At 41.2% G+C, this 72,089-nt stretch overlaps 1 long non-coding RNA gene across 2 annotated transcripts; it reads right to left on the bottom strand.

Moving 5' to 3' along the window:
* Positions 1–22,547: 22,547 nt before the first annotated feature.
* LOC108408464 (uncharacterized) lies at positions 22,548–57,361 on the bottom strand. Of its 2 annotated transcripts, none has more exons than XR_001856005.3 (4): positions 57,136–57,361; positions 49,755–49,937; positions 40,989–41,104; positions 22,548–24,380 (listed from the first exon to the last, which is right to left on the bottom strand). It is a non-coding gene; the product is annotated as an uncharacterized lncRNA (long non-coding RNA). The 2 variants fall into 2 exon arrangements; XR_001856004.3 differs by lacking the exon at positions 22,548–24,380 and adding an exon at positions 31,693–37,483.
* Between the last annotated feature and the right edge of the window lie 14,728 nt (positions 57,362–72,089).

Genomic DNA, 72,089 nt, shown 5'->3' with positions numbered 1-72,089 from the left:
TCATTCTAAAATGCTTATTGAGCATCTCTATAAATGGGATGTGGAGATGAATCCAGCACCAATTTTCCTTCTTAAAAATAATAACAATTAAACTCTGAGTGCTTACACGTGGCCAACACTGGGCAGGGGACTCTTCTTGCATGACCTCAGTATACTATTTTAATAATCATTGAATTTGATATTGTTGGCATCTCCAACTTAGAAATAAGGAAACCAACAATTAAAGAGCTTAAGGGACTTCTCTAAGGTCCCAAAAGTAGTAAGTAGCAGAATGTACACTTAAAACCTGGATGCTATAATCCTAAATCTGTTCTAACCACATTGCTTGCCTGGACTTTCTTCTTTAAAGACATCTGTGAGCTATTGGTAGAAATATTCCATGAGCTCAGATAACTATAAAACAGATAGTATTAAAGCCATAGGAGAAGGCAGACAAAATGCTGTCAGGATTCAGAGGAGGTAAGAGTAACTTCCAGCTGAGAGTCGGGGAAGGTTCTCTGGTGGATGTAGCATCAGCTGTATGAACAGGTAGCACAAAATCTTGAATAACTGAACTCTGCAGCAGCATTCCCCGACTCCACCTTCCCCTTCCTCCGGCAGGGCAGGCCCTCCTCCTCTCCCTACCCAATCTTACCTATCTTATTTGTCCATCTGAGATCTTGTCTCTTCTAGGAAACTCTTCTAAGAAAGCACAATAATTTCTACACAGAGGAAAGTCCATGCATTTGGAATGTTAATAGAAACCACAGCTATCCATCTGGAAGTATGTGGTCATAGTCTGTGCAAGTATCTTAGAGAACAATACTTGTGGAGGGCCAGTGGGCTGGTGCCTTGGAGGACTGACCATGGAGAAAGGCCTGGAGGATTCTCTCAGCAGCAAAATGGAGAAGAATCAGCAAAGAGCCTTGCACACCAATGTGGACGTGCCATCAGTAACAGCTAGTTCCTGCAAGAGCTGGGGAGGGGGACTGAGGGAAGGTGCCCCCAGCCCCATGCACGAAGCTATGGATGTCTTCGGGGCTTACCAGAGTGCAGTGCCTATCATCTTCCTTGAGAAATTATTTATCTTAAGTCTCTTTGAAAATTCTATACATATCTATCTGGGTGACTTGGTATATTACAATTTTGGGTGTATGAGCCAAGAGTATATATTTTGATAAAACTCTGCAGATTATTTTGAAGCATTCTATTAGACAATCAAGTCTGTTCTTGAGTAAGAGGGTCAGCGTCATGCTTCAGTCATACACAGGAGCATGGGCATGGGGTCCTGAGGCACTAGTTCCCTGAGTGGAGGGACCTCAGGTGACATAAGCAGGTGACAGGCCCTGGGGCAGGTGAGACCTCACAATCTGCTATTACACTTGTCTCCTCTGATGTCTTCATCAGGTCATCTGTTCACATGCTACTGGAATGGGACTGTTCGGCTTTGCCAAGAGGAGGAATCTGTCCTCAGAGATCAGAATTAAGAATAATTAACCATTGCTATTGGCAGTAGAGAGAAAAATGCAACTTCAGAGACTCAATGGCTTCTGCTCAAACCCAAGTATTTCTGAATGGAGCAGAGATAAAGAAGAGTCCAAGCAACGCCCCCACACCCCCTCCACCTGACCCTGCCTCCAGTAAGTGTCCGGAGCAGCTGGCTTATGTAGGAGACAAACTATCTTCTCAGAATGAAAATCAACCTGTCCATTCACAAAGAAGTCGGAGGCAAAGAATTCCAATGACTATTTGACTCCACTACCTAACTGAGTCAAAGCAATTCACTCATTTTTTTTCCCCTGGGCCCTGCCACTACAATAAAGCATTTTGGCCAACTTCATAAAGCAAATCACAGCAGTGAGTCCTATATGGGGACTTTCCAAAATGGCTAGCTACAATCATGATCATTATATAACAAATCCAAAGTGTTTTAAATGAACACAGTTGTGAGATTGTTCTGCCCGACACTATCAAGATACACATGGGTTATAGTTCACAATGCGTGATCAAATCCGAAAGCTTCTGTGATGACTGCCCTTGTACTATTCACCATGTAACTTATTCACTATGTAAGAATTTGTTCTCCATGTAAGAACTTGTTCGTTATGCTTCAGAAGATTGGAGACTGCTGAGAATTAGGCTTGGGGTGGATTAATGATTATACATTGAACATTGACCCCCCTATACAGAATTTTATTGTTGTTAACAACCATTTGATCAATAAATAGGAGAGATGCCCTCACAAAAAAAAAAAAAAAAAGTACACACTTCCAACTGTAAAATAAATAAGTAACCGGGATGTAATGTATAGCATAAGGAATATAGTCAAAATATTGTAACAACTTGGTATGGTGATAGCTGGTACCTAGAATTATCATGTATATAAATGTTGAATCACTGTGTTGTACACCTGAAACTAATGTAATACTGTGTGTCAACTACACTTCAATAAAAAATAATTATCTAAAAAAAAGATACACATGGGGAGACTAAGGTCCGGAGAAAGAAGAGGCCTTACCTGAGATCAGTAACCAGTCAGGATCCGTGTTGTCAAACTCACCTGTGCTTTCTGGTTCACTGGAGAGGCTGATTGTCTGCAGTCCCATGGGAGAATCACAGCAGCTGGCCTGGCCCAGCCAATCTGTAGGCAGACAGCAACCGAAGACCCCCCAGAGCTAAGCATGCATTTCAGAGAAGAAACCAAGTCTTGGAGAGACAAAGGAATGGAAACACAGCTTTCTGGACTTGATCACCATGAAAAGTCACATTCGATATTAGGAGTTATAATATACATTTTAGCTATTATCACTGTGTTTGATGATTTTGTGAAACCTACTGTTTGTGGAACTAAGTATATTGCATACCTTTTCTTTTTCATGGCAGCAAATTCTTGCTCCCACTTTGTGGTTGAGGAACTGGGTCCCTAAAAGTGAAATGACTTCATGGACCTTTCAGCTTGTCGTTTGCAGAGCCAGGCTTCAAATGCAGGGCTCTCTGCCTACTCGGTGCCCAAGCCCCCACTGCCTGACACATGGCTTCCCTCATCCAGGCTGATACAGGCATACTCAAAGGTCACGGGAATGGAAGTGTCATACCTAGGGGAAACTTTGGGGTCAACTTTGCTTTTTCAGAAAGTGACAACTTGCTGGATATAAATGAAGAGTAAAACTTCCAGACAGCTTGAAGATTTCTCATGTAACAATAGACTACCTTGTTGTTTTGCCATGACAAGTGTTCATTCCTTACTCAGATACTGCCTGAAAACAGTGCTAGACCTTAAAGAGGTCAGAGGGAAATTGTCCCCAGGCTCTGCTTTCCAGGTGCTCAAAACTAGGTAAGTAAAACATGGTTGATTATATAATTGTTCTTAAAGATTTCATCATACACACCTGCTCATTGCCATGTGGCTTACTTTTTCCTGTGGAAGCTGTTTAGTCCTTACCTGATTTTAGAGTTGGCCATTCGGATATGGGGGACAGGACATATATCATGTCCAAGCCAAAGCTTTGAAAGGCATTGCAAATTTCTTCCACTGCTTTTCTGTCTTCTGCTATGACCGTGGTAGGTCCTGGATAGATGCTGTGCCATCTGCCTGGGTTCCAGATTGAGAAGACATACGGAGTGCGGCTTCACCTCACAGAGAGGTATCCCGATCAGCGTCAACAAGCACCCTACATGGAACGTGGGTGAGAAATAAATGTTCCTCCACAAAGTTGAGACTTTGGGGTTGTTTGTTACAGGAGCTAAGATGACTGACAGAGAGGACATGAAGATTATACAAACCAGTTCTAATACAAAGTAGAAGTTGATGACTTACAAGAGAAACACAAACACATTTTTTTGAGTCTACAGAAAGGAACAGATTAATGCTGCTGGTACAACTCTGGAAGGTCTTATGGAGATGGTGGTATCTGAGGTCAACACTGAACATAGTAGAACTTGAACGTGGAAATTGGGCAGGACACGTTCTGATGCTCACATTATTCAGGGCTGTGGCAAGAGGTTAGGAGGGGGCAGTAGGGTTAGAATATATGAGAAAAACTTGTTTTTCTCTGTCATCCCTCAAATCCCTTAGGGCCGTACTTATTTTGGTGAACTACTATCTATATATAGAATCTCAGGAAATTTGATCTAAGGAACTTTTCCCCCCGAGATCTCCTGGTGAATGGAGTGCTCAATGTGACACATATCTGATGGAGACCTGCGGGAGATTCAGAAGTGAAGGAAAAGTATGAGACAAGACGTGGGAAGAGCTGGGCTCATTGCTCTTCTTGAGATTAAGGCCTTTGGGATTTTGGATTATGTTCCTTCCCTACCTGGCCTCAAGTCCCCCATCCATTTACTGAGGGGATGGAGTAAGAGTCCCTAAGGACTCTTTCAACTCTGAAAAGTCTGAGCTGCCAAGGATTCATTTTAATAAAAGACTCCGATGTTAAGTTTGATTTCAGCTGCCAATGAAGTGTCATGTCACACATACATATAAGGTTGCTGTGTTGACCCAGACAACAGAAAACATCAGCTGTGTCTGTGGTAAAACCCTCCCAGTTAATTGCCAGGCTCCTCACTCCCCTGGGTCTTATTCTTTCACATCTATGTTAACCTTAAATTTCCCTCTGTCATTTCTTAAAAATGGCATGTATTCTTTAGGGAGCTTTTCTTTCTCTCACTCTTTAAATCTTCACTGCTTATAAATAAATGTTGAATTCTGTATTCACTTTATTTTCTATTTCTCTCCATTATTTCTTCCTTAAATTCTGACAGAACCTGAACTTTCCCCTTATGACTGTTTCTGAGATGTTCAAGCTGAAAATCTGAGTTATTCCCTTCTTTTACCCCAAACACCAAAATTACTCTTTCAGAAAATTCTTTCGGCCCTATATTAAAAATATACCCAGAATCTGAGCTCTTCTCTCCAATGCCAACACTATCTCTGTACTGTTGCCGTGGTAGCTGCTGCACTGTAACTGGTATTCTTGCTGGCCCCTGGTCGCTACATTCTATCTCCACACAGCCACCAGGATGATATTTTACAGAGTAGATAAGATTTGGCAGTCATGAAAAAGTGCATCCCAGATCTTCGGCTGCAGGGAGCATTAATTGAGCAATGATCCTCGCCATTGTCCCTCCAGACCCACCACCATACTGGTGCCAAGAGCTGCTCCCAGTCAGTGTCCAAGCACAGTAGAAGCACTAATACAGGCCTATTCCTGCAAGATGTAAAACTCTACTAATTGGTAGCTTTGGCTCAAGGATAAGTATTGGTTTGACCAAACCTTTCATCAAAGACTCCAAGACTCTTCCTCTTTGATCCTCCTCATTTCTCTCTTTTTTACAGGAATCAGGTCTTCATTGAGACTTGAAGGCTTTCTCCACCTACTCCAGTCACCTCAGGCATTTCTATCAGTGCATTTCTAAATGAACTCCAATGGTATTCATTTAAAGAAATCTGTTCTCAGACATATCATAATCAAACTGTTAAAAACTCCAGACAAAGGAAAAATTCTGAAAGCGTCCAGAGAAAAATGGCATATTACTTCTAGAAGGACAGTGATATGAATAATACAAGATTTCTCATCTAAAGCCATGGAGGCCAGAGGGAGTGGGAAATATTTTTAAAGTGTTAAAAGAAGAGAGCTGTCAACCCAGAAATCTATAGTCAGTGAAAACATCCTTCAGGAATGAAGGTGAAATAAAGATATTCTCAGATGAAAGAAAACTAAGCGAACTTGTCAATAGCTGACTGTCTCTTTAAAAAAATGCTAAAGTCAGTTCTTCAAATGGAAGGAAAATGATTCTGGGGTGGGGGGAAACATGGAACGTCAGGAATAAAGCAAAAAAAAAAAAAACAAAGAAAAATAGCAAATATAATAGATTATTCTTTCCCTCTTAAGATCTTTAAAATATACATGGCAATCGAATACAAAAATTATAACACTGACTAATGGAGTTTCTCAAAGATTTAGACATAATATACGTGAAAGTGACAGCAGGAAGGGGAGAGGGTGAAAGGACTTGCATGCTGGTAAGTTTTGTACATTCCACTTGAGATGGCAAAATAATTCTAAGTAGAGAGTGAAATGTTAAGTATGCATATTATATTCCTTTGGGCAATGGCTATATAAAACTATAAAAGAGATGTAGTGTAAAACTCAATAGATGGGGTAAAGTAGGATAAAATGTATTAAATAATTCAAAATAAGTCAGGAAAAGGAAAGCAAGAGAATCAAAAAAAAACCTGATAAATAATAAAATGGTAGACTTGACTCTAAAACAACTGCACAAAAAAAAACCCCCATGAATTACATTAAGTGTAAATGACTTAAAGATGGTAATTAAAAGACAGAGACTATTAAAATGTATAATAAAAAAGAAATCCCCAACTTTCTATAAGCAATTCACATTAAGCATAAGGATATAAGTAGGTTGAAAGTAAAAGAATGAAAGAATAAAGATATACCATGAAAACTCCAACCAAAAAAACAGAATGAATGACTATGTTAATATCAGACAAAGTAGACTTAAAATCAAGGAAAATTACCAGGTTTGAAGAGGGACATATATAATCATAAAATGGTCAATTTACCAGAAGGCCAAACAAACCTAAATGCACATGGACCTAATAACAGAGCCTTAAAATACATGAAACAAAAAGTGACAAAGCTAATAGAAAGGGAAACAGAAAAAAAAGAAAATAGATTAACCTATAAGTTACTTCTTTAAAAATCATCAATGACATTGATTACCTCTTGCCAGGCAAACAACAGAAGAAAGAAGATACTAATTACTAATAACAGAAACAGAAAAAATAGTATTTTTATAGTTTTTTTATTAAGATAAAAGGTAACATATACCACTGTGTCAGTTTTAGGTATACAACATAATGACTTGGTAAATGTATACACTGTGAAATGAGATTCCCTAGAAATTCATAATCCAAAGACTATTATGAATAACTCTACATGTAGAAACTTTGACAAGTTAGATCAAATGGACCAATTCCATAAAAGCTACAAACCATAAAAAGTGACCCCAAATGAAATTTACAACTTGAATAGTTCTTCATCTATTAAAGAAAATGATTTCATAGTTAGAAACCCTCTGAAAAAAAAATTTCAGGCCAACATGATTTTGCTGGCAAATTTGGTCAGACAATTAAAGAAGAGTTAAAACAAAAATCTCTACAATCTCTCTCAGAAAATAGAAGAGGCAGAAATGCTTTCCAACTCGTTTTTATGAGTCTGTGTTACCCTGCAACCGAAAGTAGACAAGTGAGGCTATAGAGTAATACCCTTTATAAACACAGAAGCAAAAATCCTCAACAAAATCCCAGCAAATTAAACCCAGAAACATGTATGAAATTATAATACCTTGGTTGAAGCTATCATTTTAACATAGTAAATAAGAAAAATTACATGAACATACATTGTCATACAAAAACAGAATTGACAAAAGTCAACATCTATTCATGATAAAAACCTTCAGCAGACTTGGATAGAAGGGTGCTTCATAATCTGAAAGAGAATCTACAAAAACATCTTCAGGACTCTCTTGTCCCCTCCTGGCATGAGCCAGGAGCTCTGTCCTTTCTTGCTTTATCTTTAAATAAAAGCCTCTGCCCTCCTCTCCTAAAAAAAAAAAAATGCCTTCAGCTAACTGCATACTTAACGGTGAAAGACTGAGTTCATTCCCCGGAGATTGGAAACAAGATAAGGAAGCTCACTCACCACTGACTCAACAACATACTGTGAGTCCAGCCAGTGAAATAAAGCAAGAAAAAGCAATCCTTTAGGACATACCAGCTTGGAAAAGAAGAAATAACACTTTCTTTGCAGAAAACCCAGTGGAATCTACAGAAAGCTCTTAGATCATCAAAATTGCAATGCCAATTCAATAAAGAAATGATAGTCTATTCAATAAACAATTGTGGGAATATTGGACATCCCCATGCAAAATAGCTTTGACCTAAACCTAACTCTTATTATAAAAATTAAATCTGATATAAATCAAGTATAAAAATCAAATGAATATTCATATTTGAACTGATTGTTTATAGTTCATAATGCATGATCAAAACCGAAAGTTTCTGTGATGACTGCCCTTGCACTGTTCACCATGTAAGAACTTATTCACTTTGTAAGAATTCGTTCACCATGTAAGAACTTGTTCGTTATGCTTCAGAAGATTGGAGACTGACAAGAATTAGGCTTGAGATGGATTAATGATTGTGCATTGAGCATTGACCCCCCTATACTGAATTTTATTGTTGTTAACAACCATTTGATCAATAAATATGAGAGATGCCCTCTCAAAAAAAAAAAAGTACACACTTCCAATTGTAAAATAAATAAGTAACCAGGATGTAATGTATAGCATAAGGAATATAGTCAAAATATTATAACAACTTTGTATGGTGATAGCTGGTAGCTAGAATTATCATGTATATAAATGTTGAATCACTGTGTTGTACACCTGAAACTAATGTAATACTGTGTGTCAACTACCCTCCAATAAAAAATAATTTAAAAAAATTAACTCTAACTGTATCAAAGATCTAAATGTAAAATATAAAACTATAAAACTATCAGAAGAAATTATAGGATAAATTCTTACAGCAGTAGGTAGTATCCCAAAATCGAGATTCATAAAAGGAAAAGGAATAACAAATTGGACAATCAAAATAAAAAGAATCTGTTTATGATAGTGTTAAGTGAATAGACTAAAAGAAATACTTGGATATGAGATAACTAATAAAAGACTTGTATCCACAATATACAAAGAATTTTTAAGACTCAACAGTAAGAACATAATCTAGCTTGAAATTGGCAAGAGACTTGAAGAGTCACTTCTCAAAAAAGAATATACCAATGACAAGCACAGGAATCTGTGCTCAACATAATTAATGATTAGGGAAACACAAATTAAAATCATGGTGAGACACTGCTGTATATTTTTACATATACCTTCCATCTAACCCAACAATCCCACTCCAGAGTGTAATCCTAGAAAAATGAAAATTTATGTCCACACAGAAACCTATATGTGAATGCTTTTAGCAGGACTATTTATCATTGCCAAAAACTAGAAACCAATTAGGTGCCTTCAATAGGTGAATGCATAAACAAACTGGTAAATGCATCCATATAAGAGGATACCAGTCAGCAATAAAAAGGACTCAAGTCTTGATACACACAACACAGATGTATCTCAAAGGTTTTTGCTGGGTGAAAAAAAAAAGTTATTCTCAAAAGGTTACATGATAAATGCATAAGATGTAAAAAGTAAAGCTCAATACCCATTTATGACAAAAACTCTTTGCAACCAAGAATAGAAAGGAATTTTTTTAATGTGCTAAAGCATTTCTACCCAAAATTTATGGCAAATACATTCTTCATGATGAACCATTAGAGTAGTTCTTTTAAAGTTCTGATCAAGGTAAGAATGCTCATTCTCACTGTTTCTATTCTACATCGCCCTGTAAATCTTAGCCAAAAGAGTAAGGGAAGAAATTAACATATAGAGAGAAAAGGAAGAAAAAAAGTACATTATTTTATGGCTCATGGTCTGTCAATATAGTGAACTCTACAGTATCTACAAGTCATTTCAAAAAAGAACTTAGGCAAATTGTTACATATGAAATCAATGTATTTTAAAATTGAATTTCTATATTCAAGAAGAGAAAAATAAAAATACTATTTATTTTCAATAGCAATAAAAGCATATGGTATGTAAAAATAGTTCTTTTATATGATGTGCACCTATATTAAAATAATAAAACTTTACTGAAGCTTTTTTAAGGACCCAAATAAATGGGTAGATAAGCCATATTTAGTAATAAAAGGCTCCATATTTTAAGATGTTAAATCTTGTCAAGATGATCTATAGATTTGATGCAATTCCAACCTAATCCACAATAGGTTGTTTGAGAATTTAAAATGCTGATGCTAAAATATACGTGGAAGTACAAAGACCTAGGAATATCCAAGACTCTCTGGGGATAAAAAAATCAGGAGGGGTAGTTTACCCCACATTTCTCTCTCTATGGTCAAAGAATAGTGACTAAGACTGTGTGGTGTCTCAGTGAGGAAGGTAAATTGTGTTCAGTGTAAGAGAAGAAAAAGCCCAGATGGGGATCCTCATGTTGAAACTTGGAATTTATAGAGAATACATTTTGGATAACTGGGGAAAAATAACCAGCATATGAAAGGTCTTGATCATTTGATTATTCATGTGGGCAAAATAGAAATGTGTCCCCACTTTGCAAGAATCCTATATGTATTAGAGACCAAAATGTAAAAGATAATATTAAAGTATAAAAATTTTTTATAATATTCAAGCAGGAGAGGCTTTTCTTACATAAGCCTCCCTACAATCTCTATGAAAATAGATATATTGACATAAAGGATGTGATTATAAATTCAATTATATTAAAATCAAACACTTTTATTCATCCGAAGGCACACATGGGTTATGAAGACAAGTCACAAATTAGAAGAGTCGCAACACAGAAAGTTAACAGAAGACCCATATCCAAATTATTAAAGACTGCATCTAAATCAATAAGAAAATTCAAAAATTCAAAGAAATACAGACAATAACTTTGAATAGGCTCAAAGGAAAAAAACACAAAATACATAGGTACAGACAGATATCTCTCTCTAAAATTAGTAACATATATATCTACATATAGTTATCTGTATAATATATCACATACAATTAATAGTATATATACATGAATATATTTAGATAATCAGCCTAATTAGTAACGAGTTAAACACAAATTAAGACACTAGATAGGCAAAAACTGAGATAGCCAATGATTCCAAGTGTTGGTGATTATACATACATCTTGTTATTGGAAGTGGAATTGGTACAACCTCTTTGGTAAACAAAGTGGTGTTATCTCCTAAAATGGAGCATTTCTATTCCTAACTAGAATGCCACACAATATTCTCATGTGTACATACTGTGGTGCATGTGACCTAGTATATGCACAAGAATGTTTATATAAGCACTGTTCATAGTAGCAAAAAAAAAAAAACTGAGACCCAATTCAAATGCCCACCAACAGGACCATAAATAAATACATTGAGGTATATTTGCCAAATGGATTGTTACACACTCGTGAAAAAGAATCACTACTCTACAGTAACATAGATATATGTTAAAGCATAAGGTGTTTTGAAAAATGATAGGCACAGACTACTACATAGAGAATGATTCTGTTTTTATTAACCCCAAAATAATAAGAAATACATTTGTTTAGGAAAGAAAAATACACACACACACACACACACACACAGTACATTATAAAATGTATCATGACATGTAAATTTATATAGGAACACGTGTGTGTATGTATAATTTTAAATTACGTATATGTGTGTATTTATATATACATGTATATATACATAATTTTAAGTATAATTTTAACAGGAAGCATTATAAATCCCAAATTCTCTGGGATGGATGTTCACAGGGCATGGTGAGGAATGACTTATGGCACTGGTAAAACTCTGGCTCAGGAGTGTTCATTTTTAACTTACGCATCTTAACATGCATATGCTAAATATATTGTTTCATATGTATGTACTACATAAGTTTTGAATCATACATACGTTAAATATATTATTTTGAATCAGTCAAATACTGTTTCTTTAAGAGAAAATGAAGATCAGAACATGAGCAGGAGACTAACTGAATGTACAGGGGCTTAAAGACTGCAGAGCTGTTAGGAAAGGAACAGAGAGGTTGCTGATGGTTTGAGGTGAGCGTGCCACCTGAGTATTCAAGGGTGCGTAGAGCTCAGATCACCATATGGGAGGGGGAGCTGATCTCCTGCAGAGTAATGGCAGGATGTGTCTTCTGGTTCTCCATTGCTGCATTAAAAACAGTCCCAAATCTCATGGTTTCCCGCAACGACAGCATTTAGTTTGCTCATGAATCTGCACCCAGAGGAGGGCTCAGCAGGGTCGCCGTGTCTGCTCCACTCAGTGTCAGCTGGATCCTTAGAAGGCTTTCTCACTCACATACCTGGCCTGGGAGACCCCAGCAGGGGGTGCCTGAGGCCCTTGGGCAGCTCATTGTCCCGCTACCTCTATGTGGTCTCTCCACCAAGGTGGCTTCAAGGTAGCCCCCCTTCTCAGAGGTGGGCCAAGCCTTCCAAAGGTGTGTGTCCAAAGAGAGCCAGGTGGGATCTGTCACTCCTTTTGAACTCAGCCTCAGAAACCATACCATGGCACACCCGCACCATTCAAGATAGCTGCAAAATCCCACACATTTTGAAGGGGAGGGAAAATGTTTTTTCCACATTTTGATGGGGAAATATGAGGTTTCTAGAAGAAGGTGTGGAACAGGAAATGTTGTGGTTATTTTTGGAAAACACAATCTGACACAATGTCCTCTGTGGTCCCTGCTGAGACAGGATGGAGATGGGAGGCTGAGCAAAGAGGGAACCAAGAATCAAGGGTGGAGGCAGATGGAGAGCCCTTGAGTGTAGGCTACGGTGCTTAGGTTTGCAATAGTTGCTAACGGGAATCATGAAAATTCAAGATTCAATGGGTAATGAGGAGAAAATACCATTTAAAGGGGATGGTTTGTATCAATATTGAAATATGAGGAAGGAGAAGCTGGTGTCGCAAAGGCCTGGAGGCCACTTTGCCCAGCCAGGGAGGTGTAAGGGGACCCAGCGGTGGCCATAGGAATTATGAGGAAAATAATCAAAGAGAAGGACATGCAGCTGGGCCACAGGATGCCCATGAGTGACCAGCCATTGTCTAACGGCCACAAGACTCCGGGTGGCCCCTCTGTCACTAAATATCATCTTCACGAGGAAGAATTCCTAAAATGCAAGGCCACCAGTTTTCAAAACGGTCTCACCAAGCAGCCCGGCACCGACGCACTGCAGGCACAATGTGATGTCCTGTCAGAAGGGGAACTGAATAATTTAGAGTGATGTTGCCCATCAATATTTAATGATATGAAAAAATGTTCATGAGACAATGTTAAGTTAAAAAAAAAAAAGAAAAAGGCAGAGTGCAAAATAGTATAAAAGCAAGGAAAGAAAGAAAAGAAGGTGTTCACTAAAATATGAACAGGATTTATCTCTAGCTAGGAGGATTTGAACAAATAAACATAATTGTTATAATTTTTAAACATCCAGTCTTATGCTAAATGATACCAGAAAGGGGATGGTTTAATGAGATTTATTCAATCAACCTTTTACTATAAATTTTATTTCCAATGTTAGGAGGTTTGCTAATAACACAAGCTCTTTTTTTCTTACCTATTAAAATATGCAGTAGCTCTCAGAGTATGAATTTTCCTAGACTCGAAGATGGCACAATTATTTTCATAATAATACTAAGATGTTATTCCTCTTTGTCACTGTGTTGATAGGTGTGCATTGAGACGCCAAAGTGATGGAGGAAAACTACAGGCGCCATCGTTTGCACGGAGGCAGCGGTCCCAAACCATCCAGGAGCTATTGTACTCACTGTCACACACATAAGAAAAGGAAAAGGAAAAGGGAAAGAGCCAGCTTCACTTAAGCATATCCTTGATGAAGCAGTACAAAATATAAATTGTATTGAATTGCAACCGTTAAGTACAATTATTTTAATTTCCTGTGTGACAACATGGGAAGAATGGATTAGGGCCCTTCTGCTCTCCGCCCATGTGCTTGGTGCACGTGGGGCTGAGTGACAAACCAAACCAGCTGCTTTTCCCATGGGTATGTCTGTACGAATGAAGAAAGTGAGTCTCCCACCTCAAAAGAAAACGATTGATGGTGTTTGTCGCTAAAGACAAAATTTGAACTTTTAAGAAAAAAGTGGAATTGCTTGAAAACTCGTACCTTCGACCATGATCTTGACAGCGTCTTGGTCATTAAAGACTTTTCCTGATGAGATGAGTGGTGACTTGTTTTTAAATACTGGATAATAAAGCGTGTTGGCATTTGGAAGTTCTGCATAACTCAGCAAAGCAATATTCTCCAACCAACCCATGCCTGATGTTATAAGAAGGGGCCTGAGCGAAATATCCACTCACAGTGAAAAAGGGATAATGAACCGAAGTCGGAAAGTCCTCCAGTCCGGTTGCGGATTCTCCACACCACCACTAACTTTAAGAAACTACCATTTGTCAAGTTTGGGGATAGAAAATAAAAATACCTGTAAATTATCTGAGAAGATTACTCAAACTCTCCCCCTTTGCTCACTTCCGTATCTGTGTAAGGCCAGATTTTTGTCATATATTTCAATCAAGACAGAGACCCAGGAGCTTGCGTGCAGAAACTGGTGTGAGAATCCGGCTGCGTTCTATTGAGCCAGGTATTAAAGAGACTTAAAAAAAAAAAAAAAGAAGAACAATGCCACTTCTTACTATTTTTCAAATTAAAAAAACAACTATAGTTTTTGGTTTGGAAAATATGGTTCTCATTGCAATATTACTTTCTTTAGCCTGCAATGGGTTTGTTTTTGTTATTTTTAGAGTAAATATTTTGAATTATCAATTTTAATTTCTAATTCAGTCAATGTTGACACATGTGTATAAATCACATAAACAAATGCTCTTTGGAGTCCTGGGGCCAAAACACTCAGGAGCAGGTACATTATAAGAAAACCTGTATCAGATGCAAAGGAGGACACCCGCTTCTTACTGGACGTCCTTGGATGCGGACATGGCGTGTGGAGGCGCCGCCGCCGCCGCCTTGGAGGGCAGAGGAACATGAAACCAACCTGCTGAGGACGGCAGAGCAGAAACGCAGAAAGCTGGGCTCTTGCTGACATCATTGAACTGCGGAGTCTATCAACTCTATCGTTAGTTTTGGACTTCTCCTTCTATGAGATGATAAAAATGTTCTGATTGTTGAAGCCTCTCTTAGGTTATTCTGTTATTGGCACTCAAGGCAATCTAACTGCTATATGACCCACGTCACATCACAGGAGACGAGGCATTTATCCCACTGTGTCCGGTCCTGTGCTATATGATCTTGTACATACTATCCCATGTAACCCTGGTAACCAACACGATAAGAGGGGTTGGATTATTCCCATTTAACAGATTACATATCTGAAGCACAGAGTATGTATCTCAGTTATCTGAGGTCACACTGATAAAGTTGCAGTCAATACTCAAACCAAAATCTTTTTGGCTTCGAAGTCTGTTCTTTTTCTATCATTACCTCTGCAAGGCTTACCATCCCAAATCTGCATTTCCACTTGTACCAAATATAAACATCCCAGAGTACTTTTCAAGCACCATGGTAATCTTTCAAATTTAGTAATCAAATACAATTGAACTTTGTTTTTAATTTTAGATTTTACTTCATAATTATGCAGGCAGTTAGTTTCTCATTGCACTTGCAGAATTGTCTTCATATTTCACACAACTTTGTTCACTCTGTACGGTAATTATATCCTGCTATGCCTGTCTTGCCAGTGGTCTGAATTCCGGCACAGGGCTGGACATACAAAGGGGTTCCATTAACAGCATGTGTAGTGATGATAGAGTGTGCACTACGGTCTCGGTGCCTGGTACTTATTGCCACTAATTGTAATGGCAGCTCTCGGCTAGGCTGCCCCATGCAAACACACATGGATAGAGCATGTGAACCAAAATTCATGCACGCTTCCTCTGCCAACATTAAGAAGAAAAACTTTAAAATTTATTGTCTTCTCTCATTTAATACCTTTTTTGATTAGAAAGTCACTCTTTACTGGAGAATCCATTCTCTTACAGACAGCCCTAATAATGATAAGGTTCTTCCTTAGACATATTTGCATTTCTACCCATAATCCTATGATGACAAGAATCCAGTTATTTAGAGTCTAGTTATAACGAACTGAACTCTGCACAGAGCAGGTGGGTAAGGATGTATGTTATGTGTGTGGGACTGTGGGGTTCTGGATGCAGGGAAGGGGTGCCAAGAGGGTGGTTAGGATGAGAAGTCCTTTAGCACTTGAGTTATGGGGTTTCCATTAATTTTTCGTATTTTATCTTGTAACACATTCCTAGTGTTTCATGTATTGGCTCCCTCTTATGTGCCTGACACCATGCTGAGCACTTTACAATGACCTCTTTTAATCCTCCCAACAGCTTTATCAGTTAAATGCTCTTTTCTACATGTATTGAGGATGATCAGATAATTTTTCATTTTTTAGTGTGTGAATATGGTAAATTTCATTCATTGATTTTTACATGTTAAGCCAACATTGCATTCTTAAGATAAATTCCTCTTGCTCATGTTGTATTATCTTTTTTTTTAGATATTGTTAGATTTGATTTGCCAAAAAAAAATTGTTGTGATTCCTGCATCTTTGTTTATGAGAGTTACTGACTTTTGTTTGGTAATATAGTTGACCTATTTTTATCAGAGAAATTCTGAGCTAATAAAATATATTTGGAAATGCTTGCTTCACTTGTATTTTCTGAGAGTGTGTGTAGAGTTGTTAATTGTGAATTGAACACTTGGTAAAATTCACCCATGAAACCATCTGAGTCTGGAATTTTCTTTGTGGGAAAATTTGAAGTATTAATTCAATGTATTTAACAAATGTAGGGCTACTCAACTTATCTAATTCTTTTGTAAGTTTTGATAGTTGCCATATTTCAAAATTTTTCACTTCTTCAAAATTGTCAAATTTATTGTTTAATAAAATTGCTCATTGAATTTTGTTATTCTCTTGATGTTCATAGAACCACAGAATATTGAATAATGTTTACCTTATATTTCTGATACTGGTAATCTCTGCCTTCCCTTTTTTTTCTTAAGCTGGATATACATATCAAGCATCAGCTTTTATTTTTTACTGTCTTTGGTTTAGTTTCTCTTCTTATCTAGTTTTTTAAAATAGGAACTTACATAATTGCTTTTAAGCTTTATTTCTAATATAAGAATTTAACTCTACATTTTCCTCTGAGCACTACTTTAGCTGTGCTCACACATTTTAATATTTCTTTTATTTGTATTTGTTTCTATATTTAATTAATGTCTATATTTGAAGGGTTTCTTTGTAAATATATAGTTGTTTCTTACATTTTTATCCATTACGAAAATATTTACCTTTTATTTGACACATTTAGACCATTTAATGTAATTATCAGCATGATTAGATTTGAATTCTCACTTGGTATTCATTTTCCATTTCTGTAATTTGTTCCTTATTTCCTTTTCATTCCCATTTTTTGGATTAATTGAGTATTTGTGATAATTCTGTCTTTCTTCAGTAAAATCTACTGGCTTTGTCTTTTCTTTATTGTTTTATTATTTTAATTGTTGTTATAATAACCTACATAGTCTACTTAAAAATATTGCATCATTTTAAATATAAAGTAAGAACCATAATGGCATGCTTAGAATTTATTTTCACATTGTTGTGCTGCTGTTGTCATACATTTTATTCTACCTGTGATATAAATGTCATGATTTTTTTGGCTTTAAGCATTCAATTATTTATTGGAGATAAAAAAAATGGATTTAAAATTTTCAGTTTTATTTTGCCATATATATATTACATCTGAATATATATTATGTCTGACACTCGGTCTTATTTTGTGTAAATCAGAATTTTCACCTGATATTTTTGTCCACAGCTTGGGTGCTTCTTACTGTGTTAGTTCGCTAGTGATGAATTTATTCAAGTTTTCTGAAATATCTTAATTATACTTACACTTTTGAAGGTATTTTTACTGGATATAAGATTCTGAGTTGACACCCTTTTTCAGCACATTAAAGATATAATTTTATTGTCTCCAGGCCTCCATCACAACTAATTAGAAGTTAGCCAGCATTATTATATTTATTCCCCTATATATAGTATATATTTTTCTGTGGCTACTCTTAAATTGTTCTCTTCTTATTTGCATCAGTTTGACTATGTCATCTGCTTGTAATTTCCTCATCTTTAAGTGAATATATTTTTTTCTAAATTTGTACATTTCTGGTCACTATTTCTTCATTTTCCCACTCCGCTTTACTTTGTCTTCTCCTGGAACATTAATTACATGCAGAGTAAATACATTCATACTGTTCCACATGCTGCTGAAGCTCTATTTAAATGTTTTTAATATTTTCTTTCCTCTCTAAGCTTTACTTTATATTGATATGTTTACTGATCCCTTCCCTGATATAGTCAAATTAGTTTAAAGTTCATTATTATACTATTAATTTCACAGATTGGATTTTTCTGTTCTAAAATTCCTATTATGTTCTTTCTTATAATTTTTATATCTTTCTTGAGAATCCTCAGCTGTTTACTGATTTGTCTAGCTTTTTTTTAAAGTTTCTTTAAGAACAGTGTAATAGTTGCATTAATTTCCTTCTACTAACCTAATATCTGAGTCATGAGCCATCGCTTTCTCTTGACTGTATTTTTTCTTGATTATTAACCACATTCCCCTGCTTCTTGGTATGTTTACTGAATTTCTATTGTATACATGATATTTTGGATTTACATAGACTGAATTTCTGTTATCTTCTTCAAAATACTTTTCAGTTACTTCTTTTTCTTCTGGAAAGTAATTAAATTACTAGATCATCTTGGATTGGATTTACACCTTTCTGTGACCAGTTGATTTTGTTTCTATTTTGTTATTGCTTTGCACCTTGGTTTTTCTTTGTTTTTATGACATAGAGCTTCTGTATTTTCAATGAAAAGCCCACAGTTTTTACCAAACTCCTGTAATTTGATGAGACATCATTTTGAATTATGTCTTCCCAGTAACTTCTCAAACTTTCAGTTCTGTAGCCTTCATTCCTGATACCTGCTAGGGTCCTTGGTGATTCCTTGCTAACTTTCTCATGAATACAAAGTTTTAAGAATCAGTCAAAGACTTAGAAATGCCTAGTATGCAGGACCTGGGTCTTCCCACATGTGGCTTGCTTCATTCCATTTTATTTCCCATCAATTTCCAGCCTTAAATTAATATGTCTTTTTCTCTGCCCAGGAATAGTCATTTATGTTTGAGTTCTCCCATATTTACAAAGAAAAAAAACTGATTAAATGTAAAACTCACCAAATTTAGCTTTTGTTTCAAGAATTAAATCTGTCTACTTTTGCTTGCTTACCAACTCATCAAAATATTTTTAAATATTTATTTTTCGGAGCTGTAATGGTTAGACATTAGAGTAAGTCTAATATGAGTTTCTTTTATATAACCAGAATCAGACTTCTCTTTGAAATATTGATACTAGACATAAGGTTTTGTGTGAATGAGTTTCTCTAAGTTTAGTCTAGAAATGTTCAATTAATTGTTTCTCAGGGATGCGATCTTGGCCCACACAGAATACAGGAGTACCTTATGACAGAAAAGAACATTAATTCAGACTCTATCGTGTACCAAAGCTGAGCAAACAGTATCATTTAAGACCAGTTACATCTGTAGGTGGGTAATAGTTTTTCTTACCATCATTAGCAACAATTTAGTCATAAAGAATTGTCCTGACTTATTTAAAGCTATAGAGTTTAGAGGTGAGATACCTACAATTAAGTAATTATCTAATATCTATAATCTTCTCATTGATCTTTCCATTGACCAGATATTTCTGAAATTACTGAGACTTTACAATGTTAAAGATATGAATGTTCCCATCTTTCAGGCCCACCCAGGAGGTACTAACACATCTATGGGAAATTGGTACCCTTCTGGTTTACAGATGTTGATTGGCAATAGTTTGTGTGGAGCTCTGTGTTAAACAATGTTGCAACGTCTTTAGTATTCTGTGGGAAACATTTTTGGGAAATATTAGTAATGTTGACCATCAGTACCAAAGTTGGAGTGGCAGGCATAAGTATCAGGTAATTAAAATGAATTGGAAATGTGTCTTTGTTACTTGGAGAAAATAACTTGTGAACGAAAATAATAGGGAAAGGAAAGAACATGGCAAGGCTCCTGGGAGGGGGTGATTTCCACAACAGATATGATTCTATATTCCAGTCCTACTTTCTACTCTGAGTGAGTCCACCTCTGGCCAGTGAAATGAGGCAGAGAGCAATTTAAGTAGGACATGTTCTTGAGGCAATTCCAGGACAAGTTGCAGGGATTGCCAGAGGACGAAGCCTCTGTTCAGAATTTCTTCTGGGCAGTGGTACTTAAAGGATATGCAATGGGGATTTGCAAGTGTCTGATGTCCTTAGCATGATGACTTTGACGAACCACTAAAAGGAACTCTGTACTAGCAGGCTCAAATGTACCCTCTTAGATGTAACTAATTCTTCCTATTTTTATACCATTTCACCATGCTAAACACTTTTGGAAGCCTAAGAAACCCTAATAGTCTCAGGGTCTTGGAATATTTAGGCTCCGTTATCTGCATAGTATGTTATGTACCGAATGTTCGTGTACTCCCCAAAATCATATGTTAAAGCCCTAACCCCCAGTGTGACAGTATCGGGAGTGGGGCTTTTGGAAGATTAGTTCGTGATTCCAGGGCCCTGGTCTGATAGGATTACCACCCTTGTACAAACAGATACCAGAGAGCTCTCTCTCTCTGCCTCCCTCTCTCTCTGAGTGACCACGAGAAGACAAAACAAGAAAGTGACCACTGGCAAGCCAGAGATCCCTGACCCAAAACTGAATCGGCCAGCACTGAATTTGACTTCCAGCCTTCAGAACTGGGAGAATGAATTTCTCTTGCTTAAGTGGCTCACTCCATGGTATTTTAGTTATCGCATCTCAAACAGGTTAAAACATAGGTGTTGGCGTTATTAATAATTACATTTATTCTATTTTTGTGGTTTCTATTGATTTTCTATGTGTCATGGAACTTTCTGAGTCCTTTGCTTACATTCTTTTGTGAACCCTCCCAACAATGCCAGGCACAGCAGTCCCATGAGTTAGGTGTGGCATCTCATTCACAGCGGAGGGACTGGAGCACGTGACTGAGCCAATGAAATACATGATTAGCACTCAATTGCTGAGGAGTTTGGAAGGAAAGCTGTTCGCCATCCCGAGTGCCCCGGTATGGCAGGGGTCTGGACACTGGGTATGATGGGTGGTGGCCATCCTTGACTTTCACCCGGCTGACTCACGGCAAAAGCCTTCTGAAGCAGCTTTTGCTGGAGCATAATTTTCCCTTGAGATCTTCCTGGAAACTTGTCCTAATTATTGAGGGCTATAGACACCTACCCAGCTTCTTTGGAATTCTCCCTGGGAAACCCTAGCTCCTGCAATCTAATCCTAGTTAAATGGAAAGACTTCCAAAAACTGGCAAATCACCTACATTTAAGTATTGAGTGAGAACTGAGGTCAAGAGCCCTGTGAGCCCACTGACCTGCCTGGTCAGGTCCATGTGCTCACCCCCCTGGGACACCGCCCTTAGGGCCTGGGGTTGCAGCTGCCAGCGTCCTCGCACCCAGTCCAAACCTAAACTCAATCCTGACCCATGATCCCCAGGTAATAATGATATCACCGCAGAAAGAAACATGCCATGTTGTTCCACAGGACAGAAGGAACCTTTCCTCTCTTTTAAAATATTGCTATTCTTGGGTACTAAGAGGTCCTGCTTCACAATGAAATCATAAATCAAGAAGCCCCTTTAAAACTCAGGCATGGAAATCTCTGTTACATTTGACTTTAGTTGAATGACTTCAGCTATTTTCTTCCTCTAATATCTGGCGTTCAGCCAACCGCAGGACTCTTGTTTTCTGTTCATTTGTAAATTAATATATCTGGAAGCAAAACTGTCTGTGAAAAAAGCAGATTCACTTTTCTCCAAATGTAATGAAATTATGTTTGGGGAAGCCTCTGTTGATGTCCAAGAATCTTTATGAGCCTTTTAAAGTCATTGTTTTCTTCTCACAAATGAGAACTAGCGGATGCCAAGGAGTAATGAACTGGAAAACCACATGGTGACAGTTGGTTCTTAGGCTGGCCTCGTGCATTAGCAAGGCCTGCTGGGGAGGAATCTTCTGCCTTCCTTACCTCTTGCTTTCCCTCTCTTTCCTGTCTTTTTTCCCTCTTTTATTCCGACCGTCTCTTTTGCTGCCCACCCTACCCCCCGCCTCCTTTATCCCTTATGCAATAGACACAGGCTTTAGAATAGACCAACATGGGTACATATTGCAATCTGTCACTGAATTGTGTGGTCAGTATTGTGCGAATGTGATACTTTATCTCCCTGAATCTCAGGTTTCTCATCTGTGAAATGGTGATGATACAGTTATTCCTTACTTCCTTCCCCACAAAGAATCTGTCTTTGATTCAGGTGTCCACCTCAACCCTATGCAGCTCTGTGACTCAGTGCAGAGGTGTGGGGGAAAGACTTCCAGACCCACAAGGGGTCTGGAATAATCACAGTCAGCAGTGGTCATCTTGTCGCCCCGGAGAGCAGGCAGTACAGGAGCCCAGGCTCCCACCTGTCAGAGTTCGGGGTCGGTTAGAGGTCGGCTGGGACGTGGGGGAGCAACCTCTCGCTCCCTGGACGCGTGCTGTCTCAGCTTCTAAATGCATCACGTAGCTGTGGATACGAGCAAGCACCCTGTTACACCAGAAGGAGGCGAAAGACCAGGAGAGAGTTGACGCTCCGTCCCTCATCATGCTGTACACCCACACTAGACTAGGACTTCCTGCAGAGACCAATTCCTTTATTATTTAATCCAGTTAATAGCTTTTTTAATCCAGAAGCATCCTAACTGCATATATACATAAATCAAATGTGATCATTTATAGTTGTGCATTTAATAGTGTATTCTAGGTCCTCAAGGGGTATTTATTAGTTTTCTTCCCCCTGTTTTAGATTTCTCTCCTTTTTCACTGAGTCTCTTTTTCTCTACTCTCTATAATCCAAACATATCTCAGCATCACCAGGCCTGAAAACCCATAGAAAGTATGATGTTATTAGGATTTTTTTGCTCCCCAAAAACAAGAGATCCTCAGTGTACTCAAAGCTTGGAGGGTTGGGTGCAGGGAGACACACGTACAAATGGAAACTGGATTCTCAGCCACTCGTCCAAGCTCTGGGGGACTTCAAAACTAGCTGGAAAGAACAAAAAGCATGCTATGTAGGGGGCCTCATGGTCCAATGCTTGAAGAAATAATACTTCTTGGGTATTCTCTTATGCCCTCAACAGAATAAACTTGTTCACCCATACTCTAACGGGACCTTACAAAGTATTTGTCTACAAATAATTCCTGTCCCGGCTGCCTCTATCTCAGCATTTTATATTATAATCTCAAAGACAAAATATCTGCTGTGTACATAGTTCCTGTGAGGCCCAGCTCTTAGGCTACCAGCCACCCTATACATTGCTATTCCTCCTTTATATAGATATATATAAATATATAAATACATATATGCAACTGTTCTTTCTTTAGCCCAGTCGTCTTTGACCAGAGTTCCTGGGTCACACAGCATAGACCCGTACACATTCAAACAACTGTCGTCTAACAGATCATTAGGTACGTACTTTGTGCTAGACCCTGTTCTAAACTCAGGTCATGAATAAAGTAACCAAAGAACTTTCCAGGTAAAGTTTTCTTAGAAATGGGGAGACGGTAACAGTAGATATAAACGTAGTCGTAGTAAGAAAAGGGAGCAAGGGTGAAACGGTAGAAGTGAGGCTGTGTGTGGGAGGAGGGGATAGGTGACACGTGGCAGGCAGGGCACACCACTCTGGTATGCTCGAGTCAAGATCTCAGTGCAGTGTGGGAGTGAGCCACTGAGTACTGAAAGGAGCAGCACGGGAAGGGAACCTTAGGTGCAAACGTCCTGTGTCCAGAACGTGCTTCGTTTGTTAGAACATCTCACAGGCGGGTGTACCTGCCGTGATGTGAGAACAGGGAGGGGGTGGGAATGTGGTCGGGTGGTGGAGCTGGTGTCCTCTCCCTCAGCAGTGGCATTAAAGGGCAGTGGGTTGCCCCAGGGGTGTGTCAAGGTCTTGTGGGCATCCTGTGGCTTGGCCTCTTGGGAAGGGGAAACTGAGATCCGTGTCTTGGTCTTCCAAATCCCACAGAGTGGATCATTCATCTCCTTTCTCTCCCCACGAGGTCCCATTAACGGATCTACTACCTTCTTCTTCCATTCTGGGCGCTTTCCTATGACTCTTGCTCCTCTCACCCTCTCTTTCTGCAGCTGGAAGGAGCCTCCTTGGGTATCCTGAAGACACAGGTGTCACATGCCTCCTGCAGCCACAGCGAGGTGGCTGGAGGGCAGGATCTTGTTCCCCAGGAGATCTCACAGCTTCAGCTAGAACCTGGTATATAAAAGGTACTTGGGAAATCTTGGTGACCGACAGGATCTGCTCAACAGGACTGTGCTTGACCTGCAGCTGAGCCCTTTGCATAGTTCGTATAACCCCAGGGTCCTGCTAGTTGGAGAAAGGTTTCTTCTCTGTCCAATGACAAATCACTCTGGGATCTTGGCCAGGTTGAATTTACCACGGGTTCAAATTTTGATTAAGTACCTGTGGTATAATAAAAAAGAAAAAGAAAAAATCAGTTTCTGATACAATGTCACTAAAACCCTCCTGAGTGACAACTGTCTTCTGTATGCTAATGAGATGACTCACGGTGGAGGGAACTACGTAGCTTCAAGATGCGGCCTGGTCAACAGAAAGAACCAGCCACGATTAGAGGATTGGAACTGTCAGCCCTACCTCTTGACCTCCCTTGGGAGAGGAGAGGAGCTGGAGATTTAGATCACCAATGGCCAATGATTAGATCAATAATGCTTATGTACTGAAACCTCCATAAAAACCTCTAAAGGATGAGGTATGGGGAGCTTCTGGGTTGGTGAACATATGGATGTGCTGGGAGGGTGGTGCACCCTAAGAGGGCATGGAAACCCTACTCTTTACTGCCCAGTACACGATTGTCCTATGCATCTCTTCTATTTGGCACTTCTTGACTTGTATCCATTATAATAAACCAGTGACTCTAACCGTGCTCCTGAATTGTTCCGGAGAATTACAGCACTTGTATAAGGAAATATACAAATTCCCAAGGTTGTAGCTGGCTAAGTGGAAGTGTGGGTTACCTGGGGACCCCACTGAAGCTGGTATTTGAAGTGAGGAGCAGTCCTGTGGGACTGAGTCCTTAACCTGTGGGATCTGCATTAACTTTAGGTAGTTAGGGTTAGAACTGAACTGAATTATCAGACACCCAGTTGGTGTTGGAGAACTGAAGTATTGGTTGTTTGCATGGGAAAAACAAAACATACAGTTCCCCAAAGGTAGCCAGTGTTAACTTTCCCCTCAAAGATTTCGGATTAATTCTTGGAATTATTAGGACATAACAGAGAGGTATTATCTAAGGAAACTATTTCTAGGGTTCAGAGGCAGAGCAAAATGGGTCAGGTGTTGATTTGCTAAGCCTGACTTGGGATGTTGGCATCTGGCTCAACGCAGCCAGAAGCTAAATGAACCAGAATTGAGTCTGAACCACAGACCATAGAATGTGCTAAAGATCAAAGCCTATGAAAGCAAGTGTGAACATGTATGGCCATGGAGCCATAAAAGCTTGCTTAACCCAAGGGTCAGGATCTAGTCTAGGACTTGCGCCAGCAGGCACAGACTGAGACTGGGTGAGGGATGGGCATGGACAATGTGCTGACAGGGCCTGGAGAATCTTCTTCTCCCTTTTATCTGCTAATTAAGGGAATTGATTATCTGCTTCACTTAAGGAAACAGGGTCATCACCTGGCGTCTTACTCCATAGTAACGGAGCTCAGATGGCAAAGTAGAACACCAAGGAGACCGTCAAACCGAAGTCACAGATATTTTGTAGCATAAATACAACCAATAGTTACCGTTCTCTGAATTTGAGAGCCCAACTTCAGACCATTTTCATAACCACTGCTCGCCTCTTCGGATAGATGCCGTGGCTGCGGGGGGAGGTATTACTCACAAGAAGCTCTGCTGCCTCTCCAGTCTTGGGGTGCAGTGTCACTGCAAGAACTCAGTGGTGTGAAAAGAAGCTGAAAGTTTCTACCTTAAACTGCAAGGTGCAATAGCACAGTGGCTAAGCAGGCTTACGCCAGAGCAAGACCAATTAAGGTCAAATACTGGCTGTGCTACTTCCTATCTGCATGATTCATGCTCTAGGTTCACAGGAACATCTGCCTGTTAAGAGGCCGCCTCACTGTTAATCACTTTGTCTTGTCGGTCACCTATTAGCAAAGTCAAACTATCATGGTAAGGAAGCCCTAAGCTTGCTTTCTGTTACCAATTTCTTTGTGATACTCCGAGCCTTCCAACCAGTTTCAAAGCCTCCTCCCACCCCCAAACATTAATATTAGCTTGTAAAATCTGTTCAAATAGGAGCTTTTGAGTATCAGTACCCTAAGTGGTTATAGATCGGTGAATTATCGTAAGTACTCAAAGACCAAGCCTAGGAAGGAGCCGAATGAGGAATTGTGTTAATAAATAAGACAGAGAAGGCATCCTCCGAAGTGTGGAACTTCTGCTTTTCCATGACACGCAAACTGAATACAAAGGAGGTGACTTTGCCCAAAGGCACATAGGTGGTCAGTTAAGTTGGCAAAGTTTGGAGCAAAAGACAAAAATCTCAACCTACTGTTTACTCTACTTTACCAAGCTGTTTTTCTATTATCAGTGGGTAAATAGGACTTTTTCTTTTTTAAGGAAAGGAAAAAAATAAAAAACTAAGGCATTTTTGGTGGTTTTTGTCATTATTCAATGCTATAATTTTACACACAAGTGCTTCGCATGGGGGGAAAATGGAAAATCCCATGCCACCCATCATTCACACTCCCCTGGGTGGTATTTATACACCCTCATCAGAGGCAAAAGGTGGTCTATTGAGTCAAAGTCAGAATAAAACCCCTGTCACTTCTCACTCAGTTGTCATGAAGGAATATTTCTTCAAATGCAGGTTGCATTAGGCGAAAGTGGTTGTGTGTTTGAAATTAAATCACTCAAATATGATTAAAAACAGGATGCATGAGCTTCCATTGGAGTGTGTACGTGAACGGGGTGCCATACAAAATCAAATTGTATTGTATTGTACCAAATGGCTTTGTATTAACATTCAGAAAGAGAAGGTCCCCCTGAGAGCCCTTCATGTTTCTGAATGGCGCTTGGAGTTTGTCAAAATTTTTCAGGAAGGGATCTGCACTACCCTGACGGCCTGAACAATAAGTTTAAAGGGAAAAAAAAATTGGTAAATTAAAATGACATTTTTTTCATTACTCTTCAGCCATTGAGCTGCAGTTAAATGAGAACCTAGGGAATTTCATGCCTGCACGTTTACCTGATTCTCCATATTTGCGTGTGAGTTTAACTCAGCTGTGGGGCGTGGCAGGACACATTCGGGCTGTGTAGCCATGTCTCAGGGGCCAACGATGCTGTTCACTAGCTGCATTAGCTTCTTCTGCTATACAAATAGACACAAAATCGCCAAACTTCAGGTGGTGTCGCAGAGTGAAATCTTAGGGAAGGTTATGGCATGTAGAAAGATAGTTAGTAAATACTAGACAAATGGAGAATGGGCAGGAAGGGAAGAAAATAACAGAGTGCAATCTTCTGTCACTTTGGGAGGGCTGTCATAACGAAGCATGGACCAGGGGAGGCTTAAACAATGGAAATTCATTGTGTCACAGCTCCGAAGGCTGGAAGTCCAAGGTCAAGATGTCAGCAGGCTCGTTTCTTCTGAAGCTTCACTCCTTCACTGGCCACCTTTTCTGCTCCCTCTTCACATGATAATCGGCTCTGGGTATGCACACCCTTAGTGTCTTTCTGTATGTCCAAATTTCCTCTTAAGGACACCATTCAGACAGGATTAGGTAATGACCTAATTTTAACTTAGCCACATCTTTAAAGGTCCTGTCTCCAGATACAGTTACTTTCTGAGCTACTGTGGGTAGGAGTTCAACATATGGATTTTGAAGGGACGCAGTTCAACCCCATAACGCTACTGTTTTGTGATTTTTGCTTTGGAATCAAATAAATGTTTTATGTGTTTAAAAGCAAAATTACATCAAAGCCTTTCAAAGCAATTTCTAAACATGAAATAAAAGGATTTTTTTTTTTGCATTTTAATTCCAGCATTCACCAAGAAGGTATAAGTCCACTATTGTCTAATAACAACTACATTTTTTAGCAGAGTACAAAATGAAACTACCTGAGGGTTCCGAAAACTAAACAAAAACAAGGGTGTTATAAACTGGAGTAAACACGTGAATAACTTTCCATTATAAGAATGATATTTGTAGGGCTTTTTTCTCCCTCTTTTCTAACTCCCAACTTTAATTCAAAGATGCATCAAATCACCAAGTGTACAGTGTACGTGGAAAGAACTCTTGAAGAAATTTTCTATTTCTAGCCAGAAAAGGGGGAGAGTAAACCCTTCATGTTGCAGAGTATGGGGGAATTTCTGTCTCACCATTTAAAAACAGTATATTTTCTCTCTCCCAATCATGTTCTGAGGGCAACCCTAATAGCAGAACTGTACTGCCATGGTAGCAGTCACAGACATCTAAAGCCCTAAAGAAGACTTTCCTCTTTGTGAGGGGATTGCTACAAAATAGGACCCATTTTATTGGAGAGAATCTTTCATTTTTTCCTCACCATGTTGCACTAGAGGTGGCCCCCCTTGCATGGAGTTAGCCAACAGCCTGGGAAAGCAAAACTGTAGAGAGAATCCTGTCCTGGCCAGAGGGGCTGGAAAAACTGACCTCTGGAAGTCAGTGTTAAGGAAAACATAGGGGGGAGAGGTATGAGAAGAAGCCCCCCATTTTCTATGTATGAACTTACAGGAGCCCAAGATTTACTCGTGAGCCACGTAAGGATGGAACAGAGTTGAAGAAACATAGAAAAGATTTTAGGAACCAGACCATGAAATAAACCACAGACTAAACTCCAGACTTACCCCTGGGTGGTACACGTGTGGGCAGATGCAAACAGCAGAGCAAAGACTTTGAAAACTTAATTGACTTTAGAACCATCAGCCACAGAAAGTAAGAGAAAACTTGCAGTCTCAGCCTAATCAGGTTGGTTGTCTATCAAAACAAAAGTCGGTGTTCTCCAGGGAATTTTAACAGAACCCAGGGGCTCACAAAGTAATATTCAAAATGTCCAGGATACAAACCAAATTACTTTTTAAATACATATACATATATATATATATATATAAACAAAACAGGAAAATCTTATCAATCCCAAAGGGCTAAGACAGATATCAGATTCCACAGCAAGATCAACCAGATGTTGAGATTATCAGATAAAACCTTTAAGCAGCTATCATAAAATCATCCCTGAAGTCAAGGCAAACACTTTTGAAACAACTGTTCTGAGCAGAGACATGGAAATAATAAAAATCAATGTGATAGTAATTTTAGATGTGATAAATTCAGTATAGAAAATAAAATAATTAAAACAATACCATATAATTTTGTTTATATGTGGAATTTAAAAGTAAGTAAATAAAACAAAACAAACAAAACAGAAATAGACTCATAAGCAGAAAGAAAAGATAGGTGGTTACCATGGGGGAGGAGCTGGGTGAGTGAGTGAAATCGGTTAAGGAAATAAAGGCATAAAATATCAATTATAATATAAATTAGTCACACAGATGAAAGTACAGCATAGAGAATATAGACAATAATACTGTTACAGCTTTCTTTGTTCACAGTAACTACACTTATTGGGGTGAACATTTAATAATGTAGATACTTGCTGAAACACTACATTGTATACTTGGAACCAATATAATATTGAATACAACTATATACTATTATATATAACTATATAATAAAAAAAGTTGAAATAGAAAGAATTCACTGGATGGTCTCAGTAGCAGAACGGAGATGAAATAGGAGAGAATCAATGTGCTTGAAGATGAATAGATATTAGATAATCTGAAGAATGGAGAGATTTTTTTAAATGATCAGAAACTCAGGGGCCCGTGGGAAAGTTTAAAAGATGTAATTTTATACCAGTGAAATCCTAGAAGACAAAGAAATAGATATGGTAGTAAATTGTTGAAGAAACGGTGGCTAAAATCTTCCTCAATTTTGAGACATACATTTATAGATTCAGGAAGTTCAGCAAAACCCAAACTAGGTAAACTGAAAGAAAACCATGTCCAGTAATATGGTTTAAAATTCTGAAAACTGAAGATAAATTACAAAAAACAGATCTTTACAGCAGCTAGAGAAAAGTAAGTACATATAAAATAAAAATAATTCAAAATGACTATGGATTTTCCATCAAAAATCATGGAACAACTTTTAATCTCAAATTTTGAGGGAACAGGTTTCTATATATCTCATTATGTCACACTCAGTAATTATGTGGAAACAGAAAGAGTAGAACAACAGTTTTAAATTGTTGAAAAAAACTATCTATCAAGAATTCTTTATTTAACAAAAATAACTTCCAGGAATAAGGACAGAATAAGGATATTCTCATTTAAAAAAAAGGTAAACTAAGAGAACTTGTCACCAGCAAATATACTTTTGAAGAACTGTTAGGGGAAATTGTTTAGAGTGATAGAAAATGGTGAATAACAAAGGGCGACTTGGACTGCAGAAATGGCAAATACTGGGGTATATACAATAGAGTGCTTTTATCCATTCAAATTATTTACAGTATGAGGGAATATTGAATGCAAAATTGCAATATTGTCTGATGCTAATCTGCGTATGTGGATGTAATACATATAAAAGCTTTAAAATAAAGTGGAAAAGATAAAGAGGTAAATACGGCTGTCAGTAAAATCTTGTGCTTCTTAATATTAGGCTGCTGGACTTGTACAGAACTTGTTATTCTAAGAGCACTCTATATTTGTAATGTGAGATCAAACAAATGAGTAAGCATTTTGGTATTATTGGTAAGTGGTATCTTTGCCACAGGACAGAAAATATCAGAGAAATTAAGTAAAAAGCAATCTAATAAAAGCCAAAAAATAAGTATTTCACTGAAAAAAATAGACTAAAAACAAAGAACTAGATACTCAGTAAAATAACAGAAAATTTATCGAGGAAGGCACTACAAATCACAAAAGTAAAAATTAAAATTTTGAAATTAAAAACTCAAAGCATAAATTTAATAGCAGATTAAAACCAGATGAAGAGAACTGGTGAGCTGGAAGGTAGATGTATTATAACCTACATTATCAAAAGAACAAGAACAGTCAATTGCAGACAGGAGAATAAGTAGTCGTATCTTCAAATTGCTGGATAAAAGGAGTCCAAGAAGAGTTCTGTAACCAGCTAAACCGTCATACAAACGTGAAGGTGAAGAAAAGGACATTTTCAGACAAATAAGCATTGCCAGAAACAGAATCTTGCTGAAAGAATAACTAAAAGATGTATGTCAGAAAGACACACACGAACACACAAACAGAAACAATGTGGTATTAAAATTTTGAACAATAATAATTAAAATGAAGGACCTTGTCTTTATCCAGAAGTCAGGAAATATTTCATTAAAATTTTTAACTACATTAAGTCAAGTATGCGAGACTATGTAAGCATGGTAGTAGAATGGCTAAGTTATAGTTCATTGGGGAAGAAAAGGAAAAGAAAATACTTCATCAATTCAGTAGAAAGATAGAAAGAAAAATGGAAAACACAATAAAGAGAATACATAAAATAAGAAATTATAAATAAATCCAAATAGATCAGTAGTTAAAATGAATGTAAATGGATTTAACTTTCCAGATAAAAAGTAAGTTTTCAGACTAGATTAGTAAGTGAGAAACATAATTATTTATTAAACCTTGAAGTAAAGAACTGGAAAAAATATGTTAGGCAAAATTAACCAAAAGAAATACAATGCATCTATTTTAACATTATAAAAATAAATTGAAGTTCAAAAGTATGAACAAAAATGGATCAGGAAGGTACTGAGATTCAGAGTGTATATCCTCAAATTATATAAAAGAAATGACAGAATTGCAATAAAAAGCTGAAGAATCTAACATCATAGCAGAAATACACTGCTCTCAGTAACTCATGTCTCAGGGACAAAATTATAATTAAGTCTAGAATATTTAAACAATGTAATTACTGAGTGTGATAATAATGAAATATATAGAACCCTATACCCTCAAAATTAGAAATTAAGTGTTCATTTTGAGCATGCATGGAGAACATACAAATGTTGACCATTTTCTAGACCACAAATCCCAAATGTCTGCCAGTATGTGCAGAAAAGGAATCTTTCATGCCCTAACAGTTCATGTGTACATTGGATAGCTAATAAAACTAGAAAAGCATATACCCTGTGCAACAACACTTCTACTTTTAGAAAATTCCTATTCATTGCACAAGGATTCATATACCAGAATCATATTGCAGCTCTGTTCAAAACTGAAAAATTGGTAATACCTTTGATGTCCATCACCCTGAGACTGAATAAGAAAATGGAGCCATATCATATAGTGTAATATTATCAAGCTGTTAAAGCTGTTAAAATTAATGCACTAGAGCTTCATGAATCAAATGGATTGATCTCAAAAACATCCCAATACAAATTCCTTTTCCAAAACCTTTAGGGACCTGATGTATTCATTATTTTTAAATTATTACTTATTTTTGAAATTTCGGAAAGGCATGTATCTATATTTTGATAACACCCACAGAAGATCCTGGGCCAGTACCAAAATGAAATGTACTAATGCTCCTTTGGGAAAAAAAAAACCAAGAAGATAGAAGTGGAATAAATCAAGGCCATGAATAGCCTCGCATCAATTCCAGTCATGTTTTGTCACCTAATGGGTTCAGGTTAGGTTAAATTTCACTGGAAAATACATTAGGGGAAAAAAATTTGATTTTTGTACACTTCAATGATTTGGTTTTTAGTAAAGAGATTCTGGCCTTATATTCAACGAAAAAAAGCAACTTGAAAAATACCCATGCAGTATAATACCATATATAAAAATTTTAAAATGCTTCACAACACAATATGGTAACATGCATATTTAGACATTTATCAAAAAACTAATCAAGGTATTAATAATTAGTGCTTGCTTTTCTGGAGGAAATGAAATTGATCAGTGAAGGGGACCAGGGGAATTCAACTGTATTTGTAATTTTCAAAAATTATTTAAGTACAATTGATACCCATCTATTAGTTTCAGGTGTATACATCAAAGAGATTTTTGTGTTTTATATGCTCTGAAATGATCCCCAAGACAATTCTAATGACCATCTGTCACCATTAAAAGTTTTATTGCAATATATTGACTATATCCCCTATGCTGTATATTACATCCCCACGATTGATTTATTTTATAACTGGAAATTTGTACCTCTTACTACCCTTCACCTATTTCACATACCCCCCAAGCCTACATCTCCCTGGTAACCAACAGTTTGTTTTCTGTATCTATGAGTCTTTTTCTGTTTTATTTTGTTTTGTTGTTGTAATTGTTATTGCTGTGTTTTAGATTCCATGTATAAGTGAAGTCATATGGTATTTATTTTTCTGTCTGACTTACATCACTTAGAAAAATACCCACTAAGTCCATCCATGTTGTCAGAAATGTCAGGATTTCATTCTTTTTATGGCTGAGTAATATTCCATTGTGTATGTGCACCATATCTTCTTTATCCATTCATTTGTCAGTGGACACTTACATTGTTTCCGTATCTTGGTACTTGTAAATAATGTTGCAATGAATATAGGTGTGCATATATCTCTTCATATTGGCATTTTAATTTTCTTTGGATAATTCTACAGAAGTAGAATTGCCAGGTCATATGATAGTCCAATTTTTAATTTTTTGAGAAACCACAACTCTGTTTTCCAAAGTGGCTACACCCGTTCACATTCCCACTGACAGTACACAAGGGTTCGCTTTTTTCCATATCCTCACCAGCCCTTGTTATTTCTTGTCTTTTTGATAATGGCCAATCTGACAGGTGTGAGGTGATATTGCCTTGAAGTTTTGATTTGCATTTTCCTGGTGATTAATGATGTTGAGCATCTTTTCATGTGCCTGTTGGCCATCTACATGTCTTCTTTAAAAAATGTCTATTCAATTCATCTTCCCATTTTTTAATTGGGTTATTTGGGGTTTTTTATATTAAATTGTGTAAGTTCTTTTTATATTTTGGGTATTAACCTCGTATCATATGTATGATTCGCAAATATATTTTCCCATTCAGTAGGTTGCCTTTTCATTTTGTTGATGGTTTCTTTGCCCAAAAGCTTTTTAGTTTAATATAATCCTGTTTATTTATTTTATCTCTTGGTAGCACTTGCCTGAGGAGACTGGTGCAAAAAATATATTGCTAGGAACGATAGCAAAGAGCATGCTGCCTATGTTTTCTTCTAAGAGTTTTATGACTTCAGGTCTTACATTCAAGTGTTTAATCCATTTCAAATATGTTTTTGTAAGTTGCATAAAATAGTCCAGTTTCATTTTTGGCAGGTAGCTGTCCAGCTTTCCTAATGTCATTTATTAAAGTGACTGTCTTTTCACCACTGCATTTTCTTGCTCCTTCGTCATAGGTTAATTGACCATATATGTGTGTGTTTACTTCTGGGCTCTCTATTCTGTTCTATTGATCTATGTTTTCATGCCAGTACCACACTGTCTTGATTACGATAGCTCTGTGGTATGGTTTGAAATTAGGGAGTGTGATATCTTCAGTTTTATTCTTCTATCTCAAGATTATTTTGGCTATTTGTGTCTTTTGTGGTTACGTACAAATTTTAAGATTCTTTGTTCTAGTTCTGTGAAAAATGTCACTGGTATTCTGTTAGGGCTTGCACTGAATCTTTACATTTCTCTGAATAGTGTGGACATTTTAATGAAATTAATTCTTCCATTCCATGAGCATAGAGTATCTTTCCACTTATTTGTGTTTTCTTCAACTTCTTTCATCAGTGCCTTTTCAGAGTATAAGACTTTCACTTCCTTGGTTAAATGTATTCCTATTTTAGTCATTTTGATGTAATTATAAATGGGACTGTCTTAATTTCTCTTTCATACAGCTTATTATCAATGCATAGAAACAATCTCTGTATATTAAATTTGTATCCTGTGACTTTCTGAATTCACTTGTTAGTTCTAATAGGCTTTTGGTGAAGTCTTTAGGGTTTTCTCTATGTACTACCATGTCATCTGCAAATAGTGATAGTTTTACTTCTTGCTTTCCAATTTGGAAGCCCTTTACTTCTTTTTCTTGCCTAATTGATACTACCTTGAATAAAAGTAGTAAGAGTGGGCATCCTCGTCTTGTTCCTGATCTTAGAGGAAAAGAGCTCAGCTTCTCACCACAGAGTATGATGTTAGCTGTGGGTTTGTCATATATGGACTTTATTATGTTTAGTCACATTCCTTCTATACCCACTTTGTTGAGAGTCTTCATCATAAATAGATGTTGAATTTTGTCACATGCTTTTTCTGCCTCTATTGAGATGATCATATGATTTTCATCCTTCCTTCTGTTAATGTGGCACATCATGCTGATTGATTTGTGACGGCCAACCATCCTTGCATCGCTGGAACAAATCCTACGTGACCGTGGTGTACGTCCCTCTTCATGCATCGTCGAATTCAGTAACGTTTGGTTGTACTATTGTTGTTTTTGAATAAAATAATTTGGGGTAGGGGCGTCTTCTTACAAAATTCTTACAAATTACAAGAGACAGAAATACTTAACAGATGGAAGAAGTGAGAAAGGATACTCCAGGCAGAGAGAAGAATGTGGAAGTCTCCGAAGTATGCAAGAGGGTGACCTAGTCAAAGACTGCACGATGGCTCCATGGCTGGGGAACAGGCTTCCTGTCGGATAGGGGAACATATGGGAGACAAAGCTGGAGATGAAAAGAAAGAAGCTGCCATCCTGAAGGTGGTGGTGAGCCAGGGAATGGTATGACCATGTCTGTGGGTGGCCCATAAAGGCAAAGACTAGAGCATTTGTTGCTAGTTATGTGCTTTTGGGTGGCAAATTCTTTTAACACACAACCTCCTTTTAGCTCTCTTCCAAAAAGTGCTCTGAAAGAAAGCAGTATTCCAACATTTTGAGGGGGGGCCTGAATCAAACTGTAAAGGTCACGTAACCCGCTCAGAGTTGTTAAAGACGGAGAAGGCAGATTCAGATCCTCTGATATGATCCATACTATGTTCTGTTTTCTCTCCCAACAGTTGTCATCCCAACAGGAGGCAAAGAAATAATTAGGGATGTCTTTGAGATATTTTCCTTGACTGCCAAGAAATATGGTTTATTTTTTTTCCCCAAAAGAGTGACAGAAAAGATTCAATTGTTGAAAAGTTTGGATAGCAAACTCATGAAACAACCAAGCTGTGTATGTAGAGCTTTCCAGGTTGAATGACGATGGGAGTGCAGGAGGTTAGGGTGCTGGGTATGATCGAATCTGAACTCCCCGTTTACACAAAGGGCAAAGTCAGGCTCAGAGGGAAGAAGTAATAAGGCCAAGTTGTATTGACAACATGGATGTCTTTATTCCAAGTCAGGGTCCCTTGCCAATTTTCCTGCTTTGTCAATAGAAAGGCATTTTATGCAAAGACAAAGGCTGATGAAATATGGACCTCCATTAGAGAAGACAATACATCAGAGGATCTGAAGGAAACATGGTATCAAGGATAGGAGTGAGGATCCCTACTCCAGTTAGTAGATTTAAGATTAGGGATTCATATTCATAAAATAGATTATATGTGTTCACAAAGACAAATATTATCTGAGTGTGGGCAGAGAGCAGATTCATACCCAACAGGAGCCTGCCAGGGCCTTCTTTAAAACAAAAACTAAGTTGGAATGTATCTTTACATTTAAGGATTGACTGTATATCTGAAGTATAGATTATACATTCTGGGGATAAAGTACATGCCTTTATAATTGATTGAATTGAACAGTTTTAGGTCAATCATGAGCAATTGACAAATTAATTGTCAATTATCTTTGCTGGAAGCTTTAATCTTTGCTGCCAGTTTTCCCTTTGAGAGCTGAGGAATTTTGAATTTAATTAACACCCAATGGTCAGTTCAGTGCATCATATTGAAAATGCCCTAGGTGCCATTTAGGGTTCCTTATAAATCCTATTTCATCAACTTGCAGGCTTAGCAATGCACCATCAAAACTGCACAGGGAAGGAAAGTTTTAGTGGACAAAGAACATGTATTAGTAGCTAGTATTTATTAACTAGTGTAGTCCACTCACTGTGAAATCTACTAGGAAAGTATCTACCAAGGAACTCTTGTCATTCATTCACTCTTCACTCTCAGGAGCCTAACGTACATCCACCATACTGGAGGGAACCAAAGATGAACAATGGCCTCAGTGCACACAGGACTTACAGTTCATGAAGGAAAGGAGTCCACCCAGAAAACAGAGACACCGCCAATGACAGAAAGGGCAAGTGGGATGCAGCAGTTACTTCGTAAGCACCCTCTTACAAGGTGCCGAATCTCAGTTCTGCACCAGTACCTCAGTCTACTTCCCCTCTCCTTCTGTAGTCACTCTCCATTGTCCAAGCCCTGTAGCTCCTTCTTCCCATGTATGGCTGCAGAGCTGGGCAGAGTCCCTACGGGTCTTTGCTGTCTTTAAGAAGAGCCTCATAGTCTCTTTTGCTTGCTTTGAAGGAACATACAATGAACAAAAATAAAGAACATGAGAATGCCACAAAATGATACCGAAACTTCCCTTACCACAAAAGCAGATTTTCAGGAAAAATACCATTCTTTCTGTAAGTCAGCTATAGCCTTGGTGCCATATTCTAATACCCGTGGATGTCAGAAAGACCAACAATCTTGTTTGTTTGGAGACCTGAAGAAATAATTTAAGTCACTCATCCCTAATAATGAAGAGATATTAAACCTTTCCTCTGGGGAGTATTATAAACACTATTCTTTTGTTTATTCAGTTGTACAGAAATATGTTCAAACCATGAAGTTTTAATATCTTCATCGAGCAAAGGTTATTACAAAGGCATAATATCCAGTTTATGTATGAAACTAACACACTTCTAGGTGTACTCTTCATAGCATCAGAAATCTAACTCTCTCCTGTCTCCTGCAAGAAATAATGTTTCTCCTTTTTTTACCCTGATTTGATCATCCGTTTTTGAATTGCTAATATATTAATTTTCTCACTTAAAAAAAAGTGTTGCTTAAAAATCCAGGATGATTGGGATTCTGCATGTCATGTTTTGAATGGGGTTGAGATGTGAAGCTCCTGCATATGTGATGTTCAGGATTTGTACCTGTATGCATTTCATACAACTGCATTTTAAGGTTTTCTGAACTCATCTCCTAAAAGCAACTGAGTTTGAGGAGCTCATCTCTGTGGAAATTGTTAACACAACAGCAAGAGAATAAAGGATGAGGGAAGAGTTGATGTGGAGGTCCCTTCTTTTAATTATTTTTATTTTCTTCTATCCCAGTGGTTATGTTACAGGGAGGAGCATATCTCAAGATGCCCAGGTGTGATTTGAAATCAGTCCCTAGGCATTTTCATGTTTTGGCCTAAGGTCGTTCTGAACTGCACTGGCATGGGTCTACTCAGCCTTCAGGCCAATGTCAGTTTGCATTGAGAAATGGGGAGCTGAGACTGAAGAGGTTGGCGGGGGGAACAATGTGAGAGACACAGGTGTAAACTTGGGGAGAAGCCTAAGAAGCTGAGACAAGTTATCCCCTGCCTTGTGCAACTGGCTGTCCCTAAATGGACTGGAGTGAAGTCAATGCCCCCAAGCCCTGATGGGCTTGCCCTGGTTTCCATGGGCATGACTAAGGCTAGAATACACTAATGGCGAGCCAGACCCTGAATGTACACATGACGCCCTTCAGCTAAATTAGAGGGATACTATAGCCTGCATCGGTAGGACTGTAGCCATCTGGAACCTTCCATTTCTGGCGCTTATGTGAGTTACAATGGGGCCAGCAAGTGAGAATCCTCAAAGCTCCTTCTGGCAAAGAATAGCACCACCTCTTCAATGAGATGTGCGTCCTAATCCTGGGAACCTGGGAATTTGGTACTTTACATGACAAAGGGGACTTTATGGGTGTGATTACATGAGGAATCTTAGGAGGGATTCTTATGATCCCTGGATTATCCACAGGAGCCCAATATAGTGACACAGGTTCTTGGAAGGGAAGCTGGAGGATCAAAGAAAGCGTGTGGTGTGACCATGGGTGCAGAGGGGGAGGAGGTGTGATGGTAGAAACAGGTCAGAGTAATACCATCACTGGAAGGGGCCACAGGAGGGAGTGTGGGCAGCCTCTGGAAGCTGGGATGGGCAGGGGATAGCGTCTCCCTCGGAATTCTGACACCTCGATTTCAGGAGTTCTGGCCTCCAGAGCTATAAGATAATACAGCTGTATTGTTTGGAGCCACTAGGTTCATGGTAATTTGTTATAGTAGTGCGGAAAACTCATATACCCATTCTCAGGATTTTCGTTCTGAAGACCCCTTTCTTTGGACATGAGGGCTAAGAATTTTCTGTGAGTGTAAAGGATTGACAATGTTTTTCCTTGACATTTCAGTCCCTTTCCCTGAAATTGGTTGGGCTTGAAGTGGCTTATCCCACATGGAAACCACCACACGCTGTACCTTTGTCAGACCTCGACTGATGACTAACTTGATTCTCAACTAACAACTAATGACTAGGAAAGGACCCCCAAATCCTTCACGTTCACCTTTCCAACCATCTCGCCTTTTATGCCCCAGGACTCTGCTCTCCCAACTATCGGAGCATATTTATAAAATTTGGGCAGCCAGAATTTCCTCTCCTCCCCCATCAGCTACAGTGGGATGCAGCGGGTGAGGGAGAATCAGAAGAGAAACCATCCATTTTGGCTTCATGCTTGACTATCAGCATCTTGGCTCAAAGCCAAAGCATTCAGCTTATAATAATAACTGGCGGAAATCCAGACACTTTCAGAAAATAAAAGGAAAGGCAGAAACGAATTAGGAAGAGAGGAGAGAAAAAGAAATGCAAGTGAAGAGAAGAAACCTAGGGAAAGAAGGCCACTAAAATCATAATGTTTATTTTTCTTTAAAAAAAAAGGAAAGAAAAAACACATTCAACATATTTTCTAAAACCATCTGTTTTAATCATACTCCATGGCCTATAATTAAATTTAAGTGAACATCTTACCTTTCCTGCTTTCTGAGATCAGAATGTAAACATATTCAGCTTTATGCTGGATGCCATAAAAATGAAATAACAGGGCACAAATAAAAATAAAAATAAAAACCACCAAGATAATTTGGACGTGAGCTTTGTTGGTGTGACTCATAGACTGGAGTCGTATGTCCAACCCTGGTTTTACTAAGCTCAGAAAATATGACACGCTTATGTAAGAGCAGGGATTGCAGAAGACAGAGGAGTGGCCTGAGCAGGGGATGGGGGCTTGGGGCTGGAGAACGGACATGTGCTGAATTAAGCATCCCTTTCTGCGTTTTCTGCTAGGCACATGAGAGATACAGAGTCCGATAACCTAACCCTCGCAACTACTGCCGGAGACAGTTGTCATCATCTCCATCTTTCATTTGATGATGTGAAGCTCAAAGGGAAGAATGAATTTCCTATGTCACAGACCCAACAAATGATGCAGTTGGTCCGATCCCACAATAAAGCCCTACCCTCTACCTTCACTGTCAGTTGACAGTTGCTGTGTCTGTCAGCGTCCCCCTGATTTCCAGGCGGGCCAAGAAAAAATCTTCCTGGGCAATCGAGAAATGGCGCCCTGAGATTCCGTGCTGTGTTGTTATGAACTAAGACCTGCAAACTCAAAGTTCCTATATTACTTCAGGGTTCGACATAGAAATGAAGTATCTACCTCCGATCCCCCTAGAAACCTCAAAAACTGCCAAAAGCCTAGCAATTTCCTTAACTGGCTGTCATTTTGGTAGTGTAGGAGTTTGACTAAAAGGAGCAAGTCATTTCATCAGGAGAAATTAATCTATGCATGCATCTTGGAGGGGGGGAAAGAAAGGAAGAGAGAGGTGGGACAAAACACTGCAACTGAAAGCTCTGTAATAATAGCCGTATTAATACTAAGGACAGATAGAATCTTGGCCAAGGATTGCTCATTGCCATTTATGTAAAAGATGTCAAGGTACCAAGTGTTTTACATACGCATGTGAAATTATCTTTGGACTTGAACTCCATAGATCAGCTCAGCTGGACCAGAGTGTGTAGCCCAGGATGTGCACTGATCATCGCAGTGAAGGTGCAGGCATCTTATCTGGGTCCTGAAACAAGGTGATAATAAGAAACCATGGTTGGAAATCAACTTGTAACTGGAAGTCAGGGGCCATAGCCAGAAGATTCACAGCTGGGGAATCAGAGACCTACATGATACTTCGATTGTCTACAAGCACTGGAGACCAGTTAAGGTCGCTTGCGATTTCTGGGCCACATGCTCCTCCTTGATTGATAACCTATGAAAGGCTGCATACACAAAGGGGCGTGTGCTGCCCACAGAATTGCAAGGCGTGGACTACACGTCCTTCAGTGTGCCTTTCCACCTGGAACAGATGCCCGCATTAAAAATGAGACCTGCCAATCTGAATCTTAAGGGTTTAAATGGAGAGGGTTGAGCTAAGCATGAGCTAAGCCAGCTCTGAGCCAGGTCCTGGGTGCATACCACCTCCAGATTTAGTCTCACAACTACCCTGAGAGGTAAACACTAATCATTTTTTAAATGCCAAGACTGCATCCCAAAGACATTGGATGACTTGCCCATTTCAAAGAGATGCTATAGATTAATGATGGATGGTTATAGAGCTGAGATTCCCACCCAGACCTGAACCTAAGGTGTCTGTCTTTGTAACTATATATCTTGCCTCCAGTTGGAAAATAGGATTCTCTCTGCCCAGGCTATAGATGTATAAACTAGAGATATCAAGGAGCAGCCAGGTTCAGAGAAGGAGGGACGTACTTGCTACCCTAATGACAGGAGGCCCTGGAAACAACCAAGTACCCACCCTGCCAAGGGCTCACTGAGTGCTGGGGCCCCCACACATCTCCCTGCCATTAGGGCCTGGTCTCCTGCTCTGCTGGGTGAGGCACTTGCCATAGAGATATTCTGAATCCTTGGCACTCAAAGTGTGGTCCCTGGGACACCAGGACATCAGTGTCACCTTGGGGCTTTGAGGACTTGCAGCATCCCAGGCCCCCCCCCCACAGCCTGGAACTACTAGAGCAGATTCTGTTTTTTAACAACATTCCTGGGTAACACATGCATACGTTAAAGTCTGGGAAGCTCTGTGCCAAAGACCTTCCACTTGTAGCATTCTGAGGCTAGATTTCATAGCTGGTATCAGGCTGGGAATCAGGGGGTTCTGAGAGGCAGACAGAAAGGCACTAGCAGAAGTCCTGAGCTGGTGGTTAAATGCTGATGGCCTCCCCAGCCTGCGCTCCTGTGTCCAGCACAGTGACTTTACGATCCTTCCAAATAGCTCATTCGTGTGGTAGATTAATCACTCAAGTCAGTTCCACTGTTAATGAGAAAAATCACCATTACCCTTTCCTTCCACAGGCACACACCCTTTTCTTGGATGTGCCCAGTTATAAATTAGCCATTTTCATTATTAATTTTTCCTGGATGACTCATGCTTCAGGAACTGAGCATCAGCACGAGTCTGGGAGAGTTCGATGTCTGTGGTCGTCCGCTCTCCTGCACTCCGACCTGAGTCAGCCCTTAGGAAATGAGGGGGGCAGCTGGGGTAGGGAGCAGTGACGACTCCACAGCTCGCTTCTGAGGTCTCGCAGGACTCCCAGCTCATCTTCGCAAAGCAGACTGGGCTGGATGGGGAAGCTGAGCAAAGAATTGGGTCTCTTTTTTCTTCCCATGTTAGAGGCCAGGAATGCAGGGGAGAAAATGCTCTGTGTCAGACCCTCTACAAGTGCGATGCAGAATGGTTAGTGGCCTTCTTGCTTAAACAGTCTCGAATCAGGTCATTTTCTTTTCTTCCAGTTTAAAACCCTGAGAGGACATCTGGACAGAGGGAAGGACAGGCCTCCCATCAGTTCCTCTCTCAGCTGCTTTACATTACGACCTGGGACAGATTTTTGCCCCACCATTTACTCGGGTTCTAATGGGGACACCAGTCCTCACCAACAACCTTGCTGCAAGGATGAGGAAGCATTTGAGTTTTAACTAAATTTAAAAAAAGAAGCCAAACTGAGTTTTCAAATTGAGTAAACAACTATACAGACATTAGAATGTCTTTAAAGAAATGTTGTTAAAAATACTGAAAGTAGTTTTGCTACATAGAAATCAAAGATTTCTGGTGTCCTAAGGCAAGACTCTGGGGCATGGGATTCACCTGTTTAAAATATTAGAATATAAGGATAGGAATAACTGAGAGAAAAACTCCAAAAAGCATTGTTGCTTTAATTTTTTTTTTAAGTGAATTAATCCAGAAAGGCTGAAGATTCTGAAGTGTGTGCCATGCAGTTTTGGCTTTTGTGTGGGCTCTGATAAATTGGTTGTAAGGAGACTCAAATCAGAGATGCTAAGGACTCACATTTAGGAGATTTTAGTTCAGTTATTTTAGTTAATCCATATCTGACTCAAGTTGCAAGGATAAGGTGTATTGAGGATGAAGGGTGATGAGGGTGCCCCGGTCCTGCAGAGGGTCTGCCTTAAGTCCTTCCTCTCATGAATCCTACCTTCCATATTAGGGGTCTCCTACTGTTCCCATTTTGTTTTAGGCTGATGTGTGTGTTCCTCCAAAATTCATCTGTGGAAACTTTCCCTCCCAGTGTGATGGCGTTTGGAGGTAGAGCCTCTGGGAGGTGATAAGGTCACGATGCTGGAACTCTCATGAAGGGGATGCCTGCCCTTATAAAAGGGCCTTTAGCATTTTTTTGCCTAAGTGAAGCTACAAGGAGAAGTGACCTGTCTTCTTCCACCCAGAAGAGGGCCCTGACGACACCCAGACATGCTGAAACCCTGATCTGGGTGGGCTTCCACCTTCCAGAATTGTGATAAACAGTTGTCTGTTGTTTATAAGCCAGCCAATCTGTGGAAGTGCTTGCAGCAGCCCAAAGGGACCAAGATGCATCGGGAAGTTTGGCCTCCTCGTCCCATGCCTCCTGACCTCTGCAGTTCTATGTCTCTGCCTTAAAGTGTTTTGATCTTTTCGTCCTTGGCAAACTTCAATCCACCCATCAGGGTCCAGCATGGACATCACCTTCTCCAGATGGGCTTGATTCCTTCCATCCATACCCTGTGACCAGGGCTGCCCTGGGGCCAAGGACTGTGTCGGGAAAAGGCAAAGACCCCAGAGAGCTCTGTGGGGCTCCAGCAGCTGTGAGCACCTCTGAGCACTGAGGAAATCCAGGGTCCCCCCCAGGCTTTCTTTGTTAGCTCAGATCCCTTTGAAGAGAAAGCATATCTCCGAGGTCCTCCAGGGTCAGGATAGTGCCTGGCATGTGATCTGTATTTATGAATATTTGTGGAATTAATAGCTGTATTAATGATCTTCAGATCATCTGTGTATCTTCAAATACAAAGCAAAAGTTGGCTTTGCTTTTGTTGGTATGTTTCCTTATCTGGTTTTGTTTGTACCTGAACTGCTGAGCCAGGTATCAGTTACAGACACAAAATTTTGAGGGGAAAGTACCATCCCAAACATTTTTATTCCAACTACTGTTTTGTTGCATACAAATTTACAGTGACTAGGACCAAATTTATCAGCTGCCTATCATTTTCAAGATGATATAAATTAGATGATTTGGGAGGCATCTTGCCAAAGAGGCTCACCCGCACCCCACCCCGCCATCTCTTGGATATTCCGTCCATCCAGTTCCAAAACCCAAATGCTCTCACAGTTCTTTGGCCATAAATTGAAAGCTGTGATTCCAGGGGTGTTTTGTGCATGTCACATGGTGTGAGATCCCAGATAACATTTCACACTTACCCATCTGCCACCGCCTGCCTCCTAAAGAGACACACAGTCATACTCTTTAAAGAGTTCTGGCTGCTGCAAGAACATATTTTGAAAATGAAGTAGGAACAGAAGATGAATGAGCCCCCTCCCAGGCCCCTCCAGGCAAGGTCAGAGGCAGAGGCGAGGCCACGAGCTTTGGTCCCAGGGAGGCTCTCCCCTTGCCTCCCCACCGCACATCCCGCCTGGGGATAATTCACAGAGAACCTTTTGCCCCCGCTGCTTGTGATGGAAGCTGTTCAAATACTCTGAGAAAGAAGCCTAAGTGACTTGGGTGCCTCACATGAATTATCATTTTTTGTTTCCATGTGGTTTCAGTAATTATGCCTTTGACATTGGGATACATTCATCGTGAACACAGTGCATACTTTGTTTTTCACAATAGGCAAGTGGCTCAGAGACGTTCTCAGAGGGGACCCAGGTTCCCGAGGAGGAGAAGGAGAACACACAGCTCACGGAAGGTACTGGACAGGGAAATGCAAGGGATTCAAAGGCCCAACCTTGACATGCAACGATTGAATCAGAACAGGAGCTGCTATTACCTCTGGGTTCTGAAAACCATGTCAGAATGTGAGGCAACTTCATTTGTCCTTTTTGCTGAAATTAGCTTTTATCCTAAACAAAATCCACAGCCTGGTTTGCTGATCTTTTCTTTCCCTTCCTTTTCTATTCTTTTTTCCCTTTCCTTCCCTTTCTTGTCTCTTCTTTTCTTTTCTTTTTCCTTTCCTGTTTCAGTCCATTTAATGCTAAAACAGAAAACTCGAGCGTTCACTAAGCGACCACATGCGGCCCCCGCCTCTCCTGGGTCTGTACGGGGTGTTTTGGTTGAGGTAGGATATTGGGAAGAACATGGGCTTGAGGCTCAGAGGTGAGTTCAGAGCTCCTGGATCATCCTCAGGGAAGCTTGGTGACCTGGGGCAAGTTGACTGCCCTTCATTTTATTTGTTCATTAGTAAAGTAGACATAATAAAACTGCCCTCCTAGGACTGTTGAGTGGATTAATGAGGAATCAGTCAAGTGTTTACCACAGTGCCTCTCACCTGCAGGTAACCCTGCAGAAAGTGGATCTTATTTCCATCTGCATTCTCTTCACTTCCATAAAAATAAGAAGGCATCTAGGCTATAGTTGCTATTATGGAGTTAATTAAATATCAAGGGAGGGGAGAATCTAACATGCACAACTTGACTCTCTGTCATCATTTCTGTCTTCTGGGCCAGAAGAGGGACCTCGCCCCTCAGATGCCCGAGTTCCTATCGGACACATTAGACAATCAGATGCATGGAGAAACTCCTTCCGGCCAGGTGTGGCCAGTGCTTGTGTAACAGACCATCCTCTCTCCCACACCTGCTGCTGTTTCCCTGACTGACTTGTCCTTGGCTTCCTGGACGACTGGTCTCCTGGGAGGTGCTGCTGGAAGATCAGAGGTCGAGCAGCAGGGAGAAGCCAGAGGACATTCTGCTGCCCTTCTCTGAGCACCTCTGGAGTTGCTGTGTCTCCTGCTGGCTGCGACTCCAGAGCACAGTCTTCCCCCCATGGACCCCCTTCCCTGGGTGTCCATCTGCCTAGATGGCCTTCTTTACTCTCCCTCATGTGTGTCACTAATGCCCACGTGAAACATCATCCTTCTGAGATACCTAGAAAGGGTTATGTTGCCTCGACTAGACCCTGAACTTCACTGGAAAGACACATCTGCCCTCGAACTTGAGACTCATGAGCCAAGGAAATCCGACAGCTGGGCGCCTTCTCTTCACCTCTCCCCTCGGCCCCATGACCGGCTTGTAGACCGTGTAGCACCTCTTTGCTCTGCACATCCGTTTGAGACTTACCACCAGCCAGGAAACCTCCTGGGGACTCCAGGGAACCTCTAGGGATTCAGACGGGAGTGCACAAGCCTGCAGGTCTACGGAGAGTCGGTCCTGGATCTTTCTCTGGGTCCGGTGGGCCTGGATTTGCTGAGCTGGTGGGTTGTCCATGCGTGGGTTCTGTGTCTCCAGCAGAGCCTGGCTTCCCCCACCCCCTGTGAAAGCTTCCCCCACACGAACCAATGTCAGAACTACCAGCGCTCAGCTGTGGGAGGGAGAGAGGATGGAGGCCCCGCGGCACAGCAGGAAAGAAGGCCCTTGACAGACTAGATTGCTGGACCTGCTCTGCTGCGGCTTGTTCCCTGGCCTTGGACAAGTCACTGCCCAGGTCAGGGAGCAGATTGTTGGAGCAAGAATCACTGGAGGAACTTAGAAGCCTGAGAAGAATGTGGCTCAGTCACCAGCTCAAGTCACTGATGCACAGTTTCAGGGTTGTGTTAGTGTTTGTGACTCAGATTTTCTCAGAGCCACAGTTCATGACCACCTCATGAACTGTAGAAATTACACAGTGTGACTGGTTTCAGGCAAAACCCTCTCCATGTATTTCCTAACTAGGCATTTTTATAGCACCCATTATTATGTGATGTTTATAGACGCGGTGCCTGCTGCAGAACTCGGAGGAGATACACTAACTGCTACACAGCAACTGCGGGAAGAAGGTGCACCCAGAGCCACCCACCTTCAGGTCCCAGCATCTTCTCGCTGAAACAGCTCCTTACCAGGGTCAGGTCCCAGCTCACAAGCAAAACTACTGCATGGTTCTTAGAAAGCCTCCAGTCAGTATTCATAAAATGCGGATAAAACTATTCATTGGAAACAAATTCCAAGATCTCCTTTGACCTTGTTGCCTTCTAATTAAGGAACTGACTCCATGGACATGGCTCTTTTTTTTTTTTCTTTAACAATTTTTAGGGCAGGCTGTTCTCCATTGAAAGGCTGGTGGAGCAGTTAAGAATGCCAACTTCAACTGGCTTGAAGGTCTCTCAAAGGGGCTTTGGGTGAACCAATTAACTTCCATGGATGGGGCTTCCTGCACTGTAAATGGGCTAGTGAGATGTCATCAGATTTGCCAGGAACATTTAATGAAAACCTAGAGCTCTTGCTCTAATGAATTTAGTAAATATTAAATGAGTAGTATCTTTTATAGGATACAGATCATTAATAGGAGAAAAGTCACAGATATCACGCCTTTCCAAGCACACACACACACAAAGAATCCCATTTCCTCCTTCCTACAGGGAGATTCTTTCCAGTTGAAAGTAAGGATGGATGGATCAACTTTTTAAGGGCTGAGACACATCTGGGAGAAGAGGGAAGGCAGAAAGAGAGTCACACGGATGGGGACAGAAAACAAGGTGCTCCTGTTTGTTCAATGTATGAAGATGTGTCTAAGAAGAACACAGTCCACGAATGACCGGGAATAGAAGACAAAGGGCATGCCAGGAACGACGGTGACCCAATTCCTTTTAATAGGTTGTGAGGGAATTGAGCCCAGAATGGAAATCTTTTTAATTACTTTGGTTTTTTAAACTTCTTAGATATAAAAAGACTCCACAGCTGACCTGTGTGTGCCCAAATAGGGTTATAGACATAACCCATCATTTTCATTTCTAGTATCAACATTATACACCCTTAGTTCTGTGCCGAGGGATGGAGAACTCCTTCCCACAAAGGCCAGCAGTTTGTCCATTTGTCTTTTGGTCAAATAGAGAACAGACAGAATCAGTGGATCTAAAGTGATATCCTTCCAGGGCTGTTGATTAATAGCAATTGTCTCATTCGGCCCCAGAAAACAAGCAACATTCTAACTCAAGACCCCAAATGCTGCTATTTGTTGAGTGGTTCTTAGATGGCTGGGCTACGCGTGGCTCGTTGACTTCAGGGATAGGATAGCTAAGAAGAATTTTCAGAAAACACACCTTCGTAAACAACATCTGGACAAAGCAAAGAAGAAACGGGAATGTGGTCGGGCATCAGCCATGCAGTGACAGATTGTGTCTTTAATAAGCAGGCACTTAATTAGAAAAGTAATTTGTAAGAGACATTAATGGAATGTGAGTGTTCAACTTTGACCAGTACACTTGCATCAAAGTCCAGGTTTTGTCACATGTTGAAGTTCATGTTTCAAACCTGATGACACCCTCCTGTCCGTGAGCTCTTAATGGTGTACTCGCAACGGCGCTGGTTGCAAGAACAATACTATTTGCAAGCACTTCAGAGTTTACATCTGCCCACTTCCCTTCCCCCAGCAGGAGGCTAATCAAGAGATGATGACAAGGCCTGGGGACTGTGGGAGGGGAGGGCACCCCTTACCCTCAGTCACGGTATAAGCAGTTAGGAGAAAATCACAGCCTTACCCGAAGGAATTCCTAAGTGTTGCCAGAAAAGGAGGCCCAAGATCAGTTGCCAAACAAAAGACCAGATGAATTACAGACACCCAGGAAATGGAGCAATACCCCAGGCTGAGGGGCAGCCTCACGAGAAGCCACAGGTCAGCACAGGAACCTGGGTGGTGGTCAGGGGTCACTGCGGACATGACTGGTGCCCCCCAGGTGGAGAATTTTATCCCCCTGGGTCCCTTGGCTTGGCTGGGGAAGGGCAGCTCCATCAGCAGTGGTTTTCAACCCTGGTCTCATAGTAGAAGATTACTTTAATAAACACAGATGCTGGTACCCGACACCAGACCAATTTGATGAGGAACCCGGTCCTGGAGCCCAGACTTTGGTTTGAGTTTCCCAAGGTTGAAATCCATCCAATGAAAGTATCTGAGGGTTGCAGGTGTGGAGATGGGAAAGTACCGTTTGTAAAACCTTTTCTATTCACTTTTGCTTATAACGCAAGGAGGCAGACCTTAGGCAATCTGTGTGAGCCTTATTTGCCCCATCCATAAAAGTTGAAACAATAATACTGCCTACCAAAGGCTTTTGTGAGGATTCCTTAGATACCATACACCAAATTCTGATACTCACCAACTCACTCAGTCTACTCTTTGGTGTAAAATTACTGTATCAACTCCAGGAATACTTAATAAATTCTAAATACGTGCTTGGGTATTCCTGGATGACTAAGAAACAGTACTCACCCTTAAGGCCAGTGGCTCTCAAAGTTGGCATTGGTCAGGATCCCCTGGAGGACTCGTCAAAACAAAGCACTTGTCCCCTCCCCAGAGTTCTTCCTTTGGTAGGTTTAGGGTTAGGTTTTCTCAGAAGCTCCCCAGTGATTCTGATACCGCTGGTGGGAGGGACCCACTCTGATAACTGTGGTCCTAGGAAAGGAAAGACCATTAAGAAAAGCAGCCCATTGAATGAATAGTTCTGTAAAATGGGACAAGTGGTGTGGACATTGTACAGGGTGGGAGATGGCTGCTCACAGAGAAGAGAGACGTGACCTTGGTCCTATTCCAGGGGAGGTGGAGGTCTGGGAAGGCTTCCTGGGAGAAGGTAAGGATGAGAAGGAGTCATGGGACAGGAGGAGAAAGAGCCTCCAGGGGGCAGGGACCCGGCTGCATCAAGAACACACGAGGAAGTGGGCTTGAGGTGCAGGGACTGGAGAAGGTGGGGACTTTAGAGCGTGGGGTGGGCGTAGTGAGGGATGGTGAGGGCGGGCAGGAAAGGGGCCCAGCTGGGGAGGGAGCCACTTGTGGGAAAGGCAGTTGAAGGCTGTTGAAGAGTGCAAAGGAGGGGCCTGGAGAGCCAGGTTTGTGCCAGGAAAAGGTCTCCGACTGTCCCCTGTGGGATGGCATGGAGGCTGGAGGGGGCGTCCGCTCGCCTCTCGGAGGCAGCAGATGTGGGAGCTTCCCTCAGACCATTTCTCCTTAGGAAAGAGACTGGCCTTGGATGAAAAATAAAGAACCTGAGCCCCAGATAAGGGAACTTGGGTTTCTAAAGGGACGTTCATTGTGTGTCTCGAACTCAAAACCTCAGGACCTCAATGTCAGATAAGTTCTTAGGGGTTGAGAGAGAAGCCAGGGAGGAAGGCTGGAGAAGGCACATATTCTAGCATCACCTGAAAGGCAGCCCTAGGTGTCCTGCACAAACATAGTGTCTTAAAACAACACAAATATATTTCCTTACAATTCTGGAGATCAGAATTCCTAAAATTGTGGTGTCACGGGACCGCGTTGCTTTCAGAAGCCTCAGGGGTAATCAGTCCATTCCTTTGCCCTTTGCAGCTTCTAGAGGCTGCCAGTCCTTGGCTCAGGGTCCTCGCCAGGAAATGGAATTGCTCTTACCACTGAGTCTTGCTTCTGATGTCACCTCACCTTCTCTTATAATGACCTTTGTGACTTAAATCGTGCCCACTGATAATCCAGGATAAACCCCCCATCAGAGATCCTTAATTTAATCGTAGCTGCAGACTCCCTTTTGCCATGTAAGGAAACATTTATTACAAGCTTCAGGTATGAGGCGGTGGGCACATTTGGGCCTTTATTCGGTACTGCATCACAAGGCAAGATGGTGCCTGCATGATTGTTTGAGGGCACCATTTTTGCAACAAAACTGGAGGTAACAAGGTCAGAATCCTAACAATTAAGAAGGACAGTTATAAAATAACATGAAACCCTTCCATGAGGCAGGGCTGTGCTTTTCTCTTCAAAATAACCCAGTGCAGCAGATGTATGTCCAAGTCTTTCTTGCAATGACTGATGGAGCAATTTTATTTCTTCTTCATTTATTTATAGTTTTAAAGCCCACCTCCCCTTTCGTTCCTTCCTTCTCCCTTTTTCAGATACCCTCTCAGTGGGCTCTGATTTTAAGACTTAGAAATAATACACCAATAGCTGTGTGACAGGCCCTGAGATAACAAATTCATTTTTCAATACTGCAAGTGTTCTTAAAGCTCCCTGAATCATCTTAACTTTTACTGTTATCAAAATAGAAAATTATGGATTTTATCTCTTCATTTCTTCTCCATGCTGGTTTATTTTTGAAGTTCACTTTCACATAGCTTTGAAACTCTTATTTTTTTCCATTGGAAATAATCCCCCACATTTACTAAATAACTAAGATTTTTTTTTAATTGTAATTTTCTCTAGTGAGTTTGTATACATGTGTACAGGCATTTTAAGTCTGAAAACAATTACTTTCATGCAATGTTTTGATGAACCCTCATGGTTAAGTTTCATGTGAAGTGTTTTTCCACTTCTAACATAATTTTGCTAAAGAAAATAGGTCACTATTTTTTTCCTCTAATCTGGAACTACTTTTCAATATATGATAGGAGTGTGAAAATGGAATAAATCAGGTTATTTTAAATTCTGCTAAGTTTTGGGGCAAACATGTACACACGTATGCACAATGTAATTTCTTTTTATTTAGACTCTTCTGAGGCTACAGAAGTTTGTTATATCTACTTGTGGATTTAGGGATCTCAGTTCTGTGCAAGTTAAAGGACATATGGAATTAGGAACATAAGATCATTAGAACAAATGGGAGTGAAGTACAATGTACACCCAGAGGAAGTGACTTCCACACTTAGCCATGAAGGTGACTTAACTCACATACAAGGTTTTAGAGAGTTTATCACCTCCAGAATTTTACCAAAAAAATAAATATATATATATATATGTATATACATATATATATATATATATATAAAATCTTAATGATATAATCTAGCAAGAAGAAATGAAGTGAATAGCAAAAGACAAGATATAGTGAAAAACTGGAAATAATAGAGGACAAAAGGATATTTAATAAATAATTATTAACAGTAAGGAGAGTTATTATTGGCAATAATAAAGTGGGAGCTCTTATATCTACGAATGTAGGACAGCTAGGTAGAAAAGGGAAAAACAGTGATCTGTCAAGACCACAAAGTTTTATTTTATTTAAAAGAAATTTATTTTTACTTAAAATTTTTCACATAGAAATGATTCCTTTGTTAACTTATTGGCTTGAAGCTTTTTAATTCACATATACCTTGGCTAATCAGAGTTCTGTACTTTATCTCTTACACAAAGAAATTTTTCTTTAACTTTCTAATTTTTTTAACTTTCTTTTCTTTAGAGTGAACAATTAATTGGACAAGAAATCTGAAGGTAGAATCTTTCCAATAGTTTACAAATGTTTTCATTCCTTTAGATCTGTCTTTGCTGTATTTAATTAGATAGAATTTTGTATGTTACATTCTCTGAATCTTTCATGTAATTCTATGTGGTTTTCATGGGAAACAACGCTTTCTCTTCCACTCAGGTTCCGTTGGTTCCTGTAATATTTAATGAACCACATAATTTACACCTGGTATAATCAGTTTTGAGAACAAACATAACTGACGGTTTCTACGGTCCTGGTGCCCTTGGTGAGTGCAGAGGCCTCCGAGGCAGCGGCCTAATTCCACATCGGTGGGCACCAGTCTGAAGTTCATGGAGGAAATGGGAAGCCCTGGTTAATCTGGCCAGTCGGTTAAATGTAGGTCAGCTAAGAGATTGTCTGCTATCCCAGCGAACCACTGGGACTCATGATTATTATTGAATTCTGATTTTATGTGCTTAATAATAAGCTGAAGCTAAATTTCAGGGACTAAAATAACATGGAAACAGAGGAGAGGGGATGAAAGTAAAGTAAAAGAACATCTAAGTCTTTCTTTTCAAGTAGGAGGAAAGTGCAGTGATGCATTTAGGCTTTTTTCAGAGAGAAAACTTAAATGCCAGTGTTAAGATACAAGATTTGTAAAACATATAAAATGGATCTATAACTTCTGTATCTCCAACATGACTGAAGTTCAGGATGGAATGAGACCTCTGCAAACTCGCACGGAGAAGAGCTGCAGGCTGAGCAAGCTGACCTACATTAACTTCTAGGTTGAAACTAAGTTGTGTGAGTTAAAAAGGAACAAGGTTTATTACAGTAGTCAGCATGTAACCCCTAATTAATACAGTAGGGGTCACATCTATTTAATGTCTGACTTGGGAGAAACAGCCACCCATTATAAAGAAAAAAGTACAATGTAATTACTACTCTAGTCCCTACCGAAGAGAAAAATTAATTCAAGGAGAAATAAATACCCAATCATTAAAAAAAAATACCTATAGAAATATACTAAGAAAATGCTTTGTGACTTTGGAATTAAGAAGGCTTTCTAAAACAAAATGCACCAAAATAAAATGAAAATCATAAAGGAAAAATAACATTTAACCATATAAAATTCCTAAAAAGAAATTTCCTACCAAAAAATTTAATGAACAGAATATAAGACATAATCTACACTAGAAAACATCTATAACATTAAAAACAATATACAAATTAATGTTGAAAAGTCAAACCATGGAAAAGAAAATGAGTGATAAGAGTAGAAGAGGAAATTCAAATGGCCTGCACATTTATGGGAAGATGCTCGACTTCTCTAATAATCAGGAAATGCGAATTCAGCAAGAATGAGACATCATTTATCACAGGTGAGATTGGAACAGTTTGAACAGTCTGATAATCCAGGTGATGAGAACTCATCCCGTACTGACAGGCGTGTGGCATGGAGGAGACATCTTTCAGCACACTTAGCATTCTCGAGGGACAACGGTGTATGCCTCAACCACCCAGCAACACCAGTTGTAAGCATACTGGGACTCTGAGTGGGTACCCAGATGTCCATGGCGAACCAGCAGGGATGGAGCCAGGGGAACAAAAATCCCAAATTTAGTCTGCCTTTCTCCAGAAGACTTGATGAAGTTCCCATCTCCTTCGTCCCTGGCCCTCCTCCCCCAAACCTCTTTAACATGAATAGCTGGCTATTCCTTGTTCTGATTCGTGATTAAAAACTTTTATTTTGGAATCTGAAAAATCAGTACTTTCCCACTGTTATATTCTGATCTGACATTCTAGCATGGAAAGACTGGGAGACAAAAAGGTGGGTTCTTCCTGTCTTAAGTCTGCTGCTCATTAGGCATGAGAAACTGAGCAAGTCATGTGCCCTTTCTAGATCTCAGTTTTCTCATCTCTAAAAGAGGAGTGATACAATCCACTGTAAAGCATCCTTGGGACAGTCATGTGGGATAACATGATCTCTTTGCTGCCTTAAGTAGTGCTTCTCAGACTTCAATGTGCATATGAATCACGTGGGGATCTTGTTTAAGTCACATTCTGACTCGTTGCATCTGGCCCAGGGCCTGAGACTCCTGATGCCATGGTGCTGGGTCGCCAGCCACAGCTCTCATAGCAAAGTGTTAGACAACAAGATGGAAGGGTTGCATCCCAAAATAAGTTGAGGAAATACCCAGGATAAAGAGGTTTCCTGACTGCAGGACTCCCCAGTAGCTCAATCTACGCACTGTGCACAGGGAGACCTGTAGTGTGTGTGGCAGAATCAGAGAAGGGTTGAATAACACCATTAATCCCTAGCATGGGATTTAGAGACATCCACGACACAAAGCCCTTTTACCTGGCCAGACTCAGAGAAGTCAGAGCACAGAGGAACATAGTCTCCATGCGGTGAATACATTTTACTGTTTAATAACCAAGCACTTAATTAAAAATAAGTAATTCTTAAGAGTGATTAATAGTAGTTGGCTAAGTAGGTTTGTTCAACACCCTTGGCATTTAAACAGAGAGGATGAAAATCAGTATTTCTTTCTTACAAAAAATATTTTCTTTAAGAAATCAATCTTATTTGAGCAAATGTATTTTTTACTTAGTTTGAAGAGACATAGACTCCTCACCCTGGATGCCCCTGTTAGGGTAGGCTGCTCATAACCCTATGGAGAGAACGTGTTTAAGGATTTACTTATCCATTCAGCAAATATTCATGTAGGGTGTATCATGCCCCAGCCACCATGTTGCACACAATTATACTGTGGCAAAGAATAGCCATAGAGATGCCACTGCCCTCAGGAAACTTACACTCTAGTGACCAGACACTCCCATATGATGTAAGTAGTGGGGACATGGGGAAGGAAATAAACCAGGGCAATGGGACCCAGAATTGGCAAGGGTGGGCTGCCTGGCGAGGCCTCTCAGAGGTGGTGCTTTTTAACAGGGTCACCTGCAGGATGAGAGGTAGAACCCTTCCAGGTGGCGGCATGGCCCGGGAAAAGGCACCAAGGCTGGGAAGGCTTCAGTTGGGTAGAGTCTGGGGGACCAAGAGGTGCGCACTGAATGAAGCTGTGAAATGATTCAGGCAGAGAGCAGTTTCCGAATCCTGTGGTCCCGAGTGCATCGGCCACATGAAGACTTTGGATTTCAATCTCAATTCAGGGGGAAGCATTGACATGTTCCCTTTGTAGTGACTCACAGGTGTAAGTTCATCCTGGCTCTCTGAGGAGGGCAGGCCCGTCAGGGAGTTCTCATGGAAGGAGGAGGACCCGCTGGCAGAAGGTTGCCATAAACCCAGGAAGGGGCCATGGTGGCTGGGACCGCCAGCGGTGTCATGGCATCGGGGCTGGGCCGGCGGGAGGACTGGCCGGCCTTGAAGTGCAGTACTGTTCAGAACACTCAGGACTTGCTGAGGAACTGGACTGGAGTAGGTTTTTCACAGAAAGAAAATGGTTCAGAGACTCGTAGCTTCTGGCATTAACCTGGGGCAGGTGAGGGGGAGGCATACCAATCCTGGAGACTGGTAAGGAAAGGCAGGTTTGCAATGAAAGGGGGTCCCTTTGAACACTGTTTCTGAAGTCCCCATCATATATCCAAGTGGAGACGTCAGAAGTCTAGGGCTCACTGAGGTCAGGCTGGTTAGCTAGACTTGGGAGTTGCAAGCTTTTCCCTGTCATTTAAAGTCACGGAAAAGACTGAGGAAGCCTGGGGAAAGGAAACAGGGAGAAGGAAGATGACCCAGAACCGATTGCTCACCACATATGGGGGCGGAGTGTCCCAGGAGGCAGGAGGGGCACAGGAGATGGTGGCATTAGGAAAATTCAGTGAGATGCATCAAAGGGGGACAGACCACAGCGCTGAATATTCAGCCAAGCAGCTGACCAGAGGGCACCCAGAAATGGGTCCCAACCCTGGGCTGCGTTGACAGGGTGAGCAAGGTAAGAGTCTCTGCCCTCCAAGAACTAACTGTCTAGAGGGACATTTATGCCCAAAGGGGATGAGTCACATCTGTGAAGGGCAATGGTGAGGCGTTCTCAGGGGCTGCTGGTCAGCCCTCCCGTGCCTGCTTTCCTCTCTGACAGCACGTGGGTGGGCGCCCTGTGCTGTGTCTTCTCTGAAACTGGATCAGAGACTCCCAGGGCTGTCTACAGGACTTCCAACAGAGCAAGCACTCAGTGAATGCTTACTGAATAAGGCATAACATACTTGAAGATTCTCACAAACTTATTTTAAATACCATACAAATACTGTTGTTTATATTATTGTTGTTGTGAGAGTTGGTAAATTAACTTTCAGTTGGACCTAGCATTACGTCTAAGAAAGTATTATGATAGGAAGCTGGTGACCATGACCACCCCCCAAAGAAAACAGACCCACAGAATTGTAGAGGGGAAAGAAGGGACACCCAGTCTCCCCATCACCTACATGTTCTTTTACCTCTGTTAAGTGCTCGTCCAGTCTTTCTTCTGATGAAGGGAAATGGAGAAGGAACGAGGCGGGAGACTCTAAATGGAATGCGGCGGGAAGGGCCGCCCGGAGGACCCGCAGGAAGCTGTCTCACGCTGAGGTCTGAGAGAGCAGGTCCACAGGCCAGGGAACCCGAGCCAGCGGCCTTGCACCCCTCCTCCCAGGGCTGCTTCCAGTCCGGACCTGCAAGCTGGCCAGCCTCCTGCCGACACGCCCTGGTCCCCCTCCCACGGCGCTCAGCCATCCCGCTCTCCAGTTAGTGGGAGTGGCCTCGGGTGATGCAAAACTTCAAGTTGAAATAACGTATGTCTGAGGTTGAAATCATGTATTTGACCGTAGAAGGTAGATCCAGCTGCTTCTAAAGCACAAAATCAAACAGCTCATCAAAGAAAAGTCATCCCCACTGCCCCAGGACTTATGAAAGTTCTAAGAGCCCAAAAGCTACAGCCCAAAAGGCATCAGGCGGACGGCAACCTTTATGGCACCGAGAGAGGTCCCGCAGGGCAGAGGCCAGGGTGATCAGGCCACTTGCTGGCTCTTGCTGGTACACCGTGACCAGGGGGCGGGGTGTGTAATCAACAGCTAGAGCAGCAGCTACAATAACTGTGCAGTTCTGTAAACCTCTTTCTCCCATGCTCTTCCGTGATACAGTTTGGGTAAATCACCAGCATCCCCGTTCCACATACTGGAAAATAAGCAAGAATGAGGGATGAGGGTAACTCATGGTAACACCTGGTCCCCCTCCGCAAGCCCCTCCCCATCCCCAGGCACACATTGTATTCTGGCTTCAGGGTGAAGGTAGGTGTGGATCAATAGCTCTTGTGCCAAATACTATTTCTGCAGAAATAGAAGAAAGGGTGGATTTGAGGGGTTAAATCAGGGACCTAATCAGAAATCACAAAGGAAGATGCTAACCAGTGACCGGGTGCTGTGAGTTTCCCACGTGCGTGCTGAGTTTGGGAGGGAGTGGAAACTAAGAAGGGAGCCATGCCCAGGACCAAGCTGGTGAGCCTGACTCCTTTGCCCACAGCCCAGGTGCGCCCCCTTTGTGAGCCTGGGGTTTGAGGTCCCTCTGCACCAACCTTCCACAAGCTCCAGAACACCTTCTAAGTCCCTCCTTGCCCTGGCTCCTCTGCATCTGCGTCCTGTGGCACCCCTCACCTGGAATTCCTTGCCCTTTCACCCACTTCACCAGCTCTTTCTCTTCCTGCTTCACCATCCAGCTCACGTGGAGCTCCTCCAGGCACCACCTGGGAACAGACGAACTCAGCTGTTTTCTCTGTTCCTCCACCTGTAGGCTGAATGGCCTCCAGGGCACTGCCTGTCCTCACCTCAGATTGTTTCCAAGTTCCTCCAACCTCCAGATGGTGTCCTTGTCACCCCGGTGGCCCCAGCCCAGAACCCCGCACAGGATTCTGCTTCATGAATATTCATTCACTAATGAATACATGAAAAATAATGAATGTTCGCAATGATCACCGAGTTTCTGAGCCTTACGGGCTCCAGCTACATCCTGTTCTCCTTTGCTACTTTTTCCCCACCATTGAGACCAGAGGCAATACAACAGCATGATTAACATCACAGCTTTTGGTAACAAAGAGAGCTGGGCCGAGGGCCCTGTTTGATTCCAACCATCTGAGACTTTAGTTCTATAACTAATCTAGACCTTATCTGTAAAATGGATGGGTGCAAAGAATAAATGAGCCATGGATGTCTATCATTTATCACAGCACTGTAGTAAGGGGAAGACTAGTTGTTACACTAGTCGAGGTAGTGGTAATGGCAGTTGTAAGAGTAGTAAGTGATACTAACGGCTTGAAAAGTCTTTGTAACAGTAGTAGTAGGTATAATAATTAAGTTGATGATTTAGAAACTTCACGAACTCTTCTAACTAGTTTTATTATCTCCAGCCATTGGTTTAGCCATAGTTTCGACAACTCCTGACAATATTAGGGGACAATCAGATCAACTGAAAAATAAACAACAACAAAAAACTTTTATAAAGGTGCTTCCATTAATTAATGCGAACCCCACAAAAAATCAGATCTAAAATTATGATAATGTTGATAGGGTTTTCTACTCAAAAGTTTCAAGAAATGCCAAAGCAGTGTGCTTGACATGAGAAACCAAATTTCCCATCGCAGGAAATGCCGGGACAGCTGAAGGAGCCCTGGTCGGCTTGAGGTAGCTGCCCAATTTAAGACTTAGCAAATGGGTGAGCGATTGGCTGCCATGTAGGGCACTGGTTTAGCCTCACGGCTGGACCCAGAAGAACTCAGCTCTCACTGGTGCCTGCAGGCTGTGCCTCGCTCTCCCCCTGCCTTTCCAGCTTGGCTCATGCACACAATCTCTTTAATCCCTGGTCAAGTGCAAGCATGCAAGAGCCCAATGAAGGAGTGAAAAGGAAATGAAAAGCAGGATGGTTCTTGGATCCACAGGAACACTAGGCTCCCCAGGATGCCCCTCTGCCAGCCCTGACAACAGCCAGCGAGTGCCCGACAGAGAAGCTGAGGGTGGCACTTGCGGCTGTCGCTGTCTGTACCCCCACTCCCACTGGTCAGCAGTTTGGGTTTGGAAACTGCCTCCGGCATGTGGATCTGATGTCATGAAGAGACCTCTGATTTCTAATGCAGAGTGCATTCAAAATTGTTTGTGACAGTGGTGCCTCCACCCCCTTCATTATTTAATTCTTCTGGAATGTGGCGGGTTGGCAGGAGGCACTGAGCTGGAGTCCACAGCAAGTCAGCTCCTTCTCTCTCACACAGGACATCATCCTACCTGAGGTTGCAAAAAGGAGCCGAGAGTCCCTGGGAGCAGAGCTTGTTCATTGTGGGTGGAGCTGAAATCCGACCTGATGGATGTACTAAGTGCTGAAATGTCTTATGCCTACTTGGGAGCTAATCAACGGACAGCTACCAAACTAAATGGGTTTGTGTTCTTTCTTCCCTTGCCTCTCTCTCTCTTTACAAGATACTCAAGCTGAAAAGCCAAATCCATTAAACAATTCATACTTTGATTTGCAAAAGACAACAAACATATCCTCTGAGTAAGGGAAGCATGTCTTTTCTTGCATATGAGCTCAGGAACACTGAGTCTTTCCATTCAGGTCCTTCAAGGTGCGTGGAGTTGAAGGGTGATCTAATCGGCTTTCAAGCAGGAGTGTTCATTGTCTGCACGGTTCTGTTTGATAATTTTTCCACCACTGAACTCACGTATGCTGATCATTTAACCTTGATTCCTACATCTGTAAAATAAAGCATGAGAAGTCCTATACATGGAGTGAACACAGGGACACCGGATGTTCCCAGCACAAGACTTGACCCTGGGTAGGTGCTCAAAAATATCTGTTAAAGGAAAGAGTTTTGCTAAGTGAACAAAACAATGAATCATAGAAGTGACAGCATAAAAGGAAGTAATATTACATACCGTTTAGCACTTCCACTTCACAGTGAAGAGCTAGGCCCACACAGCACCAAAGTGAGTTCTCCAAATCCGGGGCCAAAGGGTCAATAGATAAAATAGATGCTCACTAAAAGACAATTGGAAATCTTTTTTCTCTCTCCTTCTTTTTAGTATTTTAAAACATTTTTATAGTAGCAGCAATAACAGAGTTAAAACTGTAGCCCTCTTGACCATCACTCATTTTCTTACCATCCTTGGGCAATAATGACAACAGTGGTACCAGTAATGAGTTGGACCAGAGCCACATGGAGCGCAGTCCATGGAGAGGCAGCCTCAGCATCCCTGGGACGCCTGTCAGACTCTCTGGGGATGGGACCCAGGAATCTGTATTTTAACAAATTCTCTGGGTGATTCTGATGCATGTTACATTTTAAGGCTCACTGAACTAGACCAAGCCAATCAGATGTCTGATGAACATAAAGGCCCAGGGCCCTAAATGGCATGGCTAAGGGCCACAGCAGGGGTTGTTGGTAAATTACTTTTCTCCCTTCTCCCTTGTCATCCTCCAGTTCAGAGACCTAGCAAGTCAGGTGTTCTCTTTCCCAGTCTTGCAGTTCGATGTGGCCATGAAACCGAATTCTCACCAATAAGATGTAAGTGGGAGGTATCTCTTCCCTGATCAGAAAAAGGCACATGAAGACAGACACCATGTCCATGTCAGCATCTGTTCCTGACTCTGACTGCAGCGTGTGATGACCTGAGAGTTTTTGTTTGGCAGCCACCTTGCAGCCAAGAGAAGAAAGTCAAGAGAAACACAAAGATTCCAGCTCGAATACCAGCATCATTGAAACACTTAAACTACATCAGTATATCCTTGATAGGGAAGAAAAACAATGGTTATATGTCTAGGTACGTATCTATGATCAATGCTATCATTTTGCTAAGAAGTTTTGCCTGCACAATAACCACGAGTAACTATTTAATGATAAAATGGTACATAAAGGTATGCATAACTTACATTAAAATGAAATAAAATGAATTCATAGATTGAATGCTGGCATTGGGAGGCAATGACAACACAACCAAAAAGGGGAAAGAAACAAAGAATAACAAGGTATGGCCTTTTAAATATGTATTCATTTCCTACAGGGGAACATGGCTGCCAAAACAAATTGCCACAAACTCATTGGCTTAAAACAACAAAAAGCTCTTCTCTCACAGCCCTGGAAGCCAGAATTCCCAAATCAGAGTGCCAGCAGGGTGGGTTCCTTCTGAAGGCTACACGGGAAAATATGTTCCATGCCTTTTGTTTTGGGTTGAAATGTATCCCCTCAAAAGTTGTTAAAGTCCCAACTCCTAGTTCCTGTGCATGTGACCTTATTTAGAAATAGGACTTTTACAGACAATCAAGTTAAAATGAAGTCATTAGGGTAAGTCCTAATTCAATGTGACTGTGTCCTAATAAAAAGGAAAATTTGGTCATGAGATAGACAGAAGTACAGGGACAACAATGTGAAGACTGGGAAAAGTGCCATTTATAAGTGAAGGGACATCCAAGTCCACCAGAAGCTAGGAGAGGAGCTTGGGGCAGAGTCTCCTTCCCAGCCCTCAGGATGAACCAGCCCTGATGCCAGCCCCGCTCCGGCTGCCAGTGGCCTCCAGCACCCCTCAGCATTCCTTGCTTTATGCGCACACGGCTCTCTCTCTAACCATCATCCGCACACATCCTTCTCCTCTGCCTCTGTGTCTCAAATTGCCCTCTCTTTTCTCTTATAAGGGCACTTGTCGTTGGATTTGAGGCTCAATCTAAATCCGGGATGATTTGATCTTGAGATCCTTAATTGCATCTGCAAGACCCTATTGATGCATAAGGTCACATTCACAGGTTCCAGACACTGGGGCTTGTTTGTATTTTGGAAGGGGGATTCAATCCAACTCACTACAAGGCTCCAACATTCTAGCAGGGGAATGTGACTTAATGGTTAATAATGCAACAAATCTGTAAAAGTACATATTGAAAATGGTAACAACAGTGTCAGAAAGGGGTAAGTGGTTGACTTTTCTTTGGCCAAGTTCGTCCAGAAGACTTCCAATAAAAGGTACAAGTTCTTTGTTAGATTCAGGAAAAGTTTTCACATCTCTGTATCGCTTCTCACCTTATGGCTTTACGTAAAGCAATAATTGGTCCTGAGATTGGAAGGATTAAAACCAGCACAACGTGTGAATTTACTAATTATTCTTCCTTGCTGTGGACAGAGCCAGTTGCAGCTTTTGGTCCCATCCTAAGTACGACATCTCAGTGACAAATTAAATCAATTAAGTTGAAAGCTCCTAGTGGGTGAATAATAGACTGGAATAAGGATACTGGGGTCACAGTAAAAGCTCTGCTTCTAATTAGCCATAGGAGTGTCAGCAAGACCCTGGTGTGGGGGGGCTTTCACTCCTTCATCTGTAAAGAGCAGGGGTTGGCCTGGCTCTTCTCTCAATGCCTTCCACAACACAATTCTTTACACATACTCCCTTCGGAATTTGGACAGGAGTTGAGTTGTGGTTTGTTATTTTTAATGCATATAATCAGTATGGAGATTTATGGAGACACTTGCTTTTTATACAGCTAAAGAGGGAAACACATGCACGCACTATGCACAATAGCAGCAAGGGAACCTTTGCCAGCCTCACACACATTTACACAGCAACAGCAGACACAGGGACACCAGACTGCAAGTACGAAAAGTGACTCTGTCAATATTTACTGAGACGAAAATGGTAACACAGCCTGCTTTTCTTCCCTTCTCTCAACTGACATGTTGAAACCTCCGTCTTGGCCCTGCACGCTGGCCCAGACACTGAAGAGACAGCTGGGAATAAGACAGGGTACCTGCTTCCAGGTGCTCAGGGTCCGTGTGAGACACAGACACGAAGGCACAGCGAGGTGCCCTGTGTGCTCTGACAGGATGAGCTCCAAGTGCTGGGACAGCTCTGACCCCCAGCCTTGGGGGCATTCGGAAGGGCCTCCCGGAGGTGCTTCTGAGCCACATTCTGCGGGACGTGTAGGAGGGTGAGGTGTGCAAAGTTTCACAGCCAAGCAATTTCCCTTGGTAATTTGTTACCCTGTTGCTGTCTCAAGCTGCACGGCAATTTGAATTCTATAGTTTCTCGACCTTTAGGTGAACCACAGTGAAGTGAGAAGCTTCTAACGCTTTCCTGTTGGCTGGTTAAACCTTTTTGGATGTCTCCCAAGGTGATGATTATCAATTCATTCCACCAGTTATCTTCTTAAACCACAGTGCAGATGAAGCCACATCACTCCCCTGAGGAGGGCTGCTCAAGGCTACCCCCCAGCCTGTACAGCAGCACCCCCCCCATCGGGGCCACCCCACCAGCCAAGGCTCACTGTGCTCGGCTGAGCTTTTCGATGGCATCTGATACACGCTGCAATGAGACAGGACACGCCATACCACATTTGCAGTTGACTTTACCTATTCTAGGTGTAAGGTATGGGTATTCTGAATTCACATTGATCGGTCTGGACCATGTGGTCATGAACGTTTATATCCAGGGAGTTTGTACAGTGACAAGCTCCAACATACGGAGTCAAAAGACTCTATCAACACCCTGCTCTGCCACCTGTGGACCTGGGTCCGCCTCCACTTTCTCCTCTGTAAACTGGAGCTGGAGATTCCTGGTCTGGCTGCCTCCTGGGAATGAAAGCCAGAGAAACAACATGGAGTCTTGGGTGCACAGTCTTCTTGGTCAAGACCAGGAGAGTTCTGGGTAAAGTCACAGGCTTGACTGTGATCTTAGGAGACCTGAGTTCCAGTCAAAGCTCCCAGCTTCCCTTCAGTGCTTTGTCTTGCCTGTCCCAACCTCTGTTTCCATCTAAAAATAGGCACAACTGGTCAAGATCTAGGCCCTAGGTGATCTCTCAGGGTCTCCGGAGCTTACTGGGGGATTCTGTGAGTCTATCCATTTCTTTGCCATTAAGAACCAACACTTCTTCTGCAGATGTGACATGAAATCTTCTGAAAATGTGTGCACACCCAAGAAATCGTTCATCATCCTGTCACATGATGTGTGCATGCTGCCGGTCCGAGCATTGCTGTTTTCTCATGGCTTATCCTGGGCATGGTGCTAGAAGGCTGCATTAAATCTTCAGCAGCACGGAGAGCCCCTATTCAGACTGAGGGTGCTTATGTGGGTCAATTTGCTATGATGTATATATTCCCCACTACTCACCAGGGCAAATGGGCAGCCGTGGGTAGAGGTGTTCCTATGCTTGCCCCTCTGGAACCAGGACTTGGAGCCAGGGTTTTGCAGAGGGGTGCCTGGCCCTTCTGCTTACTGGGGTCCAGATCTAGCCCCTCACAGAGCCAACTTGCAGTAGCCTCATTCTTTCCAGCCCCCACCATGGAAACTGAATTTCTCTCTGAACGCAGGCATTCTCCTGGATCAGACATTTTGAGCAGACTGAACATCTCTGACAATGAGCCCAAAGTTTCCTAGCCAAGCAATTTCACTTGGTAATTTGTTCAGTACTAAATGCTTTTAGTTCTCCTAAGTTCATCCCTCACTAAATTATTTTCCCAGGACCATTCATTTTTAACATAATAAGGCTAGCATGCCTACGCTTTAATAAGACCTTTGCGATACAAATGCATATGTTACAATGCCTTATTTTCTGTCATGGAGATTTAATCAAATTCACTAAGTTGGAGGACTATAATAGAGATTTTCAATAATATATGTTAAAAGGGCTTTTATATGCTGTCTCGCAACTTGTGAATAAAATTAGATGGAGTGTGTGTTTGCTACTTCCACTAGTTGATGAATTAACTGACCTACAGGAGCCCAGACGGCTCCTCCTGGCACAGATCCTGTGAGCCAGCGTGATCTGCACTGGTTTGGTTGATGAAGTTTCTAAACGGAGGTGCATCTTATCACAGCAGAACCATTTTCACTGGGTTCTCTGAAATATAAAAAGATGAAATGAACATTGATTGCAAATGAGCTCTTTAACGGTCCACTTCCCCGTTTACAATACCGGATGTTTTGTGGCATTCTTGTTTGTTCTTATTTTTTGGCAAGCCATTAAAATAAACCAGTCAGATTCAAATATACCTAAATACCTGTAATTTATTCTGAAGATACTCCCTTATTAATTAAGCAAATAGAAAATGTCCTGGCTCCTACCTTACACGTCAGAACGGTATCTGTGCTCATTTTCTAGAATGGCCTGTTAGCTTTATACATATCATACCCTATAACGCTTCTCCCACAACATACATATTGGTGTTCTCTGCTCTCATTGCTATTTCTGTCTTTTCCTATATGTTACATATTAAAGTGATGCAAGGAAATAAGGCACTTTTATCTCTCTAAGGAGCAGAGAGGGACAAGGAGCTCTGGAATATTCTACTGAAAACACACAATATGTGAAGAAATGACATCCTCTTCTCACCCATCTTCTTACTGTAGTCAAATTAAATTGCCCAAGCCATTTGCAATGAGAGGGAGCAGAGATTGTCAGAATATCAAACACAACATTGTTAAAGCTCAACTACACTGAGCACACAAATCCGTTTAAAAGTGCATCCTGTTTTGTTTTGACCTCATTGGAATCACCTCCATCAAAACATCTAAAACCACCATATTATCTCTGGGTCTTTACTGAAGCCTTTTAATTACTGACCCTTACTTTGTCATTTTATAGGATCATTTTAGAGATACACAGAATCTTTGCAGACAATTCAGCATTCTGCTATTTTATCACTTCATTTCCATCATCTATCAAATAGTTACTGGATTTATACTCTGCGCCAGGTGCATGGCTCAGCTTCCAACCCATCAAACCTGAGTTGTTACTGTACGTTCCTTGAAGGCAATGATGCCTGCCCTCCTGCGGATTCCTGTGCCCTGCAAGGGTAAGGCTGTAAGAAGTAAACTCCACAAGAAGAACATCAAACACAGTTCTGGCATTGCTTCTGGCATAGCCTGTTTCATCAAAACAGTGAGTTAAACTCAATGCAACTCAGGGTTCTCACCTGTGCATTAGGATAAATAATCATATATGCATCACTGAAACAGAGAAGAAATTAATTGGACCACATTGATGACATATAAAGTGATGTGAAAGGCAAAAGGTGCTAAATAAATACCCACCAGCAACTCCAAAGGGCTGTGAACCCATAGAAGAGGAGTTTGTGGAGAGAATGATTGAAATGAGAGCATTTATTCTGTTGACAAATAAGAAATTAATTTCCAGCACCAAGAGAAACTTTTTTTGAAGGGGGATAGATAGGCAAACTATAGCACTATTAAGTCCTTGATCACAAGCACAACTTGACCACCTTCTAATTGTGTGTTGTTGGTAATAGGAAACAGCCTCTGTCCTCAGGGGGTTTACCATAAGGAAATAAGTCAGATGTGTTCATTCCCAACCAACCTGACGTGGCAATCATTGTTCTTTCATTCGTTCACTCAGTAATAGTTATTAAAGACACAGTGTGTGTCAGGGACAGGTCTAGGCCTGTCAGTCAGAAGTAAGTCAAAGTCCACGCTTTCATGTGGCCAGACACAGAAGATCAGCAGACACACATGTAAATAAGCCTAGAAGTATCGGGATGATCACAGCTAAGTGGACCAGTGGTAGAGACTGATGCTGCTCATGGACAGCTTGGATTCAATGGTCAGGAGAGGCATTTGCAGGAGGGAACATTTAAGCTGAAACCTACGTGAGGGGAAGGAGCCAGGCAGCCACAGACAGTGGTGGAAGAGGGCAGGAGCATATAGGAGGCAGAGGGGCAGCCAATGCAAATGTTTCAGTATAGCAGGAGGTGGGCCTGTTGGAAGAAATTTAAAAAACAAAACAACTTAGCTGGAGCTTAGTAAATGAGCAGACACTACCCATACCATCAAGATGACCTCGAGGAGATTGGAAGGAATGGATGGGTTAGGGACCCTTTTCAAAGTAGTTATTGTTAAGCATACTTTTGCTAGGTTGATTCTAAGGCAAAAGCAACCTCAAGATGGGCAGATAGCTTCATGGATGAGATATGGCTTTAGCTAGGCTCTACTGGGTAGGACAAGTTCATGTGTGAAGTAGTTCATCTTGCAAACCTGCTACTCTGAGGGCATGGGCTGTGTCTGAGAACCATGTTTGACTGAGGACCGGAGTAACAGGAGCTTTATTCTCCAGTCCACATTGTTGTTGACCTGGAAAGATACTTCGTCATGTGCACACGTAGGAAGTTATCAAGAACCTAAAACCACTCAACCCTCCTCAAAGAGAAAGATGCTTCTGGGAAAACAGATGGCAAACTGTAGTAGCAGGTCACAGACTTGAGGATCACAGTCTTAGGTTCACATCCTAAGCTCTCTCCCTTGTGAGGTGAACATGAAAGCTTACCCCAACTCTTGCCAGACTGGGTGTGCTCATCTGTGAAATGGAGACACAAAATGTTTCTATCAAGATCAGCCTTCCCTTCAATCCTTAGACTTGGCTAACTGTTACTCACCCTCTAAGACTAGACCCCAAGTGCCCCCTGCCACTCTGCTCCCTCCTCTTACCCTCAGAAGAACCATCTTTCCCAGGCTGGGATAAGTCTCCTTTCCTGGCTCCAATTGATTCTTGGGGTTATGTTTTGAGGATAATACTTATAAGGACAACTATAAGGACATCATCCATATGAATTTTTGGTGGCTGTAGTCCTTTGGCATTCCCTGGCAGAGAATAGGCACTAAATATATTAACTCAACCAAACTGAGCTCCGTTGAGAAAATCTGAACATGTATGTATTTTCAATAACTGCAATTTGTACTCAAATTGTGGTCTAGTGCAAGCCAGGAATGAGAAAATAGTCATTTTGAATGGACATCACAGATCAAGTCACTTCTTTTGAACATTTTTAAAAATATATGCCAGTATTTTAATTATAAGGAATTTAATGTACATGAATATTTTAGTGTGCTTCATTCATTAATAAAAAAAGCAGTTAGGATTAAATTGTAACTTGTACTTTTATTTCTGTGGAATAGATTTATAGATAGCTGCTCTGTTTTTTTCTATTGTTCAGAGTTTTTAATTCATTATGTCTGCATGTGCAAAGAAATAATCTGTAGTAAATATCTTGTTTGATTATATCTCCTTAATTGCATGAGATAGTTCCTGCCTGGAACTCTGGGGATTTGTTGGAAGAAAGGCAGATCTTCAACATCATTAATGGATTTAATGTAGTAAGGGATTTTTCTGTCTGTGAAAAGAATGTCTTCAGAACAGAGTCCAGTAGCCTTAAACTAGGTTTGCATTTCTCCCAGAAGGGAGCCCCTGTGTGAGGCCCCCAGTGGTGGCTACCTCATGTGGCTTCTCATCCCCGCCAGTAGCAGAACAGCTCACCTACAGTTTCGCACTGGGGAAAGGAAGGAAGTGAGTGCATGCTCTGTAAATGAGAGTCTCTGAGACCCTGAAAGCAGGAGGGCAACCCTGAGCCTTCTCTGCATTGCCTTGCATGGAGCTCTGGCCACAGTAAAGTCCTGCCAGACATTTGTTACAATAAACAGAAAGCACCAAAGCCCTGGACACGGGGTTCTCCATGACAGAGGTGACCGTGGTAAGGTTGCCATGCCACTTTAGCTGGTGCCATAATTTATTTTCATAAAACATGACTCAGAGACACTGTAGCTGTTATCTATTGCCATAATCATTCCATGTAACAAATAACCACAGACTCCCAGTGCCAGACAATAATAAGCAGGAATGTTTTTCAAGAGTCTAGGGTCACTGGGAAGTTCTGGGCTTTGGGCTGATCTCATTGCCCCCAGGTGGGCCTGAGCATGGATGTTCGGTCATCTGGTGACTAGGTGGGGAGCTGGCCACTCTAGAGGACCCCAGCTAGAAGGGTGTTTGCACTTGATGTGGCTCTTCCACTCACATAGGCTAACCTGGAGTTGGTTCCCCTGGCAACAGCTGGGGTTGAGGAAGCCAGAAAGTCCACAAAGCCTCTTGGAGTCTAGGCTCAGGATGGGCATGCGATCACCCCTGCGACATTCTGATGAGTCACAGACCCATCCAGGATCAAGGGAGTGGGAAACAGATTCTACCTCATGATGGGAAGAGATGCAAAATCACACTTGAAGGGTGTAGGATGAAGGAGAGTGGAGAATCGAGGTATTTTTGCAATCTATCACAGTCACAAAGAAAAGGTAGGCTTAGAGTCTTCAGTATATCTTTTGAGGAAAGCAGGGAGGTATCTAAAATATTTTAGAGAGGTTTTCATACAAACTGACAAGAGAAAGTCCCACATCTAAGCATGAGCCATCTAGATAATTTGCGATGTAGAATAAAAAAGTGTATGTTTTAAAAAATATAACCAAAGAGGTGTGTATTTTCCCTTAACAAATTTGAAAATTTCTAAGAGGCACAGAGGAGATCAAACCATCCAGTTTCCACTTCTTAAAGATAGTGATGCTAGTATCTTTTTTAACCATGAAGATTTCCAAAAATGCATGTAAATACCATGGGCCTTTTGTCCAGCTTCAGCAATTATGGGAAATTTATCATTCCTGTTTCATTCACTCACTTCTCATTGTTTTTCTTATGTGGGGATATTCTAAAGCAAATCTTAGCCATCATGCCATTTTATATTTACACCAAATATTTCAGCAGTTTGTATTTCTTATAGGTGAGAACAAAGCACGTGCACACGCACATGCCAGTCAACAGTATCATATTTAACAAATTAACAAGAATTCTTAATATCATTGAATAGCTAATTCAGGCACTATCTAAGCCATGCTCAGATTACTCCTTTGTCTCAAAAATACACATCTTCACAGTTAATTTGTTTGAATTAGGATTCAAGCAAAGTTCACACATTGAATTTGTATCATTGCTTATTATTATTACCTTGGCACAAATGGTAAGCATTTATTCTCCAGAATCTACAGATGGGGAAGGTGGGCTGATCTGGTTGAGCTCAGCTGGGGTCCCATTCAGGCTGTGGCAGCCAGAGCAGTTCTGCTCTTCCCTGAAGGCCTATGGCCAGCTGGGGTGTAGCTGACCTAGACGAGTCATATCTGATTCTTCTAGATCTGAGTGGGATCAAGCTCTGGAATGAGTTAGGAGAGTGACTTTAGAGAAAGGAAATGACCATAGTTCCCTAGACCTCAGGTTATTCTTTTCAAACAGCTTACTGGAGCAGCAGCCACATAGTGGGGTGTTGTGAGGACAGACTGACAGCATACAGGTGACAGCACCTGGAACTTGGTAGTCGAGTTTTTCCTTCATGTGAAGTAGGGAGCAAGAGATGGAGCTCAAGCTCTGTGTTTTCCAGTTGACTCATATCAACACACAGCGGGGAACTTGGGCGGAACATGGGGTAGCCTGTGAGGACCTCCTTCCCAGAATCTGTTATGTCATAGTTACGTCAGCCCGAGAACCTCCTACCCCACCACTCCCTTCTGCAGGCTGGTCTCCAGGTTTCCAGCCCTGGGGGATTGGACGCTTTGTCTAAAATGGCTTTCTTCCTCAGAACAGAGCACAGTTTTCATGGGGCAAGGTCCAAGCTCAAGCTGACACAAGGAATTCGCCCTGCAGGAACAGCTCTGGGGTGGCTCCTAGACTTCCCCTTTGAGCTCAGATGCTCTGCTCTAGCTGATGAGACGTGTCTGAGGAATTACTTATGCATGGGAACAGTTTATGACTCTAATGAGTAAAATAAAGCAAAGGTGCATCCTGCCAGTTCCATGCCTCCTGGCATCCTGAGGGTACAAACGCCTGCCCCCCGGCGGGCACGTAGGCAGTGTCTCTCTGTCCACACCTTTGATGGTCTTGACATTCTTTGTGGGGCTGCCAAAGAATGTTGCTGTGTAATTAGCTCTGTTGGCAGGGCCTATGTCCCAGGCTTCTGAGCTTGCCCACTCTTGGCAGCTTGGAGTTTCCCCAGGTTAAAATGGGGCACCAGGAGACCTGGCTCACAGAAGCTCCCCAGCTGGAGGGAGCGGACCCATGGGTGGTCGATGGGTCCGGTCCTTCAGTGACAAAGATTGCTCATAGTGTGGCAATCTCCTGCTTATCAGGGATTCAAAAGCTGGATTGCCTGTTGCATCTTATAATCTTCTCTGAATAGGCTTAAAGGAGACTCAACTAATCTACTTATTTGCTACAAAATGTATTGAGCACCATTTCGAAGACAGAGGACTAAGAGCTCTTCTAAGAGCTCCCCGCTGGTGGCACATGACAGGTCACACATTTCTACAGATCACAGTGACAAGAGGGATGTGGGTTCTTGTAAAGGGACCTCTGGGAACAGAGAGGAGGCACCTGTAACCTAGAATGGAAGGCATGAAAGAGGCGCCCCACGGAACGGGAATCCCCTCTTGAACTTTAAGACTGAAGAAAAGTTACCAAATCAGTAAAAGGAACTCACGGCAGGACAGTTCAGAGAGAGGAAACAGCATATGCGGAGACTCGGATGGAAAAGCAATGCCATCTCTTTGGAAGACTGTGAGCAGCTCCTACTGCGGAA

Source organism: Manis javanica, chromosome 8 (assembly GCF_040802235.1).
Source record: "Manis javanica isolate MJ-LG chromosome 8, MJ_LKY, whole genome shotgun sequence".
NCBI lineage: Eukaryota > Metazoa > Chordata > Mammalia > Pholidota > Manidae > Manis > Manis javanica.
This window is presented reverse-complemented; position numbering and strand designations above follow the sequence as displayed.